The following is a 63,934-nucleotide window of genomic DNA, read 5'->3' on the forward strand; positions in this document are numbered from 1 at the left end:
ATTTTAACCATTCAACTTTTAAAATGTTCAGCTCTTTCAGCTTATTCCTGCTATGACTTTTGGTTTTTCAAATCCTTTTACTTTTTAAGATATTCCAGTTTTTCCGGGAATTTTTGCTCCATTGAAATACATGGAGAATTTTTCGTTCAGAAGTTCACAGTTAAACTCCTTCTACAATTTTTCACCTATTTTAACCGTTCGACTATGAAAATGTTCAGCTCTTTCATCTTATTCAAGCTATGACATTTTGGTCGTTCAAATCTTTGAACTTTTCCATTTATTCCCGGATATTCCTGAATTTTCCAATCTTTTTGCTCCATTGGCCACACCTTTGCTTCTTTAAACAATTGTAACTTTAACATTCTTTTGGCTAGAGACACCGTTCAAATATTGAAATGTTCACAAGGTTTTGGACTTCAACATAAGGTTTAAAAATTATTATGGGATGGCAACACCACCTACAGTTTGGCGGCCATTTTGTGCCAAAATGTGAGGCAATTTTAAACTTCTTCAAACTTTCACCTATTTTTACCATTCTACTATTACAATGTTCAACCCTTTCATCTTATTCCTTTCAGCTATGACTTTTGGTCCTTCAAATCCTTGAACTTTTCCAGATATTCCCGGATATTCCCAGATTTTCCAATGTTTTTGCTCCATTGGCCACACCTTTGCTTCTTTAAACAATTGTAACTTTAACATTCTTTTGGCTAGAGACACCGTTCAAATATTGAAATTTTCACAAGGTTTTGGACTTCAACATAAGGATTAAAAATTATTATGGGATGGCAACACCACCTACAGTTTGGCGGCCATTTTGTGCCAAAATGTGAGGCAATTTTAAACTTCTTCAAACTTTCACCTATTTTTACCATTCTACTATTACAATGTTCAACCCTTTCAGCTTATTCCTTTCAGCTACGACTTTTAGTCTTTCAAATCTTTGAACTTTTCGAGATATTCCAAGATTTTCCAGGATTTTCCAAGATTTTTGCTTCATTTAAATACATGGAGAATCCTTGAAAACCTTTGTTGCTTTCAAGCATTATAACTTTAACAAGCTTTCAGCTAGAGGCACCGTTCAAACATTGAAATGCTCACAAGGCTTTGGACTTCAACATAAGTTTTGAAATTATTATGGGATGGCAACACAACCTACTGTTTGGTGGGCATTTTTTGACAAAATCTGAAGCAAATGTTGCAATAAACTTCATCCATGGCTGGAACTGAACATATTGAAATTCACTGGATCTGGACATATAAGGAATGTGGGCGTGGTTAGCAAACAAAGCTCGTTGTTAAGGACGTCCAAAAATTTACTTTTTCCGATTCATCTGAAACCGACGTTGATTTGTTCCTCATCTCCAGGCGACCCAAACATAAAATGGTTGCTATGGAGATAAAATCAATAGAAAAGCCGCCATTTTGAATAGAGTGGATTTTTTATCAACTTAGAACATGTAGCTTTTACCAATATAACACTCTCAAACAACGTGTTTTTTGGAGTCAGTTGATGATGCTGATTCCAATGCTAGTACTTTTAGCCATTTTAGCAACTTCTTCAAATTTTCAACACTTCAGCCATTTTTTCAACAATTTCAGCTTTAATGCTTAACTCCTACAAACTTTGACCTATTTCAGCCATTCTACTATTACAATGTTCAACTTTTTCATCTTATTCCTGCTAGGACTTTTGCACATTTAACTTTTCAAGGTTTTCCCAGTACAGTTAAGCCATTTCTTCAGCTAATTCAGCTTTCATTCAGCAGTACAGCATTCAACCCTGCATTTTCTTCTGGAAATGCAGCTCCTTCTAGTTTGAAGTTAGATTTCCCGTTTGGACTGGAGTTTGAAGAGAAACGGTATTTCAATTTCTATGTATGTGAAAACATTGTAGAGATTGACAATAAAGTTGACTTTGACTTTACTTACAGTCTTCTTACTTTGACTTCTTTGTTGAAATTCTTGAATGAAAAAAAATGCTGTTTTAAAAAGAGCGTATTTGTGATTTAGAAAAATATGCTGGCTGGGCCACACGATTCCTGCTCTGAAACATTAGCTGGGAGGGGAAGGGGGCCCACGTTTTAATTTACATAAAAGATGTTTAGTATGAGCGCTTTGAGCATCTGGAAAAGCACAGAAAAATCCAATCCACAATAATCATTATTATTATTATTTATTTCCTGTTTGCTCTTCAAAATAAAAGACAAAAGGTAGGGACATTGTTGACGTGGGCTAAGTGGTTTCTGGGGTTGAACTTTAACAAACTATGGTTTGTCCTGATTTATACAGTGTTTTTCAATTGAAGCTGTGAACACATCTGAAAAAGAAATAATTTTATTTTGCCCTCTCCTTTAAAGTAACAGTTATCATTTTCTTTCTGATTGGTGCTTTTGTCTTACAAAACGCATGTTTTCATGTATTTTTCAGACACTTGGTCTCTAAACGTGTGACCGCAAGGCCTTCCACTCAGTTTATTAATAGCCAAAATAGTGATGAATCATGTCAGGTTCTGTTAGCGCTGTGTGGGTCAACATTCAGTGTTTCTGCCCTCCATGTTGTGCGACTGCGACTTTCCTCGCCTCTCTTCAAATTTGCATACAAATGAACATCTAAGCGTGCTCAATGACATAATTGACTTGCAATTAGAAAATTTCCTGAGATGGTCACTTTGCTCTGGCCAGTCCATGGCACGTTAAAAAGGAAGAACACACACACAGAGGAGGAAAAATGGCGCCTATTTTGCATATTAATGAGAGTCATTAGGTGCCACTTGGCAATGCTTGACAAGGGGACTTATTTATGCTCTGGCCCTCCATGCCTGATTGGGGGAAAGTGTGCACTTCAACGGCCGGCGTTAATTGTTTCTGAGCATGTTGTCCGGCTGATCATCATCATCATCATGATGGGAAATTAGGCCTGCTGCAAAAGAATGACTTGGCTGACGCTGAGCATGGCCTATTATGATAACTTGGTGTAAGCTTTTAACTTCTGCTGCTCTACAACAGCCAAGCTTTTAACTGGCCACCATTAAAGATCTTGTATCTTGCTCTTTCATTGCGAGGACAACTATTGAATTCCAAAACCTAAAAGGCGGAACACAGAGCCATTAGGCTGATATTTTTATAAATGACATGAATTAAGTTTAAACACCCAAAGACGGTATTCTCCACTTTATGTGAAAACCACTTAAGAAAAACTCTAAAAGCTAGTTATTGTTCTCCATAGTGTCTTTATTGACAGCATGGCGCATAAGTGTAAACATTAGCTATAATAGAACTTGATATTTGTTATGACACCATAAATGTAATGTGACTTATGCCTGCACAGAACTTCCTCCACTCTCTCCACCCTATGGGCGGCCATGGAGCAGCGGTAGTGTGGTCGACCGCTGATCGGAAAGTTGCAGGTTCTATTCCCGCCCTGCCCACCCATGTGTCAAAGTGTACTTGGGAAAGATATTGAATCCCCGCATTGCTCCTGGTAGTAGGTTGATGCCAGTATTAAGCTGCTTTCACACTAAATGTGGTCTGGATGCATTTCAAACATCACGGCGCAATTTTTTCAGAGTTCAAATATCTAAAATTTGGCGAAGAAGATGCATTACATCGACCAATCAGGGAGTCGGCCTTGGTCTATGGTCCAAAGCAGACTCCCTGATTAGTTGATGTAGTCCAAAGTCCAAAGCCAACAAAGAGAAGAATCTGTCAACTTCCCAATATTTTTCGTATTTGCATTGAGACGATAATAACTTTTCTTTTCTTTTTGACTCTTTTTTTTCTGTCACCAGTGACCCAGACCCTGCCCATTGGTGACCCATCTACACCCATCCTAGTAAGGCAGCGCATTTATTGCTGCAGCCTCAGTCAACTCTGAACTGTATATGTGTATCTGTTGTATGTCTGATCTTGTTCAGGTTGTACTGGAACTAATTGCGTATGTCGGTGTAAAGCTGTGCATGTGACAATAAATGAATTCTGAATAACACATCCTCTAATTTTATTCTTCTTTGTTTTGTTTTGTTTTTTTAGATTTTCCACCCCAGACTATTGGGAGAAGGTGCCGCTCAAAGTGGCCGTCATTCAGACACAGCTCCTGCAGTAGATGGTGAACCTCACCGTAAAAAAAAAAGACTACTCTAGTGAACCCAGACATGGCGATGTGATTACTAATGCTCTTCAAAATCAATAAACCTGATCTCTCAACATCATCTGTGTCTTTCATGCACTATCAATAAGATTTAAAGTGATGAGGCTCAAAACTTTGACTGGTGGCTCCTCCCACACCCATCAGGAGCATAAAGTTTCTGAACCCATTTTTGAACAAGAATCCAGCAGCAAATTTGACACATGTCCAATGAGAGTTGGTAGATGCAAACTTGAATCGCGTTCAGGTGTGAATGAGCTTTAGGCAGCAGTGTGTGCATGGGTGAATGGGACTAAGACTATCTACTGACACAAAATTTACATTACTGCTAACAAAAATGAATAAATAACAATCAAAACTTAGAGGACTTATGAGTTTGTGTCATCCCGGCATATCCGAAGGTAGTTAGATACAAATTTAAAATGGGGGGGGGGACTAATTTATACAGAATGTTTTATTCTAAAACATAGACAACATCAGATTTTGGGGTTATTAGTTAAACCTCTTAAAAACGAAACAAATTAGCATTTTATATTACTGTCCAGGCAGGGAATAAATACAGTTTTAAAAAGCAATTAAGCTACATTAGACAAATAGAAGCCTTATTATACAAAAATTTGCAAGCATTCATTATTTATACACTAATTAACTAATGAGTCAGTTAGAAAACCTCTAAAATGGATTTATCTTTCACTTGATTTAATAGCTAAAACTGCAAAACATGTTGTCATGTCAGGAAATTGACAACAATGTTGTGTTTTGTAGATTTCCTTTTAGAGTTTTCCAGAGCTTTTTTATAGAACTATAATTGTAAAATCTTAAAAACGTCTACTTGTTGTTGGCATTTTCCACATACAAGCAGCACAACATGACTTGTTAGACCTGTTCAGACATTTTGTTCTTCTTATTTTAGTTTGCTGTTATAGGCCTCATCCCTGAATAAATATGTCTTTTTCTGTTTCGCTCTCAGCTGGAGTACCAGGCAAGCTGCTCTGCTGCATCGCTGACATGAGGGCTGTTCCAACAAAACAGTGGAGGATAAGGAGCATTCATGGTGTGTGTGCGCGTGCACCGGCAGACACGCAGCACCAGTGTGTGTTAGTTATGGGCTCGACAGCTTTAGCACCCTCATATTGTAAACAGAGGGGTGGTCACCTCCTCCCCGTGCTTGTTAACATCATCTCCGTCATTCAGCAGAAGCAGCGCTGTCAGCACCTCCCTGTGCCCCGGCATTATCAGCATTAACCATGGCACACACATACAACACGCGCCTGGACTTTCATCGCACAATACGCACCACCATTCTATTTTCTGCTCAAAAATTAACCTATTTTTTTTTTCACAGAGATGAATTTAGACAGAATATGTTCACTATGAAAAAGTCACATTTTTATTAGAGGACAGTTGTTTGCACCTATTTAATGTCAGGAACAGCAAACTATGATCGCGCCACACAATCAACATCATCTCTGTGAACTCCTTAATGGGCAGATCGTAAATCACATGACAGCTCTGCTACTAAAACCATCCACATGGGGGGAGCTGACACACCTACGACACGACAACTTTTATGAACACCAGTCTTGGTGGAAAGTACACACAGACAAATATAGAATTAAGTGCTCTTTTTTTGGATTATGTTTCAGCCTCCTTGTTGGAGGGAAAGTAGAGAATTACTTCATCTTGGTGTCCTAGTTTTCTCTTGAAGCAAGACGCTCAACACTAAGCTATTATATCTGCATCTTTATTTACTATGTTTTAGTGATTTTTTTTATTATAGTTTTTTTTTAGAGAGACCAAAAGTGTGTTTGTGTTTCTTCTTTCTGAAAAAAATTTACAGCAAGCACAGACGTATGCTGTTTATTTTTCCTAAGCAGGAAAAAAGCTGTGCAGCTTTAGTTAATAGTCCTTTTTTTGGTTTGTTTAGCAAAACTGGATATAAATCAAAATTTATTATAAATTAGCTTTTTTAGATGGAGAGTGTTAACCTGACTGGCGCCTGCAAAAAATCTGTAAAAAGACGGCACGCCAATACCCCCAATGGAGAATGTACAGTAAAAAAGTTTATCAAGCGTTTATTTAATAGCTTAGGTCCCAAAGTGGATATTTCAGGGGAGTAACACTAACTGTATATTTACAGAGGTTACCCAAACAAAACAAAACAACGTTTTTTTTTAGCTAAATACCACACTAAATATGCTAAATGTGAAATTTTTGCACTATAAAGCGCACTCTTTTTTTCTTTTTACAAACAGGGCTCCTTGTTATCCAGAAAACCAATAGTGGCACAATTTTTTTTTTTTTGCTTTGTTTTCAAGCACTGAACCGACGCCCCCTTTAAATTTGTACCCCGGGCGATTGGCTTACGGCCCGTGCTTAAAACCACTATGTCCACTGTACGGACAGTATGGTAAATTAGAAAAATAACCTAAACATGGTGATTTTTCGGATACCCAGCACAAAAAAAGATTTAAACTACCAAAAAAGAGAGTGTACTCAGCTGTGTTGTAACACCCCCCACCCCCCCGCCAAGAGAAAAAGGGAGCTCCAAGGGCACAAAACCACAATAAAGCAGGCTGAATTTCAAGGCAAGTCAAGCGGAAGATGCTATCAGCTAAAGCTGGTGCAATGCCACCTGCTGTGCCTGTGCTCCTGTGTCTAAGTGTCGTCTCTGGAACATAAAAGTGAAGCTCACCCCCATGTCAGATATGCTGGCCTTTCTGCTAAAGGCTCAAGAGGTTACAGAGGCTAACTACCACAGCTGCCACCACCTCTGCCCCTTATAACACACGCAACCTTTACTAGCACACACACACACTATTGCATGCTCTGGGCTCACACAGAGATGGTCATTCTGTACATCACTAGTAGCTAGTGGCCACATATTTGCCACAACTGCCAGTGCGTTTGACCTTTCCTGTCCAAGCCTAATCGGATTGTGTCCCTCTTTATGAAATCAGACGCTAAAGGTCAGCAGGCTGTTTAAGATGGCATGGAGGCCTAGAGCTATGGAATTTGCCTTGGCAGTAAATTACCTTTATCGTGTTTGGTCCGGGTGATTCTATGTCTCCCGCAGGCACCACAGGGGGCTGCATGTGGTTATACATAAAGAGAGGCCGTGTTCCTCAAAAGTGGCCAGGAAAAGCAAGTACTGCAGGAAAGGCGAAACAAATTTAATTTTACTTAGTAGCAATATGTATAGAAATTTCCAGTTGATCAGCAGATTAAGTCTTTTGAAGACCAACTACGATGAAAATTGTGTGTTTGGTGTTTTTAACATGTCCTTGTGGCATTTTTCTGGTGATGGACAAATATTAAGATAATTAAGCTTAAAATTGCATTTCTGCATATTTCTTTATTTAAATCATTGTAAAATTCAAACAAACAAACAAAAATCCTGTTGGAAAAAGAGTGTAATTGTGACATTAAAATACAATGGGGAGGCAAAAGATTTTGTGTTTTCCTAGTCCCAGTAGTCATCTGGCTTAAAACTGTACAGCTGAATAGCTCCAATATTGCTCGCCGTTTTTGTTGCGTCGTCAGTGTTAGGTTGGGAGTGTGAGGGGCTGTAAGTGTGGTGGCCGTTACATGCAAATCACACCAACAAATCGCTCAATGGAAAAACGTGATAAAGATCACAATGACAATTAAAAAAAAGCAAGACAAAAAATGAAGAAAAATCATCCAGTTATCATCGATGTCCCATACTACCTACCTTTTCCGATTTGTTATTGTGCTTTTGTTTTTAAACATTTTATATTCATTTCTGGAAATTATTTTTGCTTTCCAAGACATTTCATTTTTTTCCAATTGTTTTTTTACTATTTTTGTAATTTTTTTAATTTTCATTGTTATCTTCAATATGTTTTTGCATTGACTGATTTGTTTTGATTTGCACTTAAGGGCAGCGTATGCAAGCTACCGGGAGAACGCGGAAAAGGATAGCTCAGTTATGGGTGACAGGAAGGGGGGGGCGGGCTTGCTTCACGCCAATGGTCCTTTCCGCAACTCACAGAATTTTGAATGAATTCTGCAGAAACTGTTTTTTTTTTTTGGCTAAAAACAGCATAAACATAATTAAGAGTACAGGGAACGCTTTTAAAATAGATCAAAATAGACCAGAGTGGGACTCTAGATATTACAAGAGAATAGAAGCTCTCAAGCTTTTCTGGATAAACACACGTTTGTTTTTTGCACTTGGACACAGAGCAAAGTGACAATGATAAAAACCCCGACAGACAGCACAACATAAGAAGAAATCACATCACAAAGGATACCAGATGCTGTCTATTCTGGGAGGGGATCTCTTTCGCTGCACCACACTCACTAGAGTACACATCAACGGCGATATGCCGTGCTGTCCGTCTGAGCAATATTCCCGTCAAGCGAGAAATCTTCCTCTGGTTGTCATGTTACCCTTTGATGCATCATGAAAGTCACTTCCTGATCCTTTTCCTCCATCATACCTTCATCACTCACGTGACACGCTCCTTCCACTGGTCAAGTGCACGTGTGTGCGTGAACGGGCTCCTGAATACACGTTTGTGTCAGTTATGAAAAGAAGGAGTGCCAAATTCAGGTTGACATCCGTTGCACCTTCTGGCTACTGACAAAATGGTGATGAAGATGAAACTGAAATGTGCTGACAACAAAGAGAAAGCCTCTTGTGGGCTTTGTTATGTACTGAGAGTTCTCAAGAAGGGCAAATAATGATTTTGATCTTTGTAAAAATCATCTGTTTGTTATACATTGGATTACATCCCCAGAATTTTTTCTATTGCTTTAAAACAGCAACAATTGTATGTTTTGCATTACTTCTCAAAAAATTACAAAAATCATGCCAAAAATTTGTGTTTTCTCTTGTAACAGCAGTCTGCAGAAGACAAAAGAGCCACATTTCAAAGAAAAGAGAGATTCTAATAAAGGATGAAATCATCTCTCACTAAAAGCCTCCTCCAGAAACAATTTCAGATAAAAAATGTCCATTTTCCATTTTCAAACTGAGCCCACATTCATAACCCCTTAAACCAATTGTAAAAATTGGCCGTTCTCAAGATGAGCTGCAAATGTTTTCAGACTAATATCATTTCCCTCATCAATCGGCCACTAATGACTGCCAGGTTTCAGAGTTGATGTGAGGGAAAGGTCGATGGCACATAACTTTGTCTGAAGCCCATTGTCTGCAAACTATGGAGAGTGAGGCTTTGATCTAAAAGAGGAATCCACAGTTTACATGTAAGATTTCACTGGTCTCAGTCTTTCTTGCAGTTTTGCAAATTTTCCGTATTATGCCTTTGTCGCCTTATGGCTGTTTGCAGGTGAAAAATGGACAAATCTGTGCAGGTGGCCTGCACAAAATATCAGTCATAGACCACTGAGACCTTGTGAGGCCAAATTGTTCATGCACTCAAGCGTTTTTATGTCTTCACCTCTTTTAAGTTTTACTGTTTGTTGTTTATCATTTTTGCCAAAAATTTTCCGTTTTTTTTTTTGTGTTTTTTTTTAGTTGTTGATTTAATGTCAGTAAGATTACTTTTATATTATGCTCTACCAGATCCCCTGGTACAAACGGTGTCTAACTCCAGGCCTCGAGGACCAGTCTTCTAATGGTTTTCCGGAAAAAAGTGATCATAAATAAATGCATCCAGTGCTGAACTTTATTCTTGGCTGCATGGACCCAGAGGAAAGGTTATGGTTAGGGTTAGGTTAACACGTGGGGCCAATTGTACATCTGTACATCTTTTTCATAAATTTTCAAAATTCAACAAATAAAGAGCAACTGAAGCTTAAAAGCTGATAAAGCTTTGCAAATGTTGCAAATGTTCAAAAATACACTTGAATATTGTCCTTTTTTTTTTTTAATTAACAACCAAGCTAGACAATCCTCGACAAATAGACACAAACCTGCCTCTCCTTGGCCAAATCTTCCAACAGCCAAAGGGGTTCACAGTCCAGCCAAGTGATAAAATCTTTCTAGCAGGTCCCATCTGCTTTAAGGCTTTTTCCAATTTAGGCTTGTCTGCAACATCCCATGACTTCTGGGATGTATCTTGAGCTCACATTTAATTTGACTTCTTTGGATGCAGACAGCTTCTCATCCTTGACTGATCTTCTTACCTAATTTCTTGAAGGAACATTCAGCATCGGATATTGATTTTGAAATGTGAACATTTCAAAGACCCACTCTGATAAAAAACAAAAAAAGAATCATGTTTTTTTTTACACTTTCTTGTGGCATTATTCTTATGGTGGAGGTCATATGTAAATACAATTAAGATCAAAATTGCATTTCCGAGTATTTCTTTACTCAAATGGTTGTGAATCAGAAGCTTATGAAAAATATTTTTCAATTCTGTTTGAAAAAGATTGTATTTGTGACATAGAATGGCTCCAAACTTGCTTGCTATTTTTGTTGCACCGCTAATGACATAAGCTAGGAGGTAAACACCTAGGTAATGGGAAGTGGGGGCGGGGCTGCTCTGAACCAATAGTCCCAACGAGTTTCTGCAGAGCCGCAGTAATTCATTAGAAATTTACCTAAGTCCTAGAAAATAACTTTAAAAAAAAAAAAAAAATTGGGATAAAAGTGCTAAAATAGAACCACTAGGAATTCATTGAGGAATATTTTGATAGACATTTTTTCATCAAAATTTTTGAGTTGTATTATACCCAGCAGGTGCTTGATACAGATACCGTTTACAGGACATGACACAAGCAAACCAGCAAATCAAAATCTGGCGACTAAAAGGAAATGCAGAAATCCTCAGTTATAAGTTTTTCTTCCTCTGCAGAAATGAAAGTATTGCACTAGGAAAAAAACCAAAACACCTATCAGTTCGCACATAAACCAATAATGCTCAAATTTGAATAGATAAAAACCTCTACAACACATTAAACTCTCGAGACGTGTTAAGCTTAGACTGTGTTTTATTACACAGCCCACCACTTAAGCTTGCAACATAAATACCGCTACAGCGTGCCGTACAGTTAAGATGTTCGAGAGGCCATGTGCCTTCCATCAAACACTAACCCAAGTAGCTTTGATAATTATATGAGGGTGTAAAATATTTAATAGCGAGCTGTTTAAAAGAGCTCGATCCAGGACAATAACAATTACAAACTGCTGACTGCTCTCTCTGCCGCGGCGCATCTCACCGCGTCTCACTTATTCTACTTTGGCTCAGCGTTGCTCCCTTTGGACGCGTCTCTTTCTGCACTTTTCTATTTGCATTTTCTGTCCCCTCTCCACAGGCAAAGGGAGGGCGGGAAAGAGTGGGAGATGATTTAAGGTAATGAGAGGAGTAAAACATCATTAGTGCAAATTAACTTTTTGTCAGGCGAGGTGATCTTGGTGGGGGCGCTTCTGCCACCGGTAGCAGCTCACATAATGGCAATTTATGCATTGACCGGCGTTGCCGTGTGTGTATGCATGTGCGTGCGTGAAGGCCACCAAGGACGCTTTCAGTCTTAAAGGACAAGACCAATCTCTTCAAAGGCTACTCTCATGCACCATGCATGTTTATATGCACAAGAGATGGCGTCTTGAGGTGAGAGGGTCTGACTGCAGGTTATACCACCACTGCTCTCAATAAAAACATGCTTCCTTTAGATATTATCTAGTTTAATGTCATGGTCTTAATTTACTTCTTGTCTTCAATAAATGTTTCATAGAATACCTCTATTTCCCCCTAATAAAATCTTTTTAGAAATGTTCTAAAGCTCTGACCCCCTCTGTCTCCATCTTTTTGTCTTCTTGCTGTGGCAGCAGATGAAGGCACGGTCATGTTTAATGCATGCGGTTTGTGTTGCACTCAGGAGCGGCAGAATGGGCTCCAGTCCATTAATTAGTAACAAATGGCCGTTGGAAACAAGACAGGCCCAGCACAGGTCAACTAGCTCCAAGGTCTGGAATGATGTGGACATTGATGTCTGCCCTGGGCCAACAACTGTCTGCAGCTGGGCTTCACACCCAGTCTTGACTGACTCACGGTGGACACTAAAAGAAACACAACCGGCTCTGAATTACTCACTGGAGCAACCAGAGAAGAATGTTTAAAAAAGACAACTAGTAATGAAATAAATCAAGTAAGATGACCTTTTTTTACCTATCCAGGGAATCAAATTGTGGGATTATTATCTTTAGTTCATGTATCTTTGATTACAAAACTCCCAGAACTTACATGACCCCTTTTCTACTTCAAGCTCAATAGTGGCTGGATGGCTCACTTGGCTGCATGTGGGACTGACTCGTGGGGAAACCAGAATTCTTTTCCCAGGGGGGAGCGATGAGCTTCATCCTGTGTAGGTCCGTGGGGCAAAGACCCTTAAAGCTACTGCCTAGTTATGTAGCCACAAGGGGTCCCCATGTGCCGGTCTACAGTCCAGATAAAATATAGGATGGTGTCAGGAAGGGCATCTAGCGTAAAAATCTCTGCCAAGCCACCTGTGGGAATCAGTGAAAGCTGATTCACTGTGGTGACTTCTGAAGGGACATGCCGAAAGGGGAACAAGAAGAACATTTCTACTAAGAAAAAAATATTTAACTAAATTTCTTTTCAAATGACAAATAATTCAAATGCAATGTAGTGTGATCTATATTCACCAGTCTACCCAGCATTGATGCACAATTGTTTTTTGCAGAGACTTCTCGGAAATTTCCAGAACACTGCATTCTGAAATTGATGATTTGGACACCTCTACAAAATGGCAAAGTCCCATGTAGTGCACTAAGTAGTGAGTAGTGATGGAATGTGGACACAACCAAAGTTTTGGAGGCCCGTGTTTCAAAATAAAATACTGTATCCATTACCTTTAAGATAAACTTTTAATAATATCCAGTTTCTATAAAATGTGCCAGGTGGAGTATGCAGGAGGCTGCTAGCATGCCTCAATTGTCTGGGTCTTTGACAATCAGAAGGACTTGTTTTTTAGTTCCTTTTTTGGAGGGATTATTTTTACTTCCAGAAGTAAAAAAAAAAGTCCATGGTCAGTCTAATTTTGAGAAAATCTGAGAACGTTTGTCTGTCCTTTTTTGCCTTTTTTCCCCAATTGCTGATTGTTAAGATGATCTCACACCGACCACATTGCCCCAGAAAGGGATAAAAAAAGGAGACCAAGTCGCAGCACATTAATTTTTTATGGGTGTGGGCGTCCTTGCTCTATTTTGGTCGACAGTGGTTGACCTCATTTAGTCAGGTTGACGGCTGATCTTAGTCAATTGACTCCTTTGCAGGATTTGACGCACAAAAATACAATATGTTTAACTCTGCATTAAAAAAAAACAATAAAAATGAAAGAAAAAAATGATTATCTTGACAAATTTCCAGAATAAATCCCTTCCTAAATAAAAAAATGATGTTTGGGTTGTTTTTGCAAAAATAAAACCATGGAGCTTTCTGCATTTTGTAGACTCTGTGCAAAGGATATCAGTTAATTAACCAGTTAGAATAAATTATTTGTAATTACCACTGCAGGGCTGTAATGCAGAAAGTGCAAGGAGGAATAAAAAAAAGGGGGTTGGGGTGGCGATGAAATCAAGTATGTTAATCAAGCTTTGATGAATTGTCGGCGTTGATAGAAAACAGGGCCTCCTTGTGAATCCCCAGTGCATTCCTCTAACAGCAGAGTGGGAGGAGAGGACAGAATTAATTCTATGAAGTGAGCTGGCAGCGAAACACTGTATGTAAATAAGTGCTGGAGGTGCTGTGTGTTATGTGTGCCTTAAAGCCAGTGTGTTCCATTGGAAAAGCAAAGTACTAATTGATTAACAATATGTCTTGATATCTGTATTACGTGTAAAAGGGATAGATTAATATTCTATGCAAAGATGCTGCATCTTTAGTGTGTTCTTTGTGTCTCCGATTAACTACCTATACCCCTCCATTGAGATGTTGTGGCAATGACATATCTTAATCTACTTAGTTAGCGGGCCAGGGATCTTTAGTTAACGGATTATCAGCCAGATTTGAGTAATAGACTCCCCATTTAGCTTTAATGCATTTTGCATAGAGAGCAACTACCCCTCATCACTCTTTAAGATAAATCGGCTTAACGGCCACAAGAATAAAAAAAAAATAAAAAAAATTCTAAAGATGTTAGCTTGCTAGCATATGCATGAATCATAGAATTTTGCAAATTGAGGCTAAAACTCAATGCAAGGGCGTTACAATATAACAAATAATCATATAATGAACAGTAGAGCACTCAGCTAAGCTATATTTTTATCTGTAGTCTCTCTTATGAACTTAGATTGCTCATTACAGTGCTTTTTCATTTTTGGAACCTTTTGAAATTAGTTGTTTGATTTTTTTTATTAAAAGTTTCTACCTTTCTTTAAAAAAAAAACATCTCTGAGCTCATTTGGCAAAGAGATAAAATGATGGCTTTTAGACAATTAAAATTGCCACCACACCTCTGCATACATTTTTATTGAATCTGGGGGGTTTTCTCCTTAATTGTTGCTTCTTCGTTTATGGATTTACTGCTGTATTCATCTATTGACAACCCCATCTGTGTTTCTGTATCTGCTGTTGCCCACCTTCTGTTATCGTGTCTGTGTTGATTTAACTTGTCTTTTTACTTAGAAACCATCAACCTGAATAAATATTTGAATTAGCCTAAAAGGCTATAATCACATATATATGCATTTTTTTATGTTAAAAAAAGTAATGTTGTCTTAAATGAACAAACAAGCAAACAAACAAATTATTTAACATAGAAACTACAATTGGAGGTCCACAGGCTTCTTGCTCTGCTCTATTCTGATGCATCCACTTGCGGACGGCTGGATGGCTCTAAGATTGCTCGCTACTTTAATTGCACTGGTTGTTATGTTGGGAAGGGCTGCGAGCTTGCAGGAGAGACTATAAACAGAGGGATGACAGGAAGTAGGGGTGGGGTTACTCCTCGGCAACAGTTCCGCCCTCAACTTCTAATGAACTACTAACGTTCTGCAGAAACTATGTTCTAGAAAACGACACAAGTTTTTTGATTTAGGCTAAAAAATGGTATAATCACAACCAAAAGACCACTGGGAACATTTTCTTAACATCAGAGGGGACTTTAACTAAAGATGTATACATGTCTTGTTTTGCTTTACATCCACTTTCCACTTGTCTACCCCCTTGTTTAATATTCACTTAGAGATATCTAAAGGTACATTCACACTGGGCCATTGAATCTGTATTAGAACGCGTTACCCTGGATAGATTGGATCTGCTCTGTTTAGCAGATCCAAAACAAACGGTAGTCTCAACTCCTTCAGAGGGTTCACCACAATGCAGCTTATCAGTGCCGGAGCTAGAACATTTTGTTATACGGGGGCAGGAGGGGGGCAGAAGACTTTTGAAGGATGGCAAATAAAAACAGCAGAATGGAAGGCCATTACAAATGAAAGGATCAAAAATGCACATCCGTCAAATATAGATAAAACACGTAATTTCAGGGGCTCAAACTTTCAATAAAATAAACTGCTTCTGTTATTTTTGCAATGCTTAAATAAGCTTGAATTGATGATTTCTTAATATTTATCAATAATGATAATATTAACTCAAATAATGGGGGTCGGGGGGGGGGGGGGGGGGGGGCAAAACTTTCTGCTGAGGGGGCAGCTGCCTCTCTTGTCTCCCCTGTAGCTCCGCCCCTGCAACTTAATAACATTCAATCAAAGTAAATTAAACCGATTATGTGATATACGCATCACTTTCAGTAGAAAAAAGCACAGAATGTGATGTTGAAGAACAGAAAGGTGGAACTTGTGATCAACCATCAAAGGCCAGAATTACCTGCAACTGTGCTGTTGTTGTTTTAATCACAGCAAGGAGTCAGAATAAAACCCCTAACAGGTGGGGAGCTACACAATTCTTCTAAGACTCAAAAGTGCAGTGTGAAACCAATGAAGAAGTAACTAAAAGTGTAAAAATATTTTGGAGTTCTCTTTTCATTCGTGCCTTTTCTGCAAGAATATCTAAGTCTAAAAGAGTATTAAGAGTTAACTGTAACCAAATACTAATATCTCTGTTTTATTCTGCTCTTTAGTGCTGCTCTAAGAACCAAAAACCACACATTTGGAGGCCACAAATTCCACAATCATTTAGTCATGACAGCCAACAAAGTGACTTTGCTGTACAGAATTTGTCTTGTGTCAATATTTGGCTCTTGCGATATATATTAAAAGCAGAAGCTTTGTGTGGACACCCCCACAAACACAGCAGGAAATCCTATAAATGATGCAGACTCCATACATAAAGGCAGCCTGCATATATATCTGTGTCGGTCCCCTACCTGCATGAAAACCTAAAACTCTCCCTTGAGTTTTAATCATCATTCATCACCAGGCGTGGCTCAGTGTTTGCGTGTGTTTTTGAACAGCAAACCCACCGGTTGGGATGCTTTGTTTTCAGTTGCACAACTGATTGCATGTATTTACAAAGCCTTAGAATAACTGCACTGTTTAATGAGATATATGGTTTTAGGTGAACATGAATGTGCGTTTTGGATGTTTCATCTCCTTGCATTTTTTTCTCTTTGCCAGTGTACATGGGTGTGGGTGTGTGGGTGTGGGTGTGTGTGTGGGGGGGGGTATTGTCCACCAGGTTTGGCCCTTTACTGATTGTGTAACTTTAAGGCGGTAAAAAATAATAAAACTCTGTTGATTAACTTTTTTCTTCAAAATCAACATTAGCTCTATATTATGGAGCCTTGAACATGACATTTAAGAATAAGAAATAAACAATTTGTTGATTTGCGCAAATTAGCATTTTGTTGGCACAAATTAGTATTTTGTGTGCACACATAGGCATTTCGTTTGCACAAATTAATATTTTCTGCACACAATTATCATTTTGTTTGCACAAATTAGCACTATAACATGACGTGCTAATTTTTACCTACAAAATTCAGATTTCTGTCCACAAAATACCAAACTGCAGATACAAATTAGTATTTTGTGTCCATAAATTATTAAAGGGTACAAAAAATACTAAAATACTAATTTGTGCACGCAACATGCAAATTCTAACCTATAAAATACTGATTTCTGCATACAAAATGCTGATTTGTGGCCACAAATTGGTATTTTGTGCCATCGGCTGCCTGGGAACTGTGGGGCGAGGATAATTTCCTCTCAATTATCATGTTATCTTTGTCTTTTCTTTGACAAAGAATTCAATAAAATTTAACTGATCAAACTGATGTTTTTTTTTTAAAAGAAGTAAATGGCTAACTAGATATCTTTTAGTTATGCAAAAATCATAGTGAAGCTTGAAAAAAGAGAAATGCCCTTTAAATGGTCTAAGAAACAGAGAGAAGGAAAATACGGGTGTTAGTGCAACAGTGATAGCAATGACATATATTTTTATTGTTTATTCCAATTTATATCAATATAAATTATGAGAATGTGCTTGTTTGGTTAGTTGATTCATAGATTTTTATTAAAAAACAATTCTTTCTGTAATTTTGGGCTTCAGTCTGGAACACCACCCCTCCAGCTTTTGAGAAGACCTACTCCCACGGTACCCATGTGCTTTCATATGCAGACCGTTTTACCAGTTTGTAAAGGTTCGGGTTAATGTTGTCCAGTATTTAAGCGGGTCATCTCCTCTGGAGAGGTAGGGCTCAATAATGCAGGACCACCATCGTGTATTCTGTTCTTTCACTGTCTTTTTCTTGTGCTGCACCTGCAAAAAAACAAAGGTGGCTAAAAGCTCCCATTACTAGTTCTGGTTGGGTTTCACGGCTGGTATAGCTGCTTCTGTCCCTGCCTGATAAAATATGCAAAATCACTGAAGAGTGTTTGGATTGTTTTGGAAACAAGAAGATTTATCAGTGGCTCAGCAGTTGCCCTGGCAAAGGCGTCTTGGTGCGTTGGTCGAGTTTCTGACGTGAGATGCTGAGATAGTGGCCGTTGCCATGACATGTGACATGTTCTCCCCTTGACATCTTGTTTGTGTTAAGTGTCGCAAGTCGAACTGCTGTTGGACTGCTCAGATTTGTAATTTTCAACAGACCCAACCCTTCAAAATTACAGTGAGCTGCTCAACACGTAGGCCTGATGTCAAGAGGCCTCGTTTCTGTGGTCACGTGACTTTGATAAGCTTGGAACAACAGCTCATAACACCACTGCCGGAACTTACAGTTCATGAATCGAGCAGAACATTCCAACTAATGAGCCTTCTGTGGCCACAAATCAGTAGTATGAATAAATAATACTAATTTGCGATCACAAAATGCTAATGTATTCTCAAATTGATTTTTTTCTAAAAAGCTAATTTGAGGCCATGAAATACTCATTTGTGAACACAAAACGCTAATTTATGGCCACCATTTAGTACTTTGAAGGAACTATTTCTTTTATTCGTAGATGTCATGTCCAGAGCTCCGTACTATTTCTTGGAATTCCTCCAAAAATCACTCCTTTTTTTAATCAAACTTTAATTACAACAATCTCAAATTGGCTTAAAAAACTCTTTGCACCGTTTGCCGTTTCAAATCCTCCAGTGTAACACAAGCTCCAACACCTTGAGTTCTGCTTTTGCGACTAGTAAACCACAGATTTGACAGTTTTACTATAAGCTACACCCTCTTCGATTCCTCCTCCGCAAGAAATGCATGTATTTGTGTTTTGCAAATAAGTAAAAGATGCATATAAAAAAATACCTCAAGTCTTTTTTTTGTTTTTGTTGCTTTTTTTTTGCCATAACACACAAACAGACAAAGCAGCCCTGAGTTCACCACTGCAATCGTACACAGAACTTCTCCTGTCTGTGTGACACGCACAGTTTGTTTGGTAGTTTTAATTTGACAGGGCTCTGAATAGAGCCACACACACACACACACACTGGGACCTGCACACACCTTTAATTTGACAGCGTCTAACAAGAGCCTGCTGCTTGTCAAATGTTCTCCAGTGGCAGCAGGGATCTGCAGAGCAGAGGGGGTTCTGTTCAAGGACATCTGTGAAGAAAAACACACACACACATGCACACGTGCACAGTCTCCAGCACTGACATACTCCGGCTTTGAATAGGCTGCACACACGCTGAGGGGTTTCCACACTGCCGATGCTCTTGCTCTTCTGCTTTCCTCTCTTTATCTAGCATTCCATCTCTTTATTGCTGCTTTTGGTTTTAAGCACTGGGCTGAGGGACTGAGATAGACCACGGGGGGATTTTGATGACGGCTTCCCCTGTTTGGTCCAGCAAGCTGATTCCCCTCTGCAGCCCTCACACACAGACGCATCAATTTTCCCTTCACTCTCCCATCCAAACACCATGAGACCTTTTAAAGTTACTCAAAGGCAGATCCGACTTTAGTAGCAATCCTCTGGATTTCATCCCATTGAAGGCGTTAGCGTGCACTCGTGACACATTTGCTTCTTCTGTGTGTGCACCGGGGAGCAGCCATGCTGTCTCCAATGCGATTTCCGCGGGATACTTTGCTCATTAGAGGGATGAGAGTGCGACTTGAGTGACTTATCATTGGCTCCCTGCTCAACTCGGTCTCAAGACTGGTCCTGCAGAGTGGGAAGAAAATGTGTCGGATAAAGAGCAGCGGGAAACACCCCCAGACGAAATGATTGTGAGAATATGATTTGTAAAGACTTTTTTTTTTTTACAGGAAAAAGGTATAGAACTAGAAACTTATATTGTAGAAAACTTCTAGAAATCTTCGTAGTTTGCAGCAAAAACCAAGAATGTCAGCCGAAAAACCAAAATGTCACCCATTATTATTAAAAGAAAATCAGTGAAAATCAGCAGAAGGGCAAACATTATCCATTAGATCATATCTTTGACTTTATGTCTTTCCCTGTGTATGCCTCTGTCAGATAAAATGCACATCCGCTTCCAACGATCTAGAAAGCCGGATCACAGCAAAGCATCCAAAATGTCAACATGTACATAAATGCGACTCTCCAATTCGCAGTGACATTAAACCGGGGAGAAAATTGTTGCAGAGAGTTCAATTCTTTGCATGATAACCAGCGATCCGGGGAGCAGAAGGGAAACATTAACCTGTTTTAAGTCTGCGATTGTATTTTTCGATAAATTCGGCACAGGCGTTGCTCCGTACAGGAGAGGTCTTGTGATGATGAAAAACTGCAGCGGATTATTTGAATCCTGTAAATCACACCTAAAAGTCACAGTGTAAAGCCAAGGCCTATGAAACTATCAGCCCGTAATAGAGAACGCAGACGATATGTTACTGCATTGCCAAGTGCTACCACTTAATACCATTAATCTTGGTGCTTTTTTTCCTCCCCATCACCACCTCTTCATCTCCTTTTCTCTCCATCTCTTTGTTGGTGTGCTCGGCGTCCTCTAAAAGTATGGATCTTGACCGCAGCCATTTTCCGCAGAAGAGGGAAAGGCTAAAGAGAAAGCACTGACCCCTCTTCGCTGCAATTTTCCCCTCATCAACTTGTAAGACTTCATTAACTTCCATGGAGGTAATTTCTTCTTTCAATGCTTTTGTGAAGGAGGCAGGGCTGAGGGTTCGGATGTTTTCCTCCCATTTTGTGCTTTTCTTTCTCCTTTTTTTTAAACAAAAAAAAGATAAAGTCTGACAAAACCCATTTCCAACGCAGTTTTCTACCTCTTTACAGTCATTTAGGGAAAGAAAATCTGCATGAAAAAGGGATTAATAATACTGTAAATAAAGGGAAAATGTTTCACTGTTAAAACAATGTTTAAAAAACATAAATACATTTTAAAACACCCCATGAGCCAAAAAAAAGCTCAGTATTGGGTTGTAACCTGATGGAAGTGAGGCTGCTGCTAGTTGAAGAAGCTAAACAGCAGTAATTGTGAGTCAATGCTGCCCTCTTCAGGAGCCTTCATGTCCCTGTTTGAAAGGAAACGTCCCAGGTGTTTTATGATTTCTCCTTTTTATCTCTTTGTTACTTCTACATTATATCTGTCAATTGCTTAACTGCCGAGTTGTGTCTAATATACTTTAAACAATTTGTTAAGGCTAAATTGTTGGATTTTTCCCTCTCTAAGCGATTTCTTAGCATCTTCACAAGTTCAAATATCATTTAACCCTCGTGCTATCTTAGATGACCCCACCCTTACATTGACGTGTTCTCCCTACCATGACAAAGGTGGATAAAGGTGGAAAGATTTCATGTAATCCATGGAGACCAGTGAAGATCACAAATCATTGAAGAAAAAGGTTCAGCACACTGTCTAGTGGGTCTAGATGACCCAACTCCCAATGTTAAAGTGTCTAGGATAGCACAAGGGTTAAGAAAGGGTAATTGAAGTTTTGAAGATCAACATTGGAAACAAAAACCCACAAAACATGAATAATAAAAAAAATCTAAACAAAACCAACCCTTTCTATTGTGATCTAAATACCAAACTTCAGAGTAAAAGAGCAGCAAAAAGCTGCCGCGAAAATCTTAAAAATAAAAAATGAAATTAAAATATCTGTGTACTAAAATTTTATTTAATAAATGAAGATTAAAATAATAATACTTTGAAGAAAAAACACGTAAATGTGTTAAAAAAATACATTAATAAAAAACAACAATTCAGAGGTTAAAATTAATTAAGTGTTGTGCCTATATTATATATCTATGAAATTCCTTAAAAAAACTGCATTTTTATTCGATTTCTTCTGAAATGCTTACACCGTCAGTGATGCACAGTTGTTTTTGTAAAACTTTTCATTAAAAAGCACGGAGGGAAACATTGTCAGTGTCTAAGAACGGCAGCCCACGTCCTGTGCACTCCAGTAAGCGATGTTCATCTGTCTGTGCAGACGTGGAAACGTTTCTCTTTCTCTCTTTCCTCTTAGCATCTCTTCATGATACATGAAGTACCACCAGCGCTTGGCTTGTGGCAGAGGCAAATGCCAACTGCTTGCTCTTCCAAATGTCAGAATCTGACAAGCTGCAGACATTCAATAACCATCCCTACTGGGCGATTTCCGTCAAGCATGCCACAGTCCCTCATGTCTCCTGACAAGGCTCCACTGAAGAGGCTGCATTTTATCTGGCGGTTTCCTCCTTAGGACGCCCTCTAGTGGTGGAATGTACCAGCAGCCTGCAGTCAGGCTTTTTGGTTGTCAAAATGTAAACTCCTACTTTTTTACATAGACTCTGACAAATACCTATTAAACAATAGATTCAAATTTTTAGCCTAAGAAAGAAAATGAAGTACGGTTATAAGTAAAATATTTGCTTTTCCTAAAGAACGTAGCAACAAAATGAAAAAAAAAAACATTTAAAAGCAAAGAAAACAGCTCACATTTTCTTTTTTGTTTAGTTTTTTTTAAACTATTAAAGGTTTGGATTTCACATTTTGACAGGTTGATACTTTAAAATGTTGTATTTTTAACCCTTTTTATGCATTTCCTTACTACTTCCTTACTACTTTCAAATTTGCTCTAATAACTTATCTTTAAAACTCTTGCCTGGCATCTATCTTTTGAGAAAAACCCCAACTTCAGCTCTTTTATTCTATTAGACAATATTTCTACAATGAACCTGAAACTCTCCAAAAATCATATTTTTTTTTTTCTCAAACACATAGAGACAAAATAAAAATGTATACATCTGAAAATAAAGCAAAAACGAGGTTAAAACTATGTACAAAATATATAATATAAAGAAGCAGGCAAAGCTTCAAGAAACTACAAAGATGATGACATTACCATAAAAAACAATTAATGGGACCAAAGTTTTCTTATCTTTCATCTTATCTAAATGTCAAAATTCGCAAATGACTCTAAAACGCACGGTTTGGAGGACATTTAAAGGACGTTTTGAAATGATTTTGCGATGGCTACAAAACCAACAGCTCGGTGAGCATTTTGTCCCAACATTTTTCAAAGTTTCCAACAAGCCGAGAAAAAAACGTGTTTTTTTTGAGCGACCTTCACGAAATTTCACACACCTGCTGCCAGCTTCAGTCTACAACCACAACTGAAATTTTGGTGACCTTTGACCTAAATAAAATAAAATAAATAAAATAAATTTATACTGTATTCATCCCTCAATGGGGAAATTCTTCTCCGCATTTGACCCATCCCCTGGGGGAGCGGTGAGCTGCAGCTGAACCGCGCTCGGGAGGCAGTAGTGTTAAGGGCCTTGCCTAAGGACCCCCACTGGGTGATGTTTACTGCTTGCCATTGATATGGTAATTGCCCCCCAGTACCATTGCTTATTCCCCTCCGGGAATCGAACCCTGGATTCCTGCATGGTAGCTTGTCACCTTACCAGCTACCATGCAGGAATCCAGGAAGAGCCAGTCATCTTGCGTTGTATATGCATGTCAGGGTTCTGACTTTTTCCTTAATAAAGAGAAAAACCACACAGGAGATGACAACTTTTGCTAGACTTCTGCAGCAGGAGAATCGGTCTGTGACAGCGCGAACTGTCACAGAGGAGTTCTGCCTTCCCAGTGTCTCCAGTCTGGTTTTATTGGTGGCCAGCGTTGATAACATAAAAGTAGGTCATTCAATCAAGCAGTACAGGAACATCATATTCTTGTATAATCACAACTTTTCAGGTCATTGTTTTCTTACTAAAGATAGAACTGAGACGAACATATCATGGTGATAATAGCGTGTTAGCAAATGATAATTACATAACCCTAACAATGCACATACAAATAGATGTGTCCATTTCTATCAGATCTTCTCAGTCAGAGGTCTGAAAATGAGTGTTTTTTACCAAATGTATAAAATTATTTATTCTTGTTGGACTTTTGTTGTTCAAATCTTAAAAATTATACTTTTTCTAGTTGTTTTGAAACCTTATGCATTTCCTTGTGTTATGTATTCACCTAAATGGACCCTTATTTTCAAAGTAAAAGCTCACCATCAGTGTTTTTTCAGAAACTATACTTAAAAAAGAAAAAAGGGCAAGATAAATTGTGGTAATGTTCATTTATTAAAGGCACATAAGTTAAATGGAATACATCAGTTGTGCTTGAAATTTACATTCTTTAACAATCACTTCTCGTCACATATTAGGGATCTGCCAGTTATCGACTAAAAGAGGATTTAATTTCATAAAATAACTATTTTTCAGTCTCAACAGTAGAGTAGAATAACTTCTGTAACACTAGGAACTTTTTTAACCAACATCGTTTTACTTTTAATAATTGCAGGATATACATTTGCACGTCAGCACAACTTATCGCATTTAGCAGTTCTATTTAAAATACTTCAAAATTTGAGGGCCTTTTAAATGTTTTGTTGACAGTTCAGTCTCGTAGCTTTTGTTTTGTGCCAGACCAATAAAATAAACCCACTACAAACCTTAATAAATAAGTAAAACATCTAGAAGATGACTAGAAAATGAAAGGGGACATGTTATACCACTTTGTTTTCAAACCCACCCAAAAGCTGTCATTATGTAAAATGGTCAGATAAATACGAATCTTGTTGCATAATCACTATGCACTGTGGTCTTTTAGTTTTTTGTTATTTTGTTTAATTGAAAAAGAAAAAAAATACAATTGGAAAGACCGAGGTACTGACTTTAACTACTTTGACCAGTGATGTCATTTTTTGAGAACCACGTTTATATACTCTGGATGAGAGTGTGCTCCAAACATAAAGGAGAACTCTGTAGATCCAATAAAAACCTTGGGTGCTGATAGAAGTTCTCCACAATGTCGCTCTCTGCTTGATCACACATTATTACCAGTCTGGCTTCAGCGTTGGGCAATGTTTCATTAAATAATGCTTTAATGGAAGACGGAAACTGACTAATCTTGAACCACACACTGCAGGAAAGTTGAGTAAATCTTAAATTTCAAATTAAAAGCTTTCCTTTGTTATTGAGAACAAAATGTTACAGGTTTACCGCTGGCTACAGAAAAAAAAGGGGAGGAAAACAAGAGGCTACATCTCCTTTAAAGATCCACTCTGATGAAAATTGTGTTTTGGGTGTTTTTAACATGTTCTTGGAGCAGTTTTCTGATGACATATAGACAGAAAATGAAGCTCAAAATGGCCCTTTTGAGTATTTCTTTTTTCAAATGGTTGCAGACGGGGGAAAAAAAAAAATGCTGTTGTAATTGTGACAAAGGCTCCCTGCTCTGCATCCACACGTCACGTGTGTTCAGGGGCTAACAGCTGACATGGTAACAAAACAACTAAAGGAATTAATTTACCCAAAACTGGTATTGGCAAAAACGTGTGAGATCACTCCCTGGTGATTTCTTTACAAAGTCAAAATGCTGCAGTTGTTTTTTTTTCAAAGGTGGAGATGACAAAAAGATCTTCGTTTTCCTCGTCCGAGCTGGCATCTGGCTCAAAACGGTTTTTCTCTCAATTTTTGTTCCACCAGTAATGTTAGATTAGGGATGTGAGGGGCTGTAAGCTAGCGGGAGGTGAAGTTTTTTGATTTTGGCTCAAATTGGCATAATCATAATTAAAAGACCACTGGAAACCCTTTTAGAATAGCTTAAAAAAATGATTTGACACCAAAAAACAAAATTTTCACCTGACTGGATCTTTATAGATCTGCCAACATTCCACAGTACTTCTAAAGCAAAGATGTTTTGCACACTTTTACAATCCTATTTCCGATGTCTCAGTGAATTCCTTTCCAAGAGTCGTCTTCTTTGCAGTCATCTGTGTTTTCGTTCAGGCCTCTCAAGTCCTTCATGCAAGCAGCCAGAAAGCTGCGGCACTTGAGTGTGTACTGCTGAGGGAAATCCCGGAAATGGCTGACGTGGTGACTGGAAACAAAATCGAAGCCGTCCACCGGGACGCCCTTCCTCTTCAGAGTGTCCATGAAGCGCTCAATGTCACTGTGCCGGATCACCTGATCCGCCTCGGAGTACAGGTAGAGGTGAGACCAGCGGGGGGGGCGGTCCTGCACTGCATCGTAGTGGTTCTTGTGAATGAACTTGGTCAAGGGGTACAACGCCACCCGCAAGAGGAAAACGCTCACCGCAAAAAGCGTGAGGAGGGTGTACCTTATAAAAGGGCTGATCTGAGGCCCGAGGGTGGCCGTCAGGGCGCGGAGGGCCCCTCGGACGTTCCCACTACCTGGGGCGCTGTCTACCACGGCGCCGATGATGCACAGCGAGCTGAACTGTTTGTCGCTTTGCAGCAGCTCTATGATGTAGCGGTACAGCATGAAGCCCCCGTTACTGAAGACGTGGAAGAAAACGGGGCAATTCTCCACCTCATAGTCGTAGAGGATCTCCAGCAGCTTCAAGGCCGTGTTGCTCAGCTCCTTGTAGCCAAAAGACTCAGAGATGAAGACAGTTTTTAGAGGAGCTGTGTAACGGATGGTGACGCATCCCTACAGGTAAAACAAACAGGGAAAGAAGTGTGATGGTTCTGTACACAAAAAAAGGGGATCTGGGATTTGTAGTTTTATTATTTGTAGTTATTGACCTGCTCACTGTAGATGGAGCTGTATTTGGAGAGATGCTTGTCTTTGCAGCCAGCCCAGCCCAGCAGGATCACAACTGGCTCCTTTGTCCCCTGCCAGTGTCTCTCTGAAACCAGCAGCATAATAACACAGCAGTGCGTTAGCACAACAAGCTAGCTCATTTATCTGTGGTGACGTTTCTGTTCCTTCCGGCTGAAGAAATAAAACCTAAGTCCCAATAAAGTAAAACAAAAACGAACAAAAAAAATGCATTATTTACAATAAAAGCCATGCTGACCTGAGGTGCTCGCGTCAGGAAACACGATATTGTAGTCAAAGTCGTCGGCTGCCATTTTTAAATGCTATAGCTTCGGCTGTCGTTCTGTCATCTGGTCGATCTATGCAAATCTAAAAACAGTCAATTTAAAAGAACGGTTTTCAAAAACGTGTGAGACACAGCAAGATGGATCCCAGCTGATAGCAACAAGATCGACTGTGCCGCCTGTGATGAGCTAAAAGCCGTGGCTTTAAGATGAGACTGACATCCGCTAGATCACAGCCGGAAGTGGCACTTTTGCTTTTTTTTTCTTAAAGCATAACTCGAGGCACTCATTTTTCTTATGTTGCTGAAAAAAAAAGTTACCAGCCAATAATATTCATTTTATTTATTGAAAAAAAATGGAAGATTTTTTAATACTTTTTTGAAAATGTACGTGTGCTATTTTAAAATATTGGCGTGTAGAAAAAAAATATTAATGCCAGAATTTTAAGAGACAGCGAGTTTCACATGTCAAATAATAGTTGTGTAATTTAATGTCATGGCTTTTTGCTGGCGCGCGCTCTCATCCAAACGCTATTTAAAAACAAAACTTTATTGACAAATATTACATATACAGAACATCCTTCAACACTCCAGTAAAAGAACAGCAGATTACTGAATTTGCTAGGAGGCTGAAAAAGAGAAAGAAGCAATAATTCTTAAAAACTAAAAACCTATTTACTAAAGTATCAAATGAGACTAAGCTTCTAAAAGAAAATCTTTTACCAGCTTTTCTGTAAGTGCAGGATGATTCAAGACTTTTACAACATAAACGCTTCGAGCGACAGTTGTCTGTCTGCAACAGAGAATGGCAAGTGTGTCTTCTTTGTCTTATTTTGTTTTGTTTTTGCCTTGTTTTTTCATCAAACAGCACAAATATAGATTTTTTATAATCTGTTCCCCATGTTTAAAATGTTACATGGTTTCTATGTCCATTGATTTTTTATTTTGAAAGGACGGGATAATGTTATTGTTTTAATAATGCTCAGATTTGTCCCTTTTTAAGTCTAATTTTGTATTGGCAATTAAATAAACACAAAAAGACTTAATGAGTCTTTAATTAACCACTTGCTCTAAAAGGTGCTTTTTGTAATGTGTTTTTATGTGTAATAAATCTACTTTGCTAACCAAAATAATCAACTAAGTTAAAGCAAATTATTGAAGGAGTAAAGTTTTTTTAAGGTGCTATATTTTGTATAACAACATGAAGTTAAATTTCAATAACATTCAATGTCCAATTGAAATTTCAAAATAAAATACTTGTTTTGTCGCAAAGCTGCACCTGCTCTGGTGTTCCAGGGTTTTGCTTTTACATCTTTAACACTCTTCCAGATATACATACCATGGATAAACCAAACCAAAAATATCAACACAAAGTCAATGACAGTTGAATAAAACAGAAGCCAATTGCATTTATTTTCATTTTTTAACATCTTTAGAAAATGCAGCTGAATTGAACAAAACCAGGTCTTTTCTGATGACATGTTAAAAATTAACCATGCTTCTCAGCACCTTTATGTGTAAATCAATGGCTAATAAAATGTTTGCTGCTGAATAATGCTTATATAGATGAAAAAATGAAATTATTTAGTTGTCATTCCCTTTGCAAAAATGATATCAGCCAAAATCGAATAAACATCTTTCACTTTGCAGATATTCTGTCAAAAATGCTTGTAAAAAAATAAAACCAAACACTTTTGCAGTGACATCCAAATAAAAAAGAAGTGCCAAAATCCTATTCCGTTGGAGGAATCCTGTATTTTTATTTAATGAAAAGTTAATACTAATCAGAGTGTCTGCACTACATGCTCCCACCCCACACCATCTCCATCTTCTGCAAGTGGGCCTTGGATGATTTTGTGAATGTGCTTTTTACCACATTGAGAGGAGCTGCTTTGCCGCTCAGATAGACCTTATTAAGACAAGCAGGAAGACATGACTGCTCTTTCTCATTTTCGCCAACTTCAGAGTCCTCCTTCTTGGAGAGAGCGCAGGAGAAAGCGAAGATATAAGCCGTCATGTAGGCATCGAACCCCGCTCGATGCGTGCCTGTGTCGGCTTTCTTCTTTTGGGCCTTGACGGAGCGGTCGCTAAGCTTTTCCTCGCTTCCTTCTTCTGGTTTGCTTTCCTCCGCTGTGCCCGTTGTCGGGCAGTTTTGGAGTTCCGCTCCGCCGTCTTTTTCAGCGCTCAGGCTCTGCTCTTCGTCCGGTTTGGCCTCGCTTTCTCCATGTGGCAAATCATCTCGCCGTGTCTCGGTTGTCGTGTCCTGCTTGTCACCTTCTGGATCCACCTCCATGTTTGGTATTTTGTTTAGAGGGGCGCCGTCAAAAACTGCAGAACCCTCTGCAGTCGCTCCTCCACCTCTCTTTTTCTCTCGCTGTCTCTTCCTCTTCTTTCTCTTATCGTCTTTGCATTTCTCATCCTGGAGAATGATCAGGTCTGTGTCGTGGGATAATGGACACTTGGTGCCGTTGGGACACCAGCCGAAGGCCTTACAAAGACAAAGTATTTACAGATCAGGCTTTGTGCACGTCATACTTGGCAATATGTCAAGTATAAACACTTTAACTTCAACATTGAATTAGACATAGAAGTATGATACGTAAATATACTATAATACATATATTTTAATTTTTTTGTAATTTGAAGTGAATAAAAATTATTCTTGTCAGACCAATAAGGTTTTAAAAAAATGCTTATTATGACAGAACTAATAGAAATGTGAGTGTGAAGCACTCAGAATGATGTCATGGAATTTAAGCATGGTGGAGGTGGAATCATTGTCTGGGATAGTGTCTCTTAAGCCAGTGGTCCCCAACCTTTTTGTCACCGTGGACCGGTACAACGCAAGACACGTTTACCACGGACTGTTGGGGGGGTTGAGGTGCAACGCAAGGCACGTTTACCGCTGCCTGTTAAAGGCAGATTTCCCTTTTTTTAGCGGGTGGAGGTTCCTCTTCTGTCCCTTCATTGGACCATTTCACCTTGTCAAAGCAACTTTCTAAAGAAGTTTGTTTTTTGCTCATTTTGGTTGTTTGGGTTTAATTTTAGCGGGGTGTATCACGTGATGTTTGGTGTCGCGACTTTGACGTGCATTAAGTGTGACGGATGTAACAGAGAGAATCCGGTCACTTTTCAAAATAAAACGTTTTTTTCGTAAAAAATAACAATAAAATGGAAATTATTTTTTCTTTCTGTGCGTCCCGGTGCCAAAATTTCCCGCGGCACCGGTGCCAAGTGTCCTGCGGACCGGTGGTTGGGGACCACCGTCTTAAACTACAGACACACTGGGCATGTGTGAGTTTAATGACGCTAGTCCAAGCAGGGAGGGGCTGCTTCATCTATTTCTTCTTCTTCTGTCTACTAGTGCATGTCAGCAAAATGTCAAAGTCAGCTCTATTCTGATTTACAAAAGAATTCATGTCATAATTCCAGCCAGACAAAATCACTATTATTAATTTCTCTTTCACAATCGATTTTCAAACCGTTGGCATTTTCGTGAATGACAAGGAACGCCATCAAAACGTTCCTACCACATCCGAGCCCCTGACGGGTTTAAATTGCGAAGTGCGTTCACGTTGTGGGTACATCCCAAAAAACGGACCTAGAAACTGGTGCAGCTACCCAGGAACCCGAGAATTTTAAACACAGAAGTCTGAAACGTGCGTTCATGTTGACTTTTCATTGTAAGTGGGCGGTGTGAACGTAACTTTAGGCGGTGCCAAGGGAAATGGTAGATTCCGGAATCAAACAAACACGAAGATTTTCCATTATTTGCCATCAACTTCACTCACCTTTTTAGCTATTTTTACTAGAGAAGCCAATTTAGTTTTTCTAAATATGGGTATAAAAAATCCCTACTAACAAGCCCCTCCCCCTGTATTTTGTTCAAATGGTAAATAGCGTATACTTAAATAGCGCTGTTCTACCTACAAGGCCCAAAGTGCTTTACAGTCACAGACCCATTCACCCAGTCCCACGCTGGTGGCGGCTCCGCTGCCGAACACTGGCGCCAACCTCCCACCAGCAGCAAGGAATGGTTCAGTGTCTTGCCCAAGGACACATTGACTCATGGGCGTGCAAGGCTGGAATTGAACCTGCAATCCTCCGATCATGGGTCGGCCGCCCTACCGCTGCACCACGGCTGCCCTGTTCACTCATACGCTAAACAGTCGGTTATATTTCAGTGTTGCAACAGCCCAAAAGTGTTAAAACCTCAAATTGAAATCTTACAGAGAAGCGCTGGCAGACTTCAGTCTGTTCCTCTGAGGACGCCACCGCCGGACACTCTCGGTAATCCACATACGTGGACATGTGACCAGCATACTGACAGAAGCCAATGTGGAGGTGAGGTCCAGGCGCTCCCGAGCTGACACCGCGGCTGTTATCCAGCTTACTGACAAGAGAAGAGCAAGGTGAAGAAATTCACTACATGATTCAAAAAAAGAGCTTTCCTGAAATGGCAAACATAAACAAAGATGACTTATGCCCAGGTTTAGATTTAATAACCATCGGCCATCGGATGCATCAATACCCCAATCGATATTAGGAAAACCTGCGATATTAATGATCGATATTGCGATGACAATATAAATGGCAACACATGAACAAATAGCAAAACAACCAAAAACATAATTTCCATTTCACTGCAACAGTTAATTTAAATATCTGTCAACATAACTTAAACTATACTCCAAATGAACCTCGTCTACATATTGAACGAACATCTAACACAAAGGTGGGCAATGATTTTGACTGACAGGCCACATGGGGTTCTGATATTGGATAGAAGGGCCGGTCCAGCAGCAGATGAGTGGAGTGAGAAAGAAATAACATGGAATCTGGATGAAAACATTTGGATTGAAAATTATATTTTAAAACAGAGCATTCTAGAGATTTTATGTTAAAACTTTGTTCTCAATTTAGAGCCAATTGCACCAATGGCTTGATGTTCCCCATGTAAAACTTAGAGGAATGCTGCGTTCATGTGGTGTTTGAATGATAGGAAGAATGAAAAATCAACTAATCTTCCAACACCACATGGATGCTAGAGCAGAGTCCCCAAACTTTTTTCTTGTGAGGCCACAAGAACTCTTTTTCTTTAAACTTGTTTGATTTTTCTTGTAAAGCCCCACAATAACTTTTTAATAATTCATGATTCTTTTAATAAAATTAATAACACTATTTAGGAAATAAAAACTACCAAATAACTGTGATTTTTCAAAGACAAAAAGTCAGGGAAAAACATACTGATTTATTTAAAAGAATAAACAATAAATAGTGGATCCTCTCCCGTCATTTTCCCGCTGAGACTTTGAGGGCTGCAGCTCCTCACACTTCTCACAGTTTGCGCTCAAACTCAGCAGCTGTGTCCTGCACGTCTGTTTCTCATCCAGTAATAATGAAAAAAAAGCACATTTCTTTGTCTCCTGCTAATCATGTATGTGCGTTACCTTTTCACCACAACAGAGTTCCTCGTTTATTGCAGGAGTTACGTTCTAAAAATAACCATGATCGGTGGAATCCATGGAGTCTGATTACAGACGTTTATGGCAGTAAAACTCCTCACTGTTCACTTTCTACACTGTTCTCAGACAGACATGAACATTTTAACCCTTTTCTCTTGTTTAAATTCTCAAACCTTCATAGAAATCAGGATCTTAGAATGAAAAAGATCTGATCGATCACAGATTTCTGTAGATCTGAAGAGCTCCGTGTTTCTGTACAGCAGACATGGCACAGAGGAGATTGATTGACAGGGTCTCCAGCCAATCAGGACACAGAACAGGGTGCGCTCTGTAAAAAAGCAGCAATAATCGCTCTGAAAGAACGAGCTAAACCGGGAAAGATGAACTTTTTCCCGGTTTAGATTTTAGAGGGATTCAGGTTGGAGCACAGACTGCAGAAGGGGGGAATAAAATGTCACGTTCTTGATCGTGTGGCTAGATAAAACAAAAAAAACATGGGTCTCTGATATTGTTCAGTGGGTCGGACAAAACATGGAGGTGGGCCAGATCCAGCCCAGGGGTCATAGTTTGCCCACCCCTGATCTAACATAAAAGGGCTCCATCCGATTGGTCAAATGCATAAATTGATTTATTTGATTCATTAAATACTTCAGGCTGCCATAAGATTGTATTTGCACATTTAAGGATACGTCTTTTGTGACATGCATCGTGCACAGCTTGATACTACGATAACGATAAATTTGCCATTTATTGTGCAGGCCTGATATAAAGCTTGTTTTTCATATGCAAAGATTTTCAAAAGACGCTTACATCTATGGAAAAATCTTTGTGGTTATTTAATGGTGCATATAATATTGTCCAGGCACAAGCCGCTATTATTCCTTTCTCCTCCACGATCGATTTTCAAACTGTTGGCACTTCTGTTAATTAAAAGGCATGCCATCCATATGTCACTACCAAATCCTAGTCCCTGATTGGTCAAAGTTCAGCTGGTTTAGCCTTTCAACACGGGTTCAATGGCAGCGCGTTTTGTGCGAAGAGCCAGAAAAAGTCGTAGAAACTTGCGTAGAAACTTGCGTAGAAACTTGCGTAGAAACTTGCGAATGCGATGACTTTGAACAAGAAAGTCCGAAACGCATTTTAACAAAGACTTTTTAATGGAATTGGCCGTTTGAGCGCGTGTTGCCGATGCTGGAATGAATGTAGTTTGACTAAACAAACACCAATAAAAGATAAACTAAAGAACTACTTTAAAACTGAAGAGTTAAAACAAAAAGAAACACTTGCCATTTTTTGTAGGCGTACTCCAGATAGGAGGCAGTCAGCCGGAGCTCAAACTCTGTTATGTATTTTGTGTCATAAATGCCAGCAGGAAACATGTCGGACAGGTCTGCAGTGAAGGTGGCCAGGCGTTCAGGGAGGTGGGCATAAAAACTCTTAAAGAGAAAAAAAGACCTTTCAGCACATCAGCAGCTTCAAGTGCATGCTCGGAAACATATAGGACCACGAGAAGTACTCCACTGTCATTCAACTGTTATTTTATGCTATGTCTGAAGGTCAGACATGATTTTAACCATTATTTGTAAAAGTTGTCGTTAGGAATTTACAAATGAGCAATGAAAATAGAGGATGAAATGAAATCTGCACCTGGTAAAGGAAGGCCATGTCAATGAGGCCGTTATGTAGCACCAGGGGTTTTCTGGCCCGCAGCAGTTCAGTGAATAATGCCCGGATGTGGATCCCCCGATCGTCTGATCCTCCCTGGAAAAGAAGAAAAGGGTTTCTTTGAGGTCAAATGCCAGAACTCAGAACCCATCAGGGCGGCAGGAAGCCATCCCTCACCTTGTTGTTGCCCTTGCAGTAACTGATTCCATGGCTGTACTGCTTGTTAAAATCAAACCCGTGCTGAACCAGGAACTGTACGGACTGTGGTTCTATGATGTACTCCTCAGAACACAGCAAGGTGAGATTATACACCTGGACCAGGTATGAATCCGGACTCTGAGGTGGGAGGGGAAAGAAATACGGTCTTTACTTACAAACTAGACAAAGACAAAACAGGAGAAGTGTGCTTTCATATTTGAAACTTTTTTTCTTTTCTTTTTTTTTAATTCCAAGACCAAGTGTCTCATTCACAAAATAAACAGGGCAGTCAAAAAAAAAAAATACTCTCAACATTGATAAAGTGCTAGTTGAAATGCATCGAATCAATCTTGACAGATTTTCCTCCACACTTCACATTTTCACTAAAGAATAACCTAATCAAAGATGTGTGATGACCCTAATTTTATTTATTTCTGTTTTAATAAAGCATCTTTCCATTCCATTTTCCACCGAAATTGTGTTTGCTCTTATTTTTCCAATTTATTTCTAGAAAAACTTGCATTCTAACTATTACTGTTCTTTGGGTCTCATAAAGAAACATTCCAAAAACAATAAAACCTTTCAATATTAAATGGTGAAGTTACAAAGCTGTGAAAGTGCCATTAATGTTCTATTACCCAGGACATTGTATGTCCAACAGAAAAACCTTTTTTGTGTGTTTGCAAGTTGGAAATGACAGCTGGAGATATTGTACCTTATGGTCCAGTTTCTTGAAACACGCAAATCCAAGGGAGAGGATGGAGCGAGAGCGGGCAGCGTGGCAAATGGCCTTATACCGGTCTTCTATAGATCTGAAACATGACCGCAATTATCAGAGCAAGAACCCTGGAAAATAGGATGGTTACGTAGCAGAGTTGAAATTCCACCAAACAAGCTCACAGATCATTACATAGAAATGTTAGAATAACTATGCTTCACTCACTCAGCCAGAAGGGATTTCCTGTTTCCCAATCCACTGAGCTCCTGCAACACAAGTCTGACATGACTGCACAGTTCTCAAAACACTATTCAACCGTAAGGAGGGTTGGCCAAAGCCTGGTCCCCAAGAGCCACTGTCCTGCACAACTCGCTGCTGATTTGGTGATTCCACGTCCTGATCATTGACTAAACACACCTGATTGATTTAGGCACCCCGAATATTAATATAAGACCCCGGTGGAACAGGCAGCAATGTTGTGGTTCATGAGGACCAGTGTTGGCCAACCTTAGGCGATACCAAACCTAACATGTAAAAAAAAACGTACAGTGTCCAGTGCAATAAAGCTCGATGTTTTGATTGCAACCACCAAAGCTGGCCACAGCTCCTTAAAGTTGCCGCTATGGACATCAATTACGGGGACGACCTGAGAATCAGTCATGCTTGTTTCAGTTTCACGCCTGAAACGTTTTTCGTTACAAAATCAACAACACGAAAGGCTAGCTAACGTACAAAGCTTCCTTGTAAAACAGTTTTGGCAACAAACGTCTTTTTACACGACTTTTTTGCTTTATATTCTCTACCGGGTTTGTTTTTTGCTACATGTTCAAGCTAACCGTTCCGGCACCGTAAACATTGAAAACACGAGTTTTAAGGTCCTGGCAAATTACAGTTGACTTGCTTTTGCCTGACTAATAACAAGAAAAGAATTTCATTTTACGTTTTAAATAAATATTTAATCATTAACAATGAAAGCCTGAAAGAATAGAAGTGTAGTTTTTTGTTTAAATTATTGTCTTTAAAACCTTTTTTTGTTTAAATTCTTCACATCTAGCAAGGCATTATAGATAGCCTTCAAATCTTTTTGCGTGACGCTGCTAACACAGCGGGTGTGAAAGACGACGCCATTTTGGCTCTAATGTACTCCAGTAGCTTATTCTGGATTCGATATTTTCAATCTTTTACGTTTTAAATTTTCATTTAGACTAGAAATTTGGTTTCACAAATTGCACCTAATCCTATTTTAGCTTGGTTTTATTGTGTTAATATTTTGCCAAAAGGAAAAAAAGCACGCTCGGAAACCTTTACGACCAAACTCACTTAAGCGTTTCTTCCTTAGCTTTTCGTGTTTTTTTTATATATATAACTTTTGCTATGGGTGTCTGTTCTGCACCGCACTGCTCTAACTCGTCCTACATAGGCAAACAGCTGTTTCGGTTTCCCAAAGACCCTGAACGTAAGAAGAAATGGGTGGTTAACTGTCAACGTGACTTTGAACCGACTCCTCACTCCAGACTGTGTCAAGTAAGTTTATATTTAAAAAAACCCGTTTAACCCTTGTGTGGTATTCATATTGTTGTTACTCAGCCGGTGTTCGTGGGTCTGGTGGACCCGTTGCATGTTGTGGTTATGCCTCACAATCAAACACTTTGATGTTAAAATACTCGACAGATGTTTACCTCATCCAATTACAAGCAGTATATTATTTGGTTAATATTTGCCCTTTACCTTTGTTAGATCACATTCATAACTCATTATTTAAAACGTGATAAAGAAAATCAATTAAAATCAAGATATGAGTGGAAACAAATTTTCAAGTGAAGCAAGGGTTTTCAAAACTACTGACTTTTATTTATTTGAACACAGAAACTGAACCCATTCAGGTGCACAACACAAGCTGAACACATAGAGTAAACATATTAGTCAAGACAACACATCAGCCCCATTGAACACATGACCTTCTAGCCACTAGCCTATACAACACATGATGGGCAGAGTTTTATTGTGTGTGTGTGTTGCAAATATACTTTTAGCACTTGATGGTAAATGGTAGATGGTGTATACTTATAAAGGGCTTTTCTACCTACAAGGACAAAGCGCTTCAGTCACAGACCCATTCACCCAGTCACACACACATTCACATACTGGTGGCCGCTCTGCTGCCAAACACAGGCGGCCGCCTACCACCAGAGGCAAGGTGGGGTTCTTGCCCAAGGACACTTCGACTCATGGGCGTGCAAGGCGGTAATCGAACCTGAAATCTTATGATCATGGGTCGGCCGCTGCACTACGGCCGCCCCGCATGCATATTGAGTTTTTCTGTCCATCTTGGGTCCACACACTTCGCACCGCTTCTTTTTGTTGCTGGTGTTCACAACTTCATGCTCTGCAAATTGTGGTTCTGTAGGTTGGGTGGATCTGGCACCAGCATCCTCCTCCTGAATCCTCCTCATGATGGCTGCAGAGGCTGGGGTTCTGGGGACATGTTGTTTTTCCCCAATTTGTGGTCTCACCAATGCCTTTCCCAGATGCTCAAGGAAGAGGCGTCTCTTCTGGAGCTTCCCTTTGTTCCACCCTGGGTTCAATGCCATCCAAATTACAAAGGCATTGTATGCTGAGACGTCCAACATGTTCAAGAATATCACCAGTGGCCAGCGTAGTGTCCTCCGTTTGCAGCTGTAGGCTGTCACCAGTTTATCCATGTTGTCTACCCCTCCTTTTGTGGCATTATAATACATGATCATCTCTGGTTTGAGATGTTCCTGGTCACAGATTCTTCCATCTCCGTGCAGTGTACTCATGAGTACCACATTCTTGCCTTTCTTTGGTACATAGGATACTAGGGATGTATCAGCTGTGTATGCAAACTTGGAAGACTTGATAGGCCTGTTCTTTGAAGTCAGCAGTTGAGGTGGGAGCTCTGACTTGGTTTTTCCGTATTGTTCCCACCATGGTCAGCTTCCTCTTTAAGAGCTGCTGTCCCAGCTTGTGCAAGGTTAAAAAGTTGTCACATGTGATATTGTGTCCACTGAGTCCCTGACACATGTCCAGGACAACTCTCATTCCTTGGTTTTTCTCAGGGGCTCCTCCATCAGGATTCCCTGTGTAGACTTGTAAATTCCAAGCATATGAGGAAGTGGCATCACAGGCAGCCCAGATCTTTATACCATACTTTGCAGGTTTAGATGCCGAAAGGAGCAGCGGCCCCTAAATGGCATCAGCTGTTCATCAATGGTGACATTTGGCCCAGGGTTGTACAGCAGGGGCAGGCGGCAAACCCACTTGTCCCACACTGTCCTGATTGCAGCTAGTTTGTCTTTCTCTCTCTGCCACTCTCTCTCTCTCTCTCTCTTTCTCACTGGTCACACACAAACACACACACACACAGCAGGCCCAGACAGCTGGAGGACAGAGTGGAGGTACACAAAACATCAATTTCCACACTTCCATTAGCCGCGGTCCAGTGGACCCGAACATCTTATATGTAATAGAAATGTGTTGGGGGGGGTGTACGGTGTGTGGTCATTAAAAACGTATTCTGATATATGTTCTTCACATAAAATGAGCCAAGCCCAGTGAGTCTGAATTTGAAAAATTAATTAATTGTATAATTTTTCTTTTAATAAAAAATGAAAACGGGTCCCACGGACCCGAACACCATATGTTTCCCTTTCGGCTTTTCCCATCAGGGGTCGCCACAGCGAACGAGTCGCATGGTAAACTTGGCAATGTTTTACGCCGGATGCCCTTCCTGACGCAACCCTCTCAAAGCAACCGGGCTTGGGACCGGCACAGAAGTAGAGAAGGGAACAGGGAGCAGCCCGGAGTCGAACCCTGGTTTCACGGACGGAAGGCGCCGCAAACCAGCACGAGCTAAACTGGCTCCCACCTAAACTGGCTCCCACACCCGAACACCATATATTAATATCAATAATTTTATTATTACTAAAATACTACAAAAAACCTAAACTCTAACTCGATTTAACGTTGGGAACCATATACTCAAGACTCAAATCAAGTGCTTTACCATTCACTGCTTATGCTTTGTTTTGTGTGTCTGAATGAATACACTTTTGTTAAATTAAATATTTTTTGTGTCCTCTCAAGGATCACTTTGAGCAGAGCCAGTTTGAGGAAATAGCCAAGTCCTCAGCCGGCCGCAAGAAGCTAAAGCCCAACGCCATCCCCACTCTGTTCTGTGTCAGGAACCCTCCTTACCCTGCTGTCACCACTCCATACATCCGACTGACGCCACTGAAGGATGAACCAGGTATGACGGCGTGTCGTCTGTTTTCTGTCAGGAATTTAAGTTCATGGACAGTGGGAAAGAGGAACACATTATGGTCCTGCGAGCGTTAATCACAAAAAGAAATGCTATTTCTTCTTAGATTTTTGCTTGCCAAAATCCAATTGTACAGCATTTTGTGCTAAAGTGCCTTGCTCAAGGGCACACAATGGTTTCCCAAAATGTGGAGCATACACAGCTGGTCACTCTCGCATCCGGGTTTAACCCTGCATGTTCCAGGATTTAAAGCAGGGATCCTCCAGCCAGAGGATCTCACCTCTAACCGTTAAAAGCTACCGTCACACCGGCCTTGGAACGCGAGTTTTAAGCAGCCACTTCCAATGAAAAGTCAATGCAGACGCGTGTCAATGGGCGTTTCCGGCCTCGGTGTTCCAAACTATGCGAGTTTCTACGACCGGTGTGGGTACCGGATGTTCTCGGGGTCCTTCAGGGTCCTTCGACCAATGATGACGTCACACTATTTGATTGGCTGTAAGTTGCCACGACCAATGAGTTAACGTCGCTAAGTTTTTTTTAAAACTTTATTGACAATTGCGGTATCATACATTAACAATGACATTAACGTTAACAACGAACAATAACAATGTAATGAATATTGCTTCGAAGATCAGTCACCATTGCCAAACATAATATATTAACATAGAAAATAAAGAATAAAGGGGAAAAAAGAAACAATGAACATAACACACAAATAAATAAAAACATAAGTAAAATAAAATAAAGGAACATAGAAAAAATCTAAATAGTCTAATACTAGTTAAGTTAGGGGTACTCGTGAAGTTTGTATTTCTGAACAAAACTAAGCAATTTCAAGCCATTCTTCTTTTTCATATAATGAAGTGATTGAAAGTAAAAACAGAGCTCTTTATTAAATGTTATAAAAAGTGGTTTGGTCTTCAAAACTTGACCTCACCAAGATGGCGGTGCTCTCCTCCAATGAGGAACCACGTGATGTCTCCTCTAGTGATATAACTCATTGGAAGGACCCTGAAGGACCCCGAGAACATCCGGCAACCCGAGAACATCCGGTACCCACACCGTCTTTGGGCTTCATGTATAAAACATTGAACGTCGGTGAAAGTCTAACCAGGTCAAACGTTGACCAATCAGGGACTTAGATTTGGTAGTGATGTATGAATGGCGTCCCTTTTCATTCGCGGAAGTCCCAACATGTAGAAAATTGATAATGAAGGAGAAATAAATAGTTGTAGTTTAATCCTGGAACTCTGGAAGTCTTTCATAAATGGGAATAGAGCTTTGAAAGAAAAAGCATGGAGCAAGTTTCGCACAGGGACGACATTTTGCACCAAGCCTCTTCCAACAGTAGGTGGCAGACATGCAGAAAACAAGAAGACCCTCCCTGCCTGTCTAGTGTGAACACTAAAGGTGCGTTCATGAACCCGCGTTAAGCACATTTTTGAATACGTGTCATATGTTCAGTATGCTCGTAGCTTTACTTTACCTCCTCTGCTGAATGATCATGGCTCCACTGTGCATCTAAAGTGTTGTTTAACGTTGTTTGTGTCTAGAAGAAAAGGAGCTTATTTACAAAGACCATGGCTACGCCAGGCACACCCCCCTACCTGGCATGGGGGAGGAGAACGCTGCAGCGGAGCACGATCCTTGCCTGGAGTGTGAGCTCCTGAAGAAACAGCTGGACGAGGAGATGCAGCAAACATTGCGACTAAAGCAAGAGGCAAGAGGGCTTTGGTTCACGTTGCTGTATGTTTAAATATGCAGCACTACATGTTCTCATCTGTTCGTTTGTTTTTCTTTTTTGCTATAGGTAAGAGTGATGAAGAAGCGCCTCTATAGGCTCAGTCGGATTGAGATGGGTCTCCAGAGCTTTCTGTATGAGGATCAGATCAGGGCTTTGTCCCTCCCCAAGCGCTCACGCCGAGCTGTCTGGTCCCCAGAGACAATCCTGGAGGCTCGAAATATCCGCAGTATTGTCGGAACCAAAGGCTACGACTATCTGAGAGAGATTGGGTATCCCCTACCCTCCTATCGGACTCTGTGTAACCGCGTGGAGACTAAGCTCATGGTCACAACGGACATAAACTGTGAGGACCTGGATGAGCTGCATCTGGGATTCATGGCCTCATGCGAAAGTCCTATAGAAAGGGTTGGAGACCATGATGAGGAAGAGCTAATAGGGGTTTTGTCTTAATCTGCATGGGAACTACAGGTGGGAGAATTTCCCACCGTTTCCCTTGACCTTAACAGAAAAAGGAGTTTTGTGAGCTGAAATGTCTGTCTGTGAGATGCCTTCGCTCAGGTCAAGTAAGACGCTCACAATCGCAGTTGGCACTAGTTTATCCAGTAGTGATTCCAGCATTGCAAAAGCTAGAAAACCCTAAAGTTAATTAAGTCATTTGAAAGAACGAATGTTTGTAAATATGGGATTTGGGGACAAAAATTGCATCAAGCATCGTAGAATTTGCTGCTTGTTTCTCTTGAGCTGCTCATGTTAGCGTTCTATTCTGGTTCTATGTTTGGACCACTTTACACTGAATACGGAATTTTTATATTGACGCAAAAGAACAGGTGCTGGAATTAAAGTCTAACAATAAAACCTGAACAGAAGTGAAAATGTTGACTCTTTCATAACTTTTGGAATGTTTACACCAGGGGGGTATTCCAGAAAGCAGGTTATGCTATTTACCACAGTAAGTTTGAGGCTAAGTAAGGGGATAACCTCAGCTTTCGGTTCCAGAAATTAAGGTATTTTTCAGGGAATGTCAAGTTGCCATAGCAACTCATGCTCTGAACATAACCTGGTCTGGAGCAGGTTTAGTTGAAGGTTAGTTTGTTTTCAGAGAGGTGAAGCAGCATGGCGTGTCCATTTGAAGATGATTTAGTGGATGAAGAAGTTCAGATAATACTTTTTCCACCATGAAAGGCTGATAAGACCACGTATGGATGTTGTAGAGATAAACTTTTTTACTTTGATCTAACTGAATTATTTGCTTCAGTTAAGATGAATCATTTTTTTTGGTTAAGTCAGCTTAAAAATAACTCGTTATCAGACAGTTATTTTACTTTCATCTCAAATGAATTCAATTAAGTAGGTGTAACTTTGGTGCTGCTGTTAGATCAGCACCGCAAGGAATTGTGGGATACCTTTCCCTTTCTGGATGGATTTGGGTTTAAGTGTGGGTTTTTGAGCAAATGTGTTTAGTTGTTTAGCTGTTTTACTGTGTTTTGCCGAGTTATTTTATCCTGTTAAGTTTAATTCTTTCTGCACCATGAGTGAGAGGGAGGGAAAAAATGATGCGTTTATTTAGCACAGATTCTTTTGATACATATTGCAAATTCACATTGATAACTCATTTTAACGATATTTAAATGAGAATATCTGCGGCCTCAAACTTATGAGAGTTCAAAAAGTAGAATAAATTAATATGGAAAAACATTTAATTGAATTGGAGTAATATTACATTTAGTTAAATAAATATGTAAATTAGAGTTGTAAAAACAATTATTGAGTTGAATAGATGTAAGAAATTTGGTTGAATAAATTTAACTCAATGACTTGTTACCAATTGAAGTAATTCATTTAAGTTGGATAAGTTTTACATATATATGCGTCACATTAAAATGAGATACAAAACTTGTGCGTTTACTTTGTCCGTTATTTTCCTCCAAGCACAAACTCTTTCTTTTGCTGATGATGCAGCCGTATCACTTTGTTGAATGGCGTATAATCTTCATTATAAGCAAGTTCAGACGGACTTCAGCCAGAGTTCAGGGTTAAAGTCAGGGTAGTTTAAACGTGCCTTTTGGAATACCCCCCTGCAGTTGCTCATGAGCTTCAACTTTCAATTAATTTTCACTGTGGAAAAAAATTAATTAAAAATACCTATCTTTTGTGTGTGAATGTATGAAGTTTGTTTTCAATAAACACAATGATTGAAAGATACCCGTTTTGCAAATGTTTTTTTTTAAATGGAGCCTAAAATCGGATGATTGGATGTTTGTGTCTTTGGTGGCTTATCTGTGTTGACCTCTGGTGCAAAAACAACCCTGAAGAAGGTCTGTCAATGTTGACCCATGCCTGCACTTAGATAACTGTTGACTGAATAACAGTACAGCTTCCTGCCTGCTCATTGGCTGCTTTCGATCTGATGTAAACCCTGTGAAGTCCACTAAATCGAAGAGTTAAAAGAAAATTCAAATGATTTGGAATTATCATTTTTTTTAAAACGCTTTAGATGAAATCCACAAAAAAATGTTGTAATATCAACGTTTTTGTATGAGACAGTATCAATTATGATACCTTGGGTAGTTTGGTATGTTGGTTTAAGATGCAAAAATAGTATTCAGGACGAAATTTACGGTCTCAAACAGTGTATTACACAGAATTAACTATCAACTTATAATGCATTGTTTCAGCACAGCAAGTAGCCATTTAAAATGAATAACAATAGATGGGTTATTCTCACTATAAAGTTAGTCAAACTTTTCCTACTAAAAGTGTCATGGAGTCCGGCCTTTTGAAATGATTAAGAAAAGCCCCTCTACTCTAAAAGCCCCTAGTGGAAGGATGATGCACTACAGGTCAGAAAACATGGATTGAATTGTGTTCAATGGGTTTTTAAGGAAAATTTGGATCATGCTGATCAGATAGAAATGCACATATAAAATAGGATACACATTGTTATTAAATGCTAGAAATAATAGAAAGAAACTTAAAAAAAATACCATAATTAAGTGATTTGTCTTCGCTGGGAAAAGATGTTAGCAAAAGTCAAAACTCAGATGAAAAAATATAACTTGGAACCAATCTGTCGTCATGATTTATTTGAAGTATAAAAAGTTTCAAGGCAATCAATCCATCCATTTTTTTAGACAAATTGGCGTCTTATTAAAAACCAAACAAAAAGTATAGATTGACTAAATAAATTAAATTACTGAAACCGATTAAATGCAGACATTTTTCGTTTTTTGGCTAAATTAAGAAAACACAAAAACGAAATTAATTAATTAATTAATTAATTAATTAATTAATTAAAACAACAGGCCTGGACAAAAGTGATGACCCGCTTAATTAAATGTTTCCTTGTCAAACTTTTTGCAGATGTGGATTTTTCTTGTTCAAAACAATATCATTAGTAATGATTTAGATATTACATCAATTAACAATCTATGATATTGTTTTGGAAAAAAAGAGAAGGTAGTTGCAGTGTTCGGTAAATAACCACAAGAGGCAAAAACACCATTGTCTTAATTCTGAATAGTTAAAGAAAAGTCATTAAGGACTAATCCAGTCCTCAGAATGACACCTTTTGCAGTAAAAATTTCCACATAACTGTGTGAAATAACGAAACTAAAAAAGGCTCAAAAGTTTAAAAAGTTTAAAAATCTAAAAAGTTAAATCTAAAAAACTGAAAAGTGCCCAAGCATTGTGTTTTTTTTCAGACATGAAGTATTTACGTTTTGTGACACTATTTTACAGTTATTTTTGAAGGGGTTCAATTCCAAGTACTGCTGTCTCTCTCACTGTTTAATTTGGGGGAAGTGCTCAGTGAGCGACGAAGCCAATAAAAGCTGGAGGGGTTGCTGTGTCTGTGGTTCTCAGGGTAGAAGACAGGAAGAGGTAAGAGCTTCAACTTGTTTCTGGATCTGCAGCATTTCCTTTTTTATTAAGGGCAAATTATTAATCCACTGTGCTTATGGTATTTTAGTTTTTCTAATACAGCACATGAATCATCAAAATAAAAATGCCAACACCTTTAAACATGGATAACCTCAGGAGTTGTATAAATTGGGGGGAAAAAAAATCTTGGAAAGCTGATAGAAGTCTGTTATGCTCATTTCAGACAAAGTTCAACTGTGAAAAACAAAATAATTTTTGTTTTTTTAAAAACCACATTGAAGGATTTTTAAAAGTCTTGTTTGTATCACGGTGCAGAAAACAAATATTTGGTCAACAACAAAAGATTAACTCAATACTTTGTAATGTGACCCTGGTTTGTATTGACAGAGGTCAACTGTTTTCTGTAACTCTTCACCTGGTTTGCACACACTTTAGCTGCTAATTTGTGGTCCATTCAGTCATGCAGATCTTCTCAAGAGCTGCAATGTTTTGAATCTTTCGCTGGGGAACACAACCTTCAATTATCTCTACCGATTCTCTGTTGGATTGAGGTCCAGAGTCTGGCCTTGACATTCCAGAACCTTGAAATAATTTTTTTCGTAGACGCCCTTTCGTTGGCCAGAATATATATTTGGGATCATTGTCGTTCCGGAAGATTCATCCATGTTTTATGGTGCAGAAAATAGGTTTGGTCAATAACAAATATCTCTTATAAATGTACTGGTAACCCCGATTGGCAATGGCAGAGATCAAAGAGTTCCTGTAGCTCTAAATTTACACACACTGCATCTGCTATTTTGGTCATTGCGTCATTGGCTGCGTAATTCTTTTGGGATCATTGTCATGTTTAAAGATCCAGACAAGTTTCCTCTTCTATGCTCTCACAAATGAACAGAGGTTTTGCCCCAAATCTTACCACACGAAGCCCCATTTATCCTTTCCTTAATACAGATCCCTCGTTCGGTCCCCGAAAAGCAGTCTCAAAGCATGATGCGTCCACCCCCGTGTTTTAGTGTGAATGGTGTTCTTGGGATGTCACTCTGCACCCCCCCCACCCCTATAAACTCAGCGATTTGCGTTTATACCAAATGTTCTTTATTGGTCTCATCCGACCACATGACGTTGTCTCAATCGTTTTCTGGACCATCCAGGTGGTCAGACTCTAGATGGTTCTTCTTGACATGTGCTGGCTTAAATAGGGGAACCTTTTGGAGCTCTGCATTAGTGGAATCCACGACAGCATCATGGTCATTAAAGGCACCTTTGTTGCTGTGGGCCCAGCTCTCTTCAGGTCATTGACCAGTTCCCCCATCTTGTTCGTTGTGTTTTTCACCATATTCAAGATCATTTGAACCCTACCAGGTGGGATCTTGCCTTGAAGGGAGATTGTCACTGGTCTTGTATGTCTTATAACAGTTGATCTCTACCAAGCTGCTTTCTTATTGTAGATTGGTTCATCCCAGTCTTGTTCAGGTCTACAATCTTAGCCCCTGGTGTCCTTAGACAGCTCTTTGATCTTGGTCATGGTGGAGAAGTTTCGGTCTGACTGTTTAAGGGTGTTGACAGGTGTCTTTTATATAAGATAACCAGATCAAAAAGGTCCATTTAATAAAGAGTTACACGTTGAGGATAGAAGAACTTCTCAATGAAGGTGTGACAGATCTGTAAATTTTTCCTTGTTCCTTGTTTGTGGTAAATACGAATTTTGCACCAATATATTTAAATAAATGATTAAAAAATCATACAATCTGTTTTCCTAATTCTTTTTACATTTGGTCCTTCCCAGTTTAAATTTATCTATGAAAAACCTTACAGACTTCTCTTATTTTTTAAAGGGGGAGAAAATGCATTATCAGTGACAGACATACATTATCAACTAGAGCTGAAAGGCTGTCTTTTAGACAGTTTTTCTTTGTACTGTGGTTGAATTTGCCATTTAAACACAACATGTAGCATCAAATTGCGAAACTAGCTCCAATTATTAAAAGACTGAATGCTCTCCAGAGCCTTTTGGCACAGACAAAACAGCTTGTGTCAGTAAACATCTCACCCCAGCACGTCTCTTTGTCTCTACCAGCCTGTCTGACCACTTGCCCCCAGCATTCCTCTTTTTATTGGTTGTGGACCCCATTAAAAAACTCCTTTTTAGCAGATTATCTCCACATGCAATGAGGAGGACAAAGAGGGATTCTTCTTGTTTTTATTCTTCTTTCTCTTTCGGCTTTTCCCATCAGGGGTCGCCACAGCGAATCATCCTTTTCCACCTCACTCTATCATGGACATCTTCTACCCTAACATTAGCCAACTTCATGTCCTCTGTTAAGACATCCATGTATCTCCTCTTTGGCCGTCCTCTTGCCCTCCTGCCAGGCAGCTCCATCTCCAACATCCTTCTACCAATAAATCCACTGTCCCTCCTCTGAACATGTCCAAACCATCTCAGTCTGGCTTCTCTGACTTTGTCGCTGACACAGGCAACATGAGCCGTCCCTCTGATGTACTCGTTCCTTATCCTGTCTAACCTGGTCACTCCTAAGGAGAACCTCAACATCTTCATCTCCGCTACCTCCATCTCAGCCTCTTGTCTCTGTCTCACTGCTACCGTCTCTAACCCATAGAGCAGAGCTGGTCTCACCACTGTCTTGTACACCTTTCCTTTGAGTCTTGCTGGCACTCTTCTGTCACACAACACTCCTGACACTTTCCTCCAACCGCTCCAACCTGCCTGCACTCGCCTCTTCACCTCTTTTCCACAATCCCCATCACACTGAACTGTTGACCCCAAGTACTTAAACTCCTGCACCTTCTTCACCTCAGCCCCCTGTAACCTAACGCTTCTACCTTGATCCCTCTCGTTCAGACACATGTATTCTGTCTTACTACGACTGACCTTCATACCTCTTCTTTCCAGAGCAAACCTCCACCTCTCTAGCTGTTCCTCCACCTGCTCTCTACTCTCACTGCAAATTACAATGTCATCCGCAAACATCATTGTCCAGGGAGATTCCTGTCTTACCTCGTCTGTCAGCCTGTCCATCAGCATAGCAAACAAAAAAGGACTCAAAGCTGATCCTTGGTGTAGTCCCACCTCCACCTTGAACTCCTCTGTCTGACCTACAGCACATCTCACCACCGTCATACTTCTCTCATACATGTCCTGAACTACTCTGACATACTTCTCTGCCACTCCAGACGACCTCATACAGTACCACAGCTCCTCCCTCGGCACCCTGTCATACGCCTTCTCTAAATCTACGAACACACAATGCAGCTCCTTCTGACCTTCTCTGTACTTTTCCATCAACATTCTCAAAGCAAAAATGGCATCAGTGGTGCTCTTACGGGGCATGAAACCATACTGCTGCTCACAAATCTCCACCTTCTTCCTAAGCCTGGCTTCCACTACTCTTTCCCACAGCTTCATTGTGTGGCTCATCAACTTTATTCCTCTATAGTTGCTGCAGTTCTGCGTGTCACCCTTGTTCTTAAAGATCGGGACCAGAACGCTTCTCCTCCATTCCTCAGGCATCTTCTCACTCTCTAAAATCCTATTGAACAACCTTGTTAGAAATTCCACTGCTGTCTCTCCTAGGCACTTCCATACCTCCACAGGTACGTCATCAGGACCAACGGCCTTTCCGCTCTTCATCCTTTTCAGAGCCTTCCTAACCTCATCCTTTCCAATCTCTGCTACTTCCTGCTCCACAACAACCACATCTTCCTCCCTTCTTTCCCTGTCATTTTCCTCGTTCATCAGCTCCTCAAAATACTCCTTCCATCTTTTCTGTACACTCTCTTGGGTTGTTAGCACCTTTCCATCTCTGTCCTTAATCACCCTTATCTGTTGCACGTCCTTCCCATCTCTGTCTCTCTGTCTGGCTAGCCTGTACAAGTCCTTCTCTCCTTCCTTTGTGTCTAACCTGTCATATAGCTCATCGTAAGCTTTCTGTTTGGCCTTTGCCACCTCTCTTTTCACTCTACGCTGCGCTTCCTTGTACTCCTGTCTACCTTCCTCAGTCCTTTCTACATCCCACTTCCTTTTAGCCAACCTCTTCCTCTGGACGCATTCCTGTACTTCCTCATTCCACCACCAAGTCTCTTTACCGTCTTTCCTCTTTCCAGATGACACACCTAGCACCTTCCTACCTGTTTCCCTGATAATCTCTGCTGTAGTTTCCCAGTCATCTGGAAGCTCATCCTGCCCACCCAGGACCAGTCTCAACTTCTGCCTAAATTCCTCACAAGTTTCTTCATTCTGTAGCTTCCACCACTTGGTCTTCTTTTCTGTTTTCCCTCTCTTCTTCTTCCTGACCTCCAGAGTCATCTTACACACCACCATGCGGTGCTGTCTGGCTACACTCTCTCCTACCACCACTTTGCAGTCATTAACCTCTCTCAAATGACCTCGTCTACATAGGATGTAGTCCACCTGAGTACTCCTACCTCCACTTCTGTATGTCACTCTATGTTCCTCTCTCTTCTGGAAGTAAGTGTTGACTACAGCCATTTCCATCCTCTTCGCAAAGTCCACCACCATCTGTCCCTCCAGATTCCTTTCCTTCACACCAAACCTGCCCATCACCTCCTCATCACCTCTGTTGCCCTCACCAACATGCCCATTAAAGTCTGCTCCAATAACAACTCTCTCTCCTCTGGGAAAACTCTCTATGACCTCATCCAACTCACTCCAGAATCTCTCCTTCACTTCTAACTCACAGCCAACCTGTGGCGCATACCCACTGACTACATTCACCATCACCCCTTCAATTTCTAACTTTAGGCTCATCATCCTGTCTGAGACTCTTTTCACCTCTAGAACACTGTTTACAAACTCCCCCTTCAGAATCACTCCTACCCCGTTTCTCTTCCTATCAACACCATGATAGAACAGTTTGTATCCTCCTCCAATACTACGTGCCTTGCTGCCCTTCCACCTTGTCTCCTGCACACACAGTACATCTACCTTCCTTCTCTCCATCATGTCTGCCAGCTCTCTGCCTTTCCCTGTCATTGTGCCAACGTTAAGAGTCCCTATTCTCAAACCTATGTTCCTGCCTTTTCCCTTCTCTCTCTGGCCACGGACCCTTCTGCCTCCCCTCTTTCTTCCACCAACAGTAGTCAAATTTCCACCGACACCCTGTAGGTTAACAGCATCGGTGGCGGTCGTTGTTAACCCGGGCCTCGACCGATCCGGTATGTCTAAAGTGTTGTGGATGATTCGCATGGTTATTTTGGCAATTTTTTACGCCGGATGCCCTTCCTGACGCAACCCTCTCTATTTATCCGGGCTTGGGACCGGCACAGAAGTTACTGGCTTGCAACCCCTGTGGCTAGATTGATTCTTCTTGTTTTTATTAATTCGAGATAAAACTGCCTTTAATTAAGTCTGAAATGTTCTAACTGAAGACTGAATTACTGTTGTTTTATAGACATTTGACTACTGTTTGTAGGGTTTTTTTATTGTGGGTCAGAAATATTTGCTCACAGCAACTTTGATTTTGACACTTCAGCCACTCAATACTGTGCCAACAGCATACAAAATAAAGCAAAGAAAAAAAAGAAAATGACATCTAGACGTTCCTTTTCAGGTCATTTCAGTCCCAGGAGACAGGGAGTCACCATGTTGAGGCTGTGCTCAGCCCTGCCAGCTCTGCTGTGGGCCTCGCTTTCTGTCCTTTCTGCAGAAGGTGACAGTAATGCCTCTAAAATCTGTAAGCCTGCCCCCTACTGGGACATTGAAGGACATGTACCAATGCAGGAACACCTGGGAAATGTGGTGGTGGTAGCTCTTTTGAAGGCTACCTGAGAGTTCTGCCTCACGCAGGCATCCAAGTAAGAAAAGTGCACCATTCACAATAATAAAACCAAAATTATTTATTTGTATCTATTATTACACACCCCTAAATGATAGCTGGTATATCAGCTATAAAGTTGGCTTCTAGCTTGTTTTGATTTGCAATAAAGAGATTTTCGCTCATCCTTCTCATCCATTTGTCCAACTCCAGGATTGGAAACCTGCGTGACAAACTGAACAGGAACAACATAACGGAAGTTTCTTTCATGATAGTAAACGAGCTGGAAGCTCTTTCCCAAACCATGCACTGGAAGCTGAAGAAGAAAGCACCAACTGGAGTCCCGGTGTATCAGCAGTCCTCTCTTCAAAAGGACGTTTGGGAGATTCTGGATGGGGACAAAGATGACTTTTTGATCTACGACAGGTAAAATCCAGCCTGGGCCTCATCCATATCATACAGATCATCACTTCATCATAGAGATAGATTCTTAGCTGACTTCAAGTCAACAATTCACACTTTTTTAGCTGTAAAATTGATTGATATCACAAACGTTTACTCCAAAATAGATGGGTAAAATAAAAAATGCCATCTCTAAAGTTTCATGAATGGTCTTTCATTTCTGTTGTCCTTTATTTTTAGATGTGGTTTGCTCACATTCCACATTGTGCTGCCAAATAGTTTCCTACAGAATGCTGATGTGGAGAATGCAATTACAGCTACTTATACTCAAGACATCTGCAACTGCTCTGTGAGTACCAACTCAAGTAATGAGTTTAACACAAACCCATTTCTATAAAGCTCACTTAAAAAAAATTAGTTCCAAGAATGAGATAGGGTTTCAAAAGGATCTGAACCCTCGAAGGGTTTATTGATTGTTCATTCAATGAAGTCAGTCTAAAAGGCTAACTTGTTCACACAGAATACCATTTTTTTAAGCACAAAATGCTAATTTGAGCGAACAATTTATGTTTTTATGTTTTAATGTCATTTCCAGGGCTCTGTACTTTAGAGTTGTCACATTTTAATATTTTTTCATTTAAGACGTCAGAAAAGAAGATTGTTAAAAAGTTTTCAGTTAGATTGCAAACAAAACTCACAAAAAAACACATCTTGTAGTTTTTGACTCAAATAAATGGCAAGGCTTTCTGAGTTTTGTGGCTCATAAGCTATCACCATCAGCAATGCGTGTTCAAGCAACCACTTTTTATGAAAAGTCTATGTAAATGCACGTAAATGCGCATTTCGGGCTTCTGTCTTTAAACACTCGCGTTTACGTGTTGCTACGCAAGTTCTTTGACTGTTTTCAGGCTCTATGTTCAAAACGCGCTACCATTGAACTTTGACCAATCGGGGACTCGGACCTGGTAGCGACATATGGCTGACGTCCTCTTATCCCTTGTGCTATCCAAGGCACTTTACCATTGGGAGTTGGGCCATCTAGACCCACTAGACAGTGCACTGAACCTTTTTTCTTCAATGATTTGTGATCTTCACTGGTGTCCATGGATTACATGAAATCTTTCCACCTAGATCGACCTTTGTCATGGTAGGGAGAGAAGTCATTGTAAGGGTGGGGTCATCTGGACCCCACAAGATAGCACAAGGGTTAAATGCACAGAAGTGCCAACAGTTAATTAATGCATTAATGGTCAATTGCCTTTATCACTTATATTAATAATGGTAGTTTGTGCAAGATTTGCTCCGTTTTGACAGTTCGCACCAAGCACTAGTATCGAGTACTGATAGCCTAATGTGAACATCATTTTTTGTTTGTTTTATTTACATTCTTGATTGCGTTTTGCATGCACTGCTGTGTGTTTAACCTAACGAGGTTTCTTAGGTTTTTAAGCTATTGTTAATTTAAAAAAACAAACAAACATATCAGCCTTACACAGATCCGTTAGCCAAAAGTAGCACATTTGAAGTTCATTTTATTAGGTATGCTTGAGTATAATTATACAGTATAGCAAGTATACAATAGACCATGAACATGTAGTGTAGGAAGTATACCGAATGAATACTTCTTCAGACTAAATTGGAAGATTTTAAGTTTACAATACAGTATATAGTAGCCTATATAAAAGTAAAGTTACAGGTATCCTGTCTCACTTTTAGAATGGACAAAGTATACATATTGTACACTTAAATAGACTACTTTTTGATTTTGGATGTTTTAATGTTTATTTTTTCATTTGAAAGCAAAATGATGCAATAGAACAACCTCATTTGTTTACAAGAAGCCTGCTACTTTTTGAGCTTAGGAAAGTGCAATTCACTAATGCTGTTGTTAACTTTTTCAGGGTAATTCTACTTTATCAGGAGGTGGCAACAATTTCACGAGGAATTCCTCTCAGTCGCACAGTGGAGTTCAGAGACCAGCTGATGAGCCAGAGAATGTGACCACGACATTAGAGGCCAGTCCGAATGACAGTCGTCATGAGCATGCCCACCACCATCATCCTCATCATCAGCATCTCCACCACCATCATCCTCATCATCAGCATCTCCACCACCATCATCCTCATCATCAGCATCTCCACCACCATCATCCTCATCTTCAACAACATTCAAAGCACCAGAATGATGATAGTTATTAACTACAATAGAATTTACTCGTACAAAAAGTTTTGTTAGAAGTAACAACATTCTCCGAGTATCTGAATATATTTTTATACTTAAGTTGTGGATTCCTTGATGGTATTTTCATGCTTCTCTGCTGGGATAAAGTGCACAGATCTCCTCATCTTCTCCCATAAATGAAGTCCACGGGGAAAAACCTGCCTGCAGGAGGCTGTGGATGGATGAACAGGAAGTGGTTTGGGTTCTGGTCACTTAGACAAAAGCAGAGGAAAGTTGGAAATACTGTTTAGTACATCAGTACTTTTTGTAGGAGGAGTCTCAACTAATTCACTTGGTTTTTTTGACCACATGTCTATTTGGCAGTCTGCTCTTTGAGAAATGATAGATGATTTAAATTCCTCTGTTGACACTTTTAGATAACAAAATAACACACTATTTTGGTTATTGCTGTCATGTGATACATTTTTTCTGTGATTAATAAATCATGACCTGTAGTAAAATAATTTAATTAACCTATTTAAATCTAGCCTAATAAATGCTGTCAAAAGCCGTATTTTGAGGTATTTTCACTAAAATTTGCAACATTTGGCACAGTAAAGTATGAAAATACAACAAAAAAGTGGCTTTATTAAGTTTTTTATTAAACAGACTTCCAACCTTTACTTTTACACCACCCTAGGGAAATTTATTTTCAATCTCGAACAATTGAGAACAAAAACTTTACGTCAAAAAAACAGCAGGACCACTTTTTCTGAACAATCAAAAATTAAATTGACTACAAACATCTTTTTAATACCATAATAAATAAGTCAACATACATTGCTCCCAGTTTTTTTTACAACAGAAAGACAGTAGAAAAAAAGAGTGATTTTATTCTTTTTTATTCTTAATCTGATAATATTGGAGACTGGGATGCAGCAGAAGAAAGAAGACAATATAAGAAAGTGATGAGACACAAGGATGTGGCACTGGAGGATTTAGACTTTGTTTCTAAGAGGTGAACTTTCCATTTGAAATTATGCTTTGTTCAACTTATCATAATGTTTAGAAGATCAGAGTGAGGTCGGTCCAGGTGCTGTAGACGTTACCATGACAACGTGTCACACCGCGTTTCAACGAAACTGCTTTAAGTGAAAAAAGATTTAAGTTAAAGAATATAACACGATTAAAGTACTAATAATTGGTTATTGCTATTTTTTTTGTTAGTGACTAAAGTACAGTACATGTGGCATAATGCCCTTCGTGTTGTGCTTTATCAGAAATTAATAGACTTCACAGAAGCAATCGGTCCAACGCAATCAGGCCTTCACTTCCTCCTTTGATAACGCACACCTTGGGAAATAAACCTTAATAGACTATAGTTTTAGATTAAAAATGAGATAAGCACAATTAAAAAAAGCACACACACACTAAATTGTCTGTAATCACAATTAACATAATAATTTGACACTCCAATTGTTGTGTTTGTTTCCTTTTATTGCTTATGGAAATTCCTACCAGCATGTATTTTTCTGTTTTCCCTGTAATGAATGAATGACTTCAACTTCAAAATAACACATTTGTAAACTGAGTTTCACATTTAAACCCTCAGAAATAATAATAAATGAACTACTCTGACAAGTTTCCTCTAAATCAACATCATTCTCCAAGGGACAGTTTTAGGTGGGACTTACAGTAGCTGCTGCGTGTAAAGCCAAACACACACGCACACGGGTGAAGCGGGTTGATTACCTCAGAGCTGCTTAACACTGTGATGCAGCAAGCGGCAACTGAACCGAGGGCTGAGGAGGAAAAACCCAACCACTCTCCATCAGAATGACGGTACTGTAACATTACCTCTTCTTTATTAAATTAATAACTTAGGTTCTAAAGAGACAGTGAGGCGTCCATGCCTGCCATCGCTCTCAAGCATTTGTGACTGACGGTGTTAAAAGCTGCTGACATGTTGTTTTATTATATAAGTACATTTGCAATAAGCCAATGATCCAAAGATTCATGCATGTAGCCACGGGGCTGGAGTCTGTCCCAACTAGTAACACAAAGAGACTCAAGCTGCACAATTAACAAGCAGTTGTGTTTAACAAGAGTAATTGCAATTAATGTGATTGCTAGGAAGGTAGACATTTTCTTAGAATTTATTAGCAGATTTCAGTGTACGCGGGCACACCATTCTGGTCCTGATAGGGATTTCCTCAGTAAATCCTTCTGAGTCTGCAGGTGAGCCTTAAGTCTCTTACTTTGTCCACACAGCATGTTGCCTCAATCAGTACAGCTAATGGTGCATTCATGTACCCCAGAGGATGACAGGGAAACTGACAACTTTGATATTTAGATTGTAGAATATGTGAATAACTTCAATTTTTGAACAAATTTGTGTGTGTCAGAAGAGAATGAGGGGATTTGTCATCTCTTTTGGGTCATTTCTGATTGGAAACAAGGTGAAATTTTTAAGGCAAATGTATTTTTTTTTTAAATAAATAATCAAAAATAGTTTATACATACTATTTTTGAGTGATGTTCAAGACTCGTTTTGTGCTAAAAAAAACACTCAGATTAAACAAAATACACTTGATTAGAATATTTGAAGTTGATTTGTTTTAATGTGGCATAAAGGGGTGTTCATTTTTCAACAAGAATCATCAGCAAAATGTTTTTCAATCGACTCTTTGCAAACAAATTTACAGCAGAACAGAGTAGATTTTCCTGTTTACATGTGCAGGGATTAATCTTTGACCCTAGATGGCAGCAAAGGTTCATTATTTAGACATCGCTCCCTCTGCTTTCCCACTTTAGGCACTCTTTCATGAAACAGATTATTAGTTATTATCCATCATCAAGTGATGCTTCTGGATTAGTGAGTATAATCCTTGATTTATAATCCAGATCATTACCGAGGGGATTAATCAAAATTTCAGGGGCTGTTTTTCTTTAGCAAGCCTTTTTCTGGCATCTTGTGTTAGGACCTCATTGAGTTAATTCCAAATTTTGATAATTTAAAATAAAGTAGTTTGTTTTTTGAGTCGTAAGAAAGTCTCTTTTTCGGAGCAATGAAGATGTATTGTTTTAATGATAATGTCTTTTCACAATCAAATCTAGCAAATGTTTGCTATAACCCAGGTTTCTCTGCAATTTCTGATTTTCCAATCTCTTTGTGTCACAGAAAGTATTGATTTGAAGCACAGTTATTGGAGTAGTTAAATGCCTTAAAGTGTTTCTTTCATTTGTGGAGACGCTTCTTCTGAAAAAACAAAAGGGATTTCAAAGTTTAAGTTAATTTCCTTGTTAATAAAGCAACACTGGAAGTCAGCAACATGACAAAGCCCAGGTTGGGTGGTAATAGGATTCCTGGGGACAAAAGGGATAAACACATTTAGCTTTGATACTTATCCCTTCAAAGGTTTAGTCATCCTTCTTTCCTCCTGTGAGCTCTGAAAGAAAACAATGCATTGGGAAATACATGGAATTAACACTGTATCCCTTATTCTAACTATTTGGTTCTGATTGTATTTCTTTTTATGAAAAATACATCTTATAACCACTTTTTTGGGGGATAAACAAATAAATATGTTTATTTTCTGCTTATTTTTTGTTATTTTAGGGTAAACATGCTGTCACCATTTGGCAGAGAATTCAGTTATTTTACCAAAGTGTTCTGGAAAATGGAGGCAAGTGGCATAATTTCACATATTCAAGCCTCACAATCAAATATTTGGTGATAATACGTTGACTTTTCTCTCTAATTTGTTTTTTTCCTTCGCTCAGACAAAAGGACAGACGAGTGGCTGCTGGTGTATTCCCCTATGCCAATTAGTTGTGTCTTCTTGTGCTACCTCATCATTATTTGGGTGGGGCCAAAGTTGATGGTGAACAGACAGCCAGTCAACCTTAGAACGGTTTTGATAGTTTATAACTTTGCCATGGTCTGCCTGTCTGCCTACATGTTCTATGAGGTAAATGAAACACACAAAAAGTGATGTTATAATGGAAAAAGGTTGTAATTTCACATGGAAAGGGAAAAATAAAGCATTTAATGTGAAAATCCTTTATTGCTTAGGTGGTGTGAAATTCACTGAAATCTAGAAAGAAACATCTCAGGCTGTCTTTTGTCGAGTAAAATGCAAATAAAAAACTAAGACGAGTTCTTTTTTTTTAAGTTCACAGCTTCTTCCTGGTTGGCAGGATACAGTTTGCTGTGCCAGCCAGTTGACTACAGCGAGAGCCCACTGGCCATGAGGGTAAAAGCAATTTATGTGACTCACTGTGCACCACATTTACTTGCTTGCTCATGTTTATAGACCTTTACGAAAAATAAGATGTTTGCCTCAATATTTGCGGGTTTTTGTGTTGGACAGATGGCCAGAGTGTGTTGGTGGTTCTACTTTTCTAAAGTCATAGAGCTGAGTGACACTGTGAGTGCAAAAAGGGGGGGGAAAAGAGACAATAATAATAGAAATCTACATTTTTAAAACTCTTAAAATTATTGTAAATACAAAAAACAGCTGTTCACGTTCTTTATTAGTGCATGTTTTTGTGCTGCAGATATTTTTCATCCTGAGAAAGAAGAACAGTCAGCTGACCTTCCTTCACGTCTACCACCACGCCACAATGATCTTCAACTGGTGGGCTGGAGTTAAGTATGTGGCTGGAGGGCAGTGTGAGTTCAACCCACCTACTTGTGGATATTTGCTGGCCCCTCCCCCCTGTAGAACACACAAACGCGGTATTGTCTGAAGTTCTTGTGTGTCTCCACAGCGTTCCTGATTGGTTTGATCAACTCCTTCGTCCATGTAGTCATGTACTTGTACTACGGGCTGGCAGCTGTGGGTCCCAGCATGACCAAATATCTGTGGTGGAAACGGTGCCTCACATCTCTGCAGCTGGTCAGTGTTTGTATCAAGGATGTTGCAGGAAGGGATGATGTAAATGAGGCCAGTGGGAGTGGACTGGAGGGAGATGATTGGCTGTTAAAGGTCCCCCTCTGATCATCTTTTTATCTATTTTCAAAGTGTTCCCAGCGGTCTTTTAATCAGGATAATGCCGTTTTTAGCCAAAATAAAATGAAAAAACATGGGGTTTTCTAGGACATAGTTTCTGCAGAGCTGCAGTAGTTCATTAGAAATTTCCGGTCATCCATCTGTTTACATGCTCTTTCATTAGCTAACAGACGAAACCTAACATAAGTGGTGCAACAAAAATTGCGAGCAACTTTGAAGCAATCCACCCGCAGAGTTTTGAGCCAGACGCCAGCTGTGATGAAGAAAATACAGACTAACATGGATCTATTTGTCTGGATTTATCAGAAAGGACCGTAGCAAGAAGCCTCTACGTGACAAATGTGATCTTTTTCCAAAACTATTTTTCATCTACTCCTGATTCAATTTAAATAAACAATAAAGAACTACCAAGAAATGCAATTTTAGGCTGAATTTTCTTTGTATTTGTCCTCCATCACCAGAAAAAGGCCACAAGTAGATGTTAAAAACACCAAAAACTCAATTTTCATCATAGTGGGTCTTTAAACATTGAAATCCAACCCAAAAGTTATTGCTTATTTTAGATTAATAAATGTGAAATAAACAGCTCGCCAAATGTTACTCATGCTACGTTCACACTGGCCTCAGCAATGCTTGTTTAAGTGACCACTTCCAATGAAAAGTCTATGTATGCTGGCGTAAAGCATTTCAGGCTTCCACATTCAAAACTCTCAAGTTCACATGTAGCTACGCAAGTTTTTAAGTTCATTTTTGGGGTTTAGGTATAAAACATGCAGCCATTGAACACACTTTGACCAATCAGGGACTCAGATTTGGTAGTGAGGAATGGGTGGCATCATTTTAAATTCAAAAGTGCCAACAGTTTGAAAATTCATCATCATGAAGGAGACATTAATAATTGCGGTTTGAGTCCTGCCAAAACTCTAAGACACCAAGTCTTTTATATATCGGAATAGAGCTGTGAAAGAAAAAGCCTGGAGCGAGATTCATGGGATTTGCACCCCTGTAACCCTTGTGCTATCCTAAGCACTTTACCATTGGGAGTTGGGTCATCTAGACCCCACTAGACAGTGCGCTGAACCTTTTTTTTCTTCAATGATTTGTGATCTTCACTGGTGTCCATGGATTACATGAAATCTTTCCACCTTTATCCAACTTTGTCATGGTAGGGAGAACACGTCAATGTAAGGGTGGGGTCATCTAAGATAGCACAAGGGTTAACATTTTGCACCAAACCTCTTCCAACTGTATGTACATGCGGTATCGGGTAGTGACTGTCCAGTGTGAACACCATATGCCAAAAAGCGTGTTTAAGAGCCCCCGTTCAGCGCGCTCTTGAACGAGCCACACACGCCTGGTGTGCATGAAGCATAAGTTTTCCAGTTTGTGTCCATGATAGTCTTCTTTCTTCTCTTCTCACCAGCTGCAGTTCTTCATAGTCTCCATCCACACCACCTACAACCTGTTGGCAGACTGTGACTTCCCAGATTCCATGAACTCCGTTGTGTTGGCCTATTGTCTTAGCCTCATTGTGCTCTTTGGTAACTTCTACTACCGCAGCTACCTCAGCAAAAGAAACAAGGATACGTAGAGTTACCTAAATGTTAAAGAAAGAAAAAATTGTATTTTCAGTTTTCCTGTATTTGTTTTAAACATGTTACAAATTTGTTTGTATAGTTAAAGACTTTTCAGAAATAACGATGTGTCCTTTTCAGTAAAACTATCTATTGATGCACAACAACCTTTCGCATTGTGTATCTAGCATGCAACACCCCCATGCCAAAGGAGGAACCCCATTCAGCTGGCAGTCCCTTCTCCCATCTGTTATCTAGAAATCCAACCAGACAAGTGGGTTAGATTGTTTTATTTGAGCCCCCTCGCGGCTATAAATTAAGTTAACCAAATCTTCCTCCCTTACATTGTAATCCCCCACCGTCATCAATTATTCCAGCCCCATTGTTAAGCAGCATATTGGTTTTGACAACCTTCTGTTGCAAACTCAACAGGGGGCAGACGACGAACATGAGAAATGACTTTGAAGAGACAAAATCAAATGCTGCACCGCAGACGAGTCATTGTGTTATCCATCCTCTTATGACAGCCTCACAAGGTCAGAGAATCCTCCCGTGCTAGCAGGAGGTTGTCAAAGCCGCACTGTGAAATGCCACTCCTTCGCCGGCAGTCTCCTATGATATTTTAGAAAGCATCCTGTTGTGCAATGATAATAAAAGTGATGAAAATCGACCTTTGTGGCAAATTAAAATGTTGCGTTGCTCCTTGGCCAAGATGCAAATGATGTTGCAGACGAATCGCCACAGGCCAAAACATCCGACTCCGGGCATCCGACTTCAGCGTTGCTGTTTGGTCACTGGAGGTAAAAACACAATAAACGTCAAAATGATTAACCTGTTTGTAAATGCAGACCATTCTCCTCCAAAAGGTGATGGGTTCATGGGCTGCGGAAACCTCCTATGGTCATTTGGGCTAAAGCAGTCAGGGGTGGGCCCACCAGAAAAAAGCTTATTGCATGTCTCAAAATCTAAAAGTTGATCGATTTTCTGTCATTTACAGAATAATCCATGCATCAGGTGAAGAAGCTGAACCTTTTATTTGGAGTTTGGAGGAGAACTGCAAGACACACCTGTGCTCCCCTTATGATGCTGTCCTATGACCCTCTACAGGCCTGGACAGATAAAAAAAACCTGCATGTGACTTAGGCTTTAAGTCATTTCTATCTAATCCTTTTCAAAATCATTCTTAAAGTCGGTCACGTATGTGAATCAGCAGAACATACTCCAGTCACAGACTCCATCTCCTATTCTTAATTCTCCCTAAAGGCATCACCTGATTCTTAGAAGAGCAGGCTTTGAAATACTTGAATCAAAATGAGGATATTTCATAACCAGATTACATCACACACAAGCAGATTGTGCATGCATGTATTTATGTGAGCCTACTGTAATGCATTTTGCGTTTTAAAATACTTAGGGACATTATTAGCCACACCTTTTTTTTTTCGAAAGTATTCTTTGTATTGTATCAACACAAATTAGTTTTACACACACACAGACTCACACAGCTGATTGCCAGCGTTAAAAGCTTGCTGTCCTTCAGCATCGCCACAGGCACCGCTCCAGGTTCATTACTCCAGAGTGCTGTTGTGCTCAAGCATGACTGAGCTTCTGGCTCACCGTCACTTTGATCAGGTTATAATTTCCTAGCATGATGATGTGCTTCATCTTGCCCGTTTGCTGAGTTGTGGGACTTTTGAGAGGCTGCCAACCTACTGAGAGGTTTTGAGTAGACATTTAAGCTTTTCATTTCAACGAGTCATCAGAGAGTCCCTTTTTTATCATGTGTATTCAAACTCTTTGATCGAGAAGGACGTGAACTGACCGGGGAACCGAGCGACTGCTGAGCTGTGAGGGTGCTTGAATCTATTTTTGCTAGATCTTGTTTGTGAATGACTTTGTGTCTGTCTCCTTGGAAACTGTGCCAGACAATGTTTGGGCTGTGGGTCAGCAACTGGCACACTGTAATTAATAATCAGGTTCAGGAGAGAGGATGCTTAAGTGCCGCGTGAGCAGCCAATGTTAACTTTTTGTGGTAGAGACAGAGATCTGCACATTAATGCGCAAACACAGACAAAAATTGGACGGAGAGACGTTTGGCACATAGGGATGGCAAGTGTGCTTGAAGGTGCCTCTATGCTTCATACTGTTTGGTTGCAGAAATTTCAAAAACACTCATAGGGAAAAGCAAACGCAAATCATCCAATCAAGCCACTAGCACTGTTTTGTTGTGAAAAATAATAAGATGTTTTCATGTGGGTAAAGACAGGTTTACCTTGCAGTTCCATAGAGGCTCGTGCAGCCGCCATGAGGGACGTCATAAAAATGGAACATACAATTTTGCGTGTGGTAAGTGTATCATAAAGTATTCGTAAGAATAATGTAAGTTGCACACATGTATGCTGCATTCACACCGAACATGATTTCCGTGTCAAATTTGCATCGGACACCTGTCTTTCTATACAAACTCACTGTTCGCCGCCTGTCTGAAAAAGAGTTTTCTTACGAGCTACTTTGAACTTAGATTGTAAATAATATCTATATAACACTTATAACACTTTTAAAAAAGGTTTTCCAGAACTCGCTGCTCCTTCTCTGCGGCACCACCCAACCCACCTGAACGCTGGTCCCCAACCATAGCGATAGCCGGCAGCGCCAGGTGCTTCTCCACAACCAGAGAGAGGAGAGTCGACCAGGTTGATGCAGGGACTCACCATGGGTGTCACTAATGAAAGGAATGTCATCCTATCATTTTCCTCAAAGGAAATTTTGTTATTTGGTGATGCATGTATGACTTACGTAATTCATAATCAGAATCAGAAAGCCTTTATTATCATTGTTACACAAGAAACTTGTGACAACGAAATTTCTGGTGCTCTCCATCTGCTTAAACAATATAAATAAGTAATCTTCTAAAGAACGATAAAAAATTTTGTTTAACTAAAAAATATACATAAGTACAAAGCTACATAACTTTTCTATATTGCACTATATTGCACATGGGAATTGTTAATGTTGCACATTGGCTTCAAATATTGCACGAGTTACAAGCCTTACAAGAGTTATAAGCGTTTCTTGCGTTCGTTATTCGTCGATGGGCAGATGTCCATAAAGGGTTTTGGCCGACAGGTCTTTAGGTGTGTTAAGTTTTGAGCTGTTCAAAATTCAAGATCGGTTAAGTATCATGCAGTATTTTATGAAGTTTATATGCAATTATTTTAATCTCACGCAATTGTGCATATGCCAATTTGTGGCTTTCCATAACCATTCCACGTATGTCTAACAGACTTTTCATGCATGTACCACCGATGTATAACTTTTATATTACGTATATGACACACATATCATGTTAAAAATATCTAATTGATGCACAAATCACTAATGACTTGCATGTCAACAGCGCTTTCATTACGCATGGTTCCTATTCTAGGTTGCTTTACGTTTTTTTTGCATGGTTTATTCATACTTCTATCGTGGTCTGTCTGTGGTTCATTCATGATACGAATGAACCACAGAAAGACAACGACCTTTTTCACTTTTTCCACGTATATTCACGATTTTCAATCCTGAGGTATTGTCAAAATATACACAGTGGCTGTGTGACACGGCCTTAATATCTTGAATGGACCTGAGCTCATCTGCAATGACGTGGAAAACATTTTGCTCATTACATTGTCAGAATCTGCTCAATCAAACCACTCAGTTTTTGCATGAGAAATGTATCATTTTGTAGAAATTAGAGATTGGTCCAAAATGTCTTTTTCTAGATGCAGTGTGTTAACAGAACACACCCTCCTCTACTGAGATAACCACAAATCTTCACCTTTTTGCATTATTTAAAGCACAGAGGCATTTCGTTTTTCTTTCCTCCTTCTCCTCCATTTCCTACTTTTATTTAGTCTTGTGAATTTTCCCATCACTACACTCTCCAGCATGCATCTTCATCTTTCACCTCAGCTCGACCTCACGTCCTGCCCCACATTTCTCTCCATGGTCTCCATCCCACCTTTTCCTTTTCACCTCGTCTCCCCTCGTGGCCCTGTCTCCCAGGTTCTGGGCCACCCGGCTCTCCCGCTGACGGCCGCTGAGCACATCTCGTTTGACGTGGAGACAAAGGGATGAGCACACATGTGGTTTCTCATGTGTAAGATGAAATATTAATGCAGGCATAATTTGGCTTGGTGGACGAGGGGCGGAGGTGGGGCTTGTGGGCTTTTTCTAATCACCAGCGACTGC

At 39.7% G+C, this 63,934-nt stretch overlaps 5 protein-coding genes across 10 annotated transcripts; 3 read left to right on the top strand and 2 right to left on the bottom strand.

The window, feature by feature from the left end:
* Positions 1 to 25,594: 25,594 nt before the first annotated feature.
* On the bottom strand, positions 25,595 to 27,056 carry tmem53 (transmembrane protein 53). The gene is made up of 3 exons (XM_004079048.4): positions 26,784 to 27,056; positions 26,509 to 26,612; positions 25,595 to 26,413 (listed from the first exon to the last, which is right to left on the bottom strand). Exons 1-3 carry the CDS (start codon positions 26,836 to 26,838, stop codon positions 25,694 to 25,696), a joined length of 879 nt encoding a protein of 292 aa, XP_004079096.1. The 5' UTR covers positions 26,839 to 27,056; the 3' UTR covers positions 25,595 to 25,693.
* A 1,135-nt stretch (positions 27,057 to 28,191) lies between these two features.
* toe1 (target of EGR1, exonuclease) lies at positions 28,192 to 35,727 on the bottom strand. Its single transcript, XM_011486573.3, has 8 exons — positions 35,401 to 35,727; positions 35,079 to 35,119; positions 34,851 to 34,947; positions 34,115 to 34,273; positions 33,920 to 34,033; positions 33,560 to 33,708; positions 31,038 to 31,200; positions 28,192 to 29,295 (listed from the first exon to the last, which is right to left on the bottom strand). Exons 1-8 carry the CDS (start codon positions 35,512 to 35,514, stop codon positions 28,606 to 28,608), a joined length of 1,527 nt encoding a protein of 508 aa, XP_011484875.1. The 5' UTR covers positions 35,515 to 35,727; the 3' UTR covers positions 28,192 to 28,605.
* A 217-nt stretch (positions 35,728 to 35,944) lies between these two features.
* On the top strand, positions 35,945 to 41,752 carry LOC101167150 (THAP domain-containing protein 3). Of its 2 annotated transcripts, none has more exons than XM_011486574.3 (4): positions 35,945 to 36,377; positions 38,961 to 39,123; positions 40,692 to 40,855; positions 40,946 to 41,752. In XM_011486574.3, exons 1-4 carry the CDS (start codon positions 36,228 to 36,230, stop codon positions 41,327 to 41,329), a joined length of 861 nt encoding a protein of 286 aa, XP_011484876.1. In that variant the 5' UTR covers positions 35,945 to 36,227; the 3' UTR covers positions 41,330 to 41,752. The 2 variants fall into 2 exon arrangements, with proteins under 2 accessions (XP_011484876.1, XP_004079175.1); XM_004079127.3 differs by having other exon boundaries at positions 35,953 to 36,377; positions 40,689 to 40,855.
* A 2,934-nt stretch (positions 41,753 to 44,686) lies between these two features.
* LOC101167398 (selenoprotein Pb-like) lies at positions 44,687 to 53,686 on the top strand. Of its 3 annotated transcripts, none has more exons than XM_020710950.2 (6): positions 44,687 to 44,758; positions 50,347 to 50,590; positions 50,764 to 50,976; positions 51,193 to 51,301; positions 52,854 to 52,999; positions 53,030 to 53,686. In XM_020710950.2, the coding sequence occupies exons 2-6, from the start codon at positions 50,379 to 50,381 to the stop codon at positions 53,148 to 53,150; spliced, it is 801 nt and encodes a 266-aa protein (XP_020566609.1). In that variant the 5' UTR covers positions 44,687 to 44,758; positions 50,347 to 50,378; the 3' UTR covers positions 53,151 to 53,686. The 3 variants fall into 3 exon arrangements, with proteins under 3 accessions (XP_020566609.1, XP_020566610.1, XP_004079176.3); XM_020710951.2 differs by having other exon boundaries at positions 44,688 to 44,758; positions 53,060 to 53,686; XM_004079128.4 differs by having other exon boundaries at positions 44,689 to 44,758; positions 52,854 to 53,686.
* Positions 53,687 to 54,706: 1,020 nt separating this feature from the next.
* On the top strand, positions 54,707 to 60,371 carry LOC101168572 (elongation of very long chain fatty acids protein 4-like). Of its 3 annotated transcripts, none has more exons than XM_004079049.4 (8): positions 54,707 to 54,954; positions 56,732 to 56,798; positions 56,896 to 57,083; positions 57,288 to 57,368; positions 57,486 to 57,542; positions 57,673 to 57,787; positions 57,886 to 58,013; positions 59,551 to 60,371. In XM_004079049.4, the coding sequence occupies exons 1-8, from the start codon at positions 54,949 to 54,951 to the stop codon at positions 59,716 to 59,718; spliced, it is 810 nt and encodes a 269-aa protein (XP_004079097.1). In that variant the 5' UTR covers positions 54,707 to 54,948; the 3' UTR covers positions 59,719 to 60,371. The 3 variants fall into 3 exon arrangements, with proteins under 3 accessions (XP_004079097.1, XP_011484877.1, XP_020566611.1); XM_011486575.3 differs by having other exon boundaries at positions 57,673 to 57,767; positions 59,551 to 59,719; XM_020710952.2 differs by lacking the exon at positions 54,707 to 54,954 and adding an exon at positions 54,969 to 55,350.
* Positions 60,372 to 63,934: the final 3,563 nt, after the last annotated feature.

Source organism: Oryzias latipes, chromosome 17 (genome assembly GCF_002234675.1).
Source record: "Oryzias latipes chromosome 17, ASM223467v1".
Classification (NCBI taxonomy): Eukaryota; Metazoa; Chordata; class Actinopteri; order Beloniformes; family Adrianichthyidae; genus Oryzias; species Oryzias latipes.

What these genes read in the sequence shown, in the direction of transcription:
- toe1 (XM_011486573.3), bottom strand. Translation starts at nt 35,514, where the DNA reads ATGACTGATTCTCAGGTCGTCCCCGTAATTGATGTCCATAGCGGCAAC. An exon ending in TCAAGAAACTGGACCATAAG is followed by an intron (nt 34,274 to 34,850) that starts GTACAATATCTC and finishes CTCCCACCTCAG; the next exon opens with AGTCCGGATTCATACCTGGT. An exon ending in ACATGGCCTTCCTTTACCAG is followed by an intron (nt 33,709 to 33,919) that starts GTGCAGATTTCA and finishes TTTCTCTTTAAG; the next exon opens with AGTTTTTATGCCCACCTCCC.
- tmem53 (XM_004079048.4), bottom strand. Translation starts at nt 26,838, where the DNA reads ATGGCAGCCGACGACTTTGACTACAATATCGTGTTTCCTGACGCGAGC. An exon ending in TCCTGACGCGAGCACCTCAG is followed by an intron (nt 26,613 to 26,783) that starts GTCAGCATGGCT and finishes TGCTGGTTTCAG; the next exon opens with AGAGACACTGGCAGGGGACA. An exon ending in GCTCCATCTACAGTGAGCAG is followed by an intron (nt 26,414 to 26,508) that starts GTCAATAACTAC and finishes TTTTACCTGTAG; the next exon opens with GGATGCGTCACCATCCGTTA.
- LOC101167150 (XM_004079127.3), top strand. Translation starts at nt 36,228, where the DNA reads ATGGGTGTCTGTTCTGCACCGCACTGCTCTAACTCGTCCTACATAGGC. An exon ending in CTCACTCCAGACTGTGTCAA is followed by an intron (nt 36,378 to 38,960) that starts GTAAGTTTATAT and finishes TGTCCTCTCAAG; the next exon opens with GATCACTTTGAGCAGAGCCA. An exon ending in GCCACTGAAGGATGAACCAG is followed by an intron (nt 39,124 to 40,688) that starts GTATGACGGCGT and finishes GTTTGTGTCTAG; the next exon opens with AAGAAAAGGAGCTTATTTAC.
- LOC101168572 (XM_004079049.4), top strand. An exon ending in AGAGCCCACTGGCCATGAGG is followed by an intron (nt 57,369 to 57,485) that starts GTAAAAGCAATT and finishes TGTGTTGGACAG; the next exon opens with ATGGCCAGAGTGTGTTGGTG. An exon ending in GTATGTGGCTGGAGGGCAGT is followed by an intron (nt 57,788 to 57,885) that starts GTGAGTTCAACC and finishes GTGTCTCCACAG; the next exon opens with CGTTCCTGATTGGTTTGATC.